The sequence below is a fragment of the Chrysoperla carnea genome, chromosome 5, assembly GCF_905475395.1.
Source record: "Chrysoperla carnea chromosome 5, inChrCarn1.1, whole genome shotgun sequence".
Taxonomy (NCBI): Eukaryota; Metazoa; Arthropoda; class Insecta; order Neuroptera; family Chrysopidae; genus Chrysoperla; species Chrysoperla carnea.
This window is the reverse complement of record NC_058341.1, coordinates 45,518,553-45,590,641: the sequence shown is the minus strand read 5'-3', so window position 1 is coordinate 45,590,641 and position 72,089 is coordinate 45,518,553. Positions and strand designations below refer to the sequence as shown.

The window sequence follows — 72,089 nt, the reverse complement described above, 5'->3', positions numbered from 1 at the left end:
GCTGTGATTCATACACATTCCAAAACTGCTGTTATGGCTACGTTATTATTCCCTGGAAAAGAGTTTAAGTGCACTCACTTGGAAATGATTAAGGTATTGTTCTCTGAAGATTTTAACTTGTTTGTCGAAAAAGTGCCGCGAATGGGTCTTTGTCCTAAAATTGTTTTATTGTTTCAAAGGACGTTCGTTATCAAAAAAAACATCGTGTGAAATCAATTTTTGGATAACATCAATAACTACGAAATCCTCTCTGCGTCACAAAATCTACACTAGTTGATTATTCATTTTTATTAATTCATTAATTCGAAAATGATTGTTTTTAAACAAATTAGCCTGAAGCAAATAAAATCCTTTCTATGTTTAATTATTTGTGCTGGTGTTTCCCAGCCTAATAGAAAACCAGGGCCTTATTTCAATAATATTCCTTTTGATACTTTTTTGGCAAAAATTAATTTGGCAAACCTTTTTATTATAACAAAAAGTAATTTTAAAACTTGATTTATTTTATAAACTGAAATTATTTCTTTTTTTAATAACATTGAATTTATTCATAGGGAATCAAAAACCAAAAATTAAAAAGAAATTATAATTATGATGAAGAGTTAGTGGTACCAATTATCGAAAATACTCCTTTTGAAGCTGATTTAACTGAAAGATTAGCTCAAACAATTCAAGAATATCCCGAAACATGTGCAGTTCTTGTCCGAAGGCATGGAATATACGTTTGGGGTGATACTTGGCAGCAAGCTAAAACAATGTAAGTGTATAAAACTATTCATTATATTATTATGTTAAATTATTTTTAAATTATAGGCATTTATATATTTTTATTGATTTTTTTGTAGGACTGAATGCTATGATTATTTATTTGATATAGTAGTACAAATGAAACTTCATGGGATCGATCCTTCGCTAACACCTGACAAGTACGAGCTTAAATATCAAAAAGAACATGAAAAGTAATTTTTTATTATTCTTATAAATGATTATATAACTTCTGTGCCATTTATATTTAAAAAAAAATAAAATACAATATACTCATTTCAAAGCTGAGTTTGATTGAAATTACGGAAAATTTCATTGATGATAATATATTTGCAGACTCAAATTTTGAAGTCTGAATTTTCAGTCAATATTTGTCTTTTTCTTTGTAGAGATTGAGGTAGGGTTAAAGATTGCGACTGGTAACAAATTAACCATCGCTGTCTGTCTTGTACTCTAGTAGAAGAATACTACTAATACATAGTAGATATTGTTCAGTCAATTTATATAATAATTGCTATATTCTTGGCTTTCTCAAATTGATTTGATACTACATTTCTTGTTGGTTGATTATTGATGGTTGATTATCGGAGGGTCGTTGTCAGTGTTGCTATCCAAAAATCTGTCTAGGTGGTAGATATGATTTAAAAAGTTGGTAGTTTTCAACAAATCTCGCTTAAAAGTTGGTAGATCTAATTTTTTTATTTCTGTGCAATCCTTCGTGGTGCCCTTTTATCGATATTGGTCGTCCTGTACCAAAACTAGATCTTTCACCTAATATTTTGATTAAACAATTTAGAATTGTTCTTCGATATGTGTTTAGTTAATGAAAGAGCAATAAAAACGTTGATAAAAAACAAAGAAAAATGATTTTATGAGGCACACTTATAAGCATTTTCACGAAATTTTATTAAAATTTTCAATTTTTATATACCTAATAAGTTGGTAAATTTTCCTTGCGAGGTAGTAGATTTGGAAAAGATACTCAAAGTTGGCAACAATGGTCGTTGTGAAAAAAGGTACACAGTGACATCTATTAATGTATCAAAAAGATAATAGACTTTTTCATTTCAATTACGATTCTTTTTTGTTTCGGATAGACAGTAATAAGTTAGACAAAGGTACAAGATCTTTGTTATTCATTTTATTACATTAATTGTTTAACCAATTTTAACTAACTGTCCGAAACAAAAGGTAATCACTTTTTAAAATGAAAAATCCAAGATCTGTTCCAAAATACAAATAAGCCTGCTACCCAACACGGTTTCATCTTCGTCATTTTTTCTGACAGAAGAGCGGTTTTTTATCTATGGTATTATGTGTGAGACGAGGACAATGGACGACAGACAAAAATAAACATACTCGATGTTGTAGAAACTATCAGGGTTGCCAGATGGGGCGATTTATCGCGAATTGGGCGATTTTTTTCATGGATATGTTCCTTTTTTTGAGTTTGGGCGACAAGTCGCAAATTAGGCGCTTTTCATTCCTCAGGTGAAACCTAAAAAAATGTATTTAATACATAAAAATTCTGCATGAAAATGTGCTGTACTCTGTATTTTTTAGTGTGAAAAGTAAAAAATTTCACTTATTTAAATAAAGATATATATCAAATTCATATTCTTGAGTTTTCCATTGACTCTGAAATTATTATATTATAAAAGAGTATACAAAAATTTATTTTAGTTCTTCTCAACGTTTTTATTTAGAAAAAATCAATTTCTTTTGCGACTTTTGCGAATATTTTGCGACTTTCGATCACAGATGGGGCGACTTGAATGAAAACTTTCTGGCAACCCTGGAAACTATTTTACTCAGTCTATACTTTGTTAAGTATATAATAGTCTATGCTTCTTATACTTTGGTTACATTATTACATCTATACCGAATAATAAATGTCAAATAAAAAAAAACTAAACATAACCAAATGTAAAATAAAAAAAAAACTTTCATTTTTGTTGTTTTCATTTGACTTAATCCCATTAAAAATTGATAAAGGATAATAATAAATCAACATTATTTTTTCCATACTTACTCAACTTTTAATTAGTTTCTACAAACATATCATAATAACTTTCGGTAAGTAATATTAGTTAATTCGTCAAATTTGATAAACATGAAAAAATCACTGATGAATTGCATAATAATAGATTGTTAAAAGCATTACCTATGAGAAAATCAATCCTATTATTGCAATCGATTTCATTGTTTTAATAGAATATTAAAAATTACCCATAAGGCCTAGAAGAAATCAGCGGAGCAAAGTACAATATTCAAAATGCCAACTCATTATGATTGGTATACAATCGTATCGTATAAAAACAAGATCTACTGGCCATGATCCCTGAATTATGATTATAGATATAATATGTATTTATGCAATACCAGAGTAAACAAATCACCTTTGTTTTTGCTAAACAAAATTTTAGGTGTTTAAATTAATATTTTAGTTCCATGAGTTGCTAATACCATCTATTTCATTAAAGTGTTTTGAACTTTTTATAAGTTTATATATATATAAAAATGTAAGGTCATTTAATTTCCATACAAAGTATTTTAAAAATAATAAATTAAGAAAATTATTCAATAGTTGGTTACTAAACAATTTAATCTTATCATGTTGGATTATTTTTTAATAATTTTTTTCATGAAAAATTGATAAAAGTTTTGTAAAAACAATAAAAAATTTGTTTATTCATTAGTGTCAATACTGCTTTGGTATCAACAACTTTCACTGATACTTTCATTTTGTACCAAAAAGATTCTACTTAAAAAATTGTATGTGTAAAAAATAAAATAAAAATTTCATTGCAAATACAAAAATTTGCTTTTTAGATGGCATCGTTAGATTTTAAAGATCGTGTAGCGGTTGTAACAGGAGCTGGTGCTGGTTTAGGAAGGTCTTATGCACTTTTATTTGCATCAAGGGGTGCCAAAGTTGTTGTTAATGACTTGGGATCAGGTCGACACGGTGAAGGACAACAATCTGCTGCTGCTGATAGTGTAGTTGCAGAAATTCGTAAAAATGGTTAGTTAAAATCAAAATTATTAGCATATTTTAGTGAAATAAAATATATGAAATATAATTGCTTTTATAGGCGGTATTGCTGTGGCAGATTACAATTCGGTTGTTGATGGTGAAAAAGTTATTAAAACAGCTCTAGATAATTTCGGACGTGTTGATATTGTAGTAAATAATGCAGGAATATTACGAGATCGCAGTTTTGCAAGAATTTCCGATCAAGATTGGGGTAAGTTATTTTTTTATGCAGTATAATGTTGTAATTATATCTTTCCTATGTAATTACAAAATTTGAAAATGAACTGTGCCTTTTGGACTCAATTGTCTGTATCATAGAAACAGAAAATATTGAAATGAAAATTTTATTACTTTTATCAATTATTATTTACTTATATTTATTTATTTATTCATGTTTTGGGGGAAGAGGGACATTTCACCACTTTTGACGAAATGAAATTCCTTTTACTAATAAAGCTTAGTACAATAATAAAACTCATTATTTAAGCGCTGAGTTCTGTAATATTTTGATCATGAGCAAATTCAAATGTTTTGAAAATGGTGCTGTTTTTTTAAAAAGTTAGGATTTTTACGTTATCTTCAATTAAAGGCTCTTTTTTAAATGTCAGCGCAATTATTTTGTATTTTTTGTCTTAAAAATCAATTGAATATCTTTGTGATTTTCTAAGACTGAATCTAATTTGTATGCTTGCTTGACTATTAAACTTTTAGCTTACAAATAATCTCTGTTCATTTCATCAAGACTTAAACCAAAATTTCTAAAATCTAAATAGCCATCGCGTTTTTAAAACAAAAGCAGGCATAAAGTAATCGAAAACAGAAATTTTAACAATATTTTTAGTTAGAAAATATTAAATAAAATCAGATTAGCAAAAAATTGGTCTACTACAACAGTGAAGACAAAAACTGTCTATTTTCTGTATTAGCTAGCTCTCTTCCATCTTTAAACATTTACGTCAGTGAACAGTGAGTGGAGACTAAATGAATTAAAAACTTGATATATACTAATTCCTGAATTAGGATTATTAATTTCTGATACTTTATTCAACCAACTTAGTTTGATTTTCAAACGTATAAAAAAAAGTAAGAATTAATTACCTATTTAATTTTTAGATCTTATCCATGCTGTACATTTAAAAGGATCTTTTAAAGTAACCCAAGCAGCGTGGCCAATATTTAGAAAACAAAATTATGGGCGTATTATAATGACTTCTTCAAATGCTGGAATTTATGGCAATTTTGGACAAGCTAATTATTCAGCTGCTAAACTTGGGTTAGTTGGATTAGCAAACACTTTAGCCATTGAAGGACAAAAATACAATATACATTGTAATGTTATTGTGCCTACAGCAGCTAGCCGCCTCACCGAAGATATTCTTCCTCCAGATCTTTTCAAAGAACTCAAACCAGAATATATTGCACCAGTTGTTGTAAGTATTTGACAATTGAAAAATCTTAGAGCGTTAAAATTTTGCCAAGCCATTGATTTTGGCATACATAAGGATGCATAGTTTATAAATATGATTATTATACGCCCATAGTTTATAAAACTGTGGGCGTATAATATTGCGGAGCATAAATATTGTGTACAAATAATGTCGACTTTGAAAATATTGATGACCAGATATTAAATTTTCAAACAAATATTCATAAAAATATGTATTAAATAAAATCTTTGAATTTCTTTTCTAAGGCTTATTTATGTCATGAATCGTGTGATGCAAATGGAGAAATTATTGAATCGGCAATTGGTTGGGTTGGAAAGTTACACTACATACGTTCTCAAGGAAAATTACTACGCACATCAAATTCTCCTACTTTTACAATTGAAGATGTACAAGCTAATTGGTCACAAGCTATGGATATGTCGAAAGCGAAACATCTTGATAATATTCAAGAGGCTACTGCTGCGTTAGTTGACAGTATAAATAATAATGGAAGCTCAGATTCTGGAGCCTCTGGAGATGATTCAAATTTATTTAAGATTGACAATAACAAATTGATTTTATATTCTCTTGCTGGTAATTATTTGTACATAACATTCACTGAAAGGCAAAGGAAATGAGACATTGAAACAATCTTGAAACTTAGAATTTTAATTTCCAAGAGATATTGAGTTTTTCTTAAGTTGGTATTACAAATGTACGTCTACTAAAATGGTACAGAAGACTTTTGGTCTAGGTGTTAGGGACTCACTTGCGGTACACCTATTTTTGTTATTATTATTACGTCTATGAATACCGATTAATGCCCTAGTCTTAGGTTACAGCAACCAAAAAGATTATATTAACGTTCATTTTTTAAGAACTGAACTTAAATCCATTTTCTTTGTTTTTCATTGAATTTTTGTTTAAATGTTTTTATTAATAAATAATGTTTATAATTTCAGTTGGAGCAACAGTCACTAAGCCAGCACATTTATCATATTTATATGAAAATCATGAAAATTTCCAACCAGCTCCTGGATTTTTCATTTTACCAGGTTTAATGACAATTATGACCAGTTCAGTTACTGCTGATGCTTTACCACATGCCGATGTAAGCCCAACGAATATATTACATGGTGAACAATATTTAGAAGTTGTAGGAAAGCTTCCTACTGAAGGACAAGTTCGTACAGAAGTGTCAGTTGCTGATGTCTTAGATAAAGGATCTGGAGCGGTTGTTATTGTTGACTGTAAGATTAAAAAAGTTATTTTGCCATAATGATAGTACCTATAATAATTCATTTCTTAATTTAGTTTCTACATATAATGGAGATGAGGTTATTGTAAAAGGTCAAATGATGGCTTTCTGTGTGGGTGCCGGTAATTTTGGAGGGCCTAGAAATTCTGCAAAAGCAATTGCACCAGTTCCGCCACCTAAACGACAACCTGATGCAGTAATTGAAGAAAAGACATCTGAAGATGCTGCAGCATTATATCGACTCTGCGGCGATTTGAATCCGTTACATATCGACTCAAATATTGCACAAATGGCTGGCTATAAAAAACCAATTTTACATGGATTATGCACTGTTGGATATTCCGTACGGCATGTTTTAGATCAGTACGCCGATAGTGATGGTTCATTATTTAAATCTTACAAGGTTTTTTGTTTTGTTTTGTTTTTTTTTTCTTCAAAAGCAATAGTAGATAATTTCTAGAATAAATTATTTTATAGTTGACATAAATTTATTCTCTTTATTAGGTAAGATTTTCGAAACCAGTCTTACCAGGGCAAACTCTTCGAACATTGATGTGGCGAGAGGGTAATCGAATTTATTTCTCCACACAAATTAAAGAAACTGGTGCTGAAGTCGTAACCGGTATGTATTTTCCGACATTTTTTTTTCTGATATTACACCTGGACCTGGTTTAATTAGACAGTTTTTCGGAACAGTTTTGTTCTGTTAGTCCCACAGAAAGTATTATTTTCATCCTGATTTTATTAATATTATGTACAAAGAGTAAAATTTATTAGTTTAAAAGCTTATGAAAAAATGGTGAGAAATTTTTTAAAACTTTGTAAAACTACAGAAATTCTATTAGGATCAATAGATAATCAGATCTTTTATTTAAATGTATTAAAGTTTTGTGCTCTCCGCCTAAAAGATACTTTATCTAACGGTTAAAATAATAACTAAAGTTAGTAGTTTTTTATCACTTTTCTGAAAGGAGGTGGTATAAGAGTAGAATAATTATCATTTGACATTAGCAACACAGCGGTTCAATACGAATGATACTTTCTTGATAAGAAGCACACTCAGAATAATATAATTTTATGTCTACAACAGATGTTTGGCAATGTTGTTATATATTTTTGCGACTGTGGCTTTTTAATTTCAGCTCTTAATTTTTCAGTCATGTCAATAACTAAATACCGGCGAAAAATGTATGTTTTATTGACTCACAATCAGTTTTTTCATTAAAATATTACAAAGATTCTAAAAATAAATTAAAGAATCAGTAACTAAGTTAGGTAATTGAAATCGAAAAAATTACCTTGAATTGCTATCGTAGTAATTAGGTCACTACTTACATCAGAGATATTATAAATATTAATTTAAAGTAATCAATTTAACTAACTAAGCTAAATAACATTTTTTGTACACGAATGTTTTTGACTTATAAACGGTTTCCTTTCATACAAATATTTTTAAAATAACTATTATAATTATTTTATTATTCAGTATATATTGATGAAATAAATTCCCGAATCAATCAGTTTATATTAAGAAATCATGTTTTAGAATTACCAAAAGTATGAAATTTGAATAAAAATTATATAACAAATTGGCATTTCGGTCATGGCATCTTTTTAAAAAAAACCATGTCGACAAAGATGATTTAAATTCTTTTTAGATACTAGTTATTTATGGTTTATTCTACATCCTTAACAAAACTTTAATGAATACAATGTGAATTTGAAGTCAATTTAAAAAATTTTTTTCTTAGGATGCGATTATTTTAAAAAAAAAGTTTTTAGTATACTTTTTAGAACAAAAATTAGATAGTTTTGAGCAAAAAAATGAAAATCAAGTTCATTCAAAAATTGATTAAGAGAAAAAAAATGAAAGTTCATTAAAAAAACGATTGATTCATGAAGAGCCGCTTAGAAACGTTAATAGAGCAATATTGATAGAAAATATTTATTTCTAATGAGTAAAATTTACAAGAATAATTTTAGCAAGATGATTTCAAATTTTTTAAATTAATTTTAATATTAAAATTATCAATATGATAAGTTTCATATTAAAATATATATTTTAAATTTTTAATATTAAAATTAATATTCAAACTTATCAATATGATAAGTTTGAAATCTACCTTATCGATATATTTTTACACAATAGATAATTTTTTATATAAATAAACCAAAAAAAGTTTATAATTATAATACAATAGAATATTTTTGTTAATAAGCTACAGAATTAAATAATTATACATTTCTAAAAAAATTTTAGAAAATTCCAAAACGTTTAGTTATTTTGAGGTTCTGATAGAAGGTAGAGTGAGTTGCAAATTTTTAAGTGAGTCCAATGTCTAATTTTTTTTTATTACAAGGCTAATATTATAAAATCAATTTTGCGATTGTCCGATTAAGAATAATTATAAAACAACGAAACATTTTATTTCTGTTTTATTTCAGGAGCGTACGTAGATTTAAAAGAAGTTAAAATGACAGCGTCAACAAAACTTGTATCTGCTCCATCATTAGAAAGTGATGCTATTTTCCAAAAAATCATTGATGGTGTTAAAGAAGATCCCGCCAAAGCTAAGTCTGTGAATGGAATATTTTTATATGAAATTACCAAAGATGGGAAAAAAGTTAAAGAATGGAGTAAGTACATTTTTTTAAGGTTATGCCTAGTATTTTTAATAAATGCGTATTCAATTTTTCGCAGTCATCTAATTTTGATAAAAGGTTGATTAAAGTTCAAAGGTATCTCATTTATTTATTTATTTTTTTATTTAGCATTGGATTTAAAGAAAGGTGAAGTTTATGAAGGACAACCCAAAGGAGGTAAAGCCGATACAACTTTAACTGTTTCCGATAGTGATATGGTTGATATTGCTTTCGGTAAATTACAAGCTCAAGCTGCATATATGCGTGGTAAATTGAAAATTAAAGGAAATATTATGCTCACACAAAAATTAGTTCCATTATTGAAATCTGGCCCTAAATTATAAAGACCATTTTTTAGTATTCTGGGCATTTATCGTTTTTCCAATTTCCAATCATTTTTAAAGGAGAAAATTTTTATTTAGATAATAGGTATACAAATTTATATCTTGTTATTTAGATTTTAAGATTTATATGTTGTTATAATGAACTGTATAGATTTACACCCGAATATAGGTGCTTGTAACTTTGTACGTACTTCTTGTATTTCTGGGCATGTATGTATCTTTTATAATTGTGGTATTTTCTAAAGAGGTTTATTAATAAATATGTTTTTAATAAAATTGTTTCAAACTGTTTTATTATTTTACTATCCCACTTCATATTGACGTCAACTAAAAATTCAAAATTAATTATCCGTATTGCTGTCCCGTAATGATTGAAATCAGACAATACAATGATGATACATAAAAGATTAAGACCGGAAATTATTATTGATGTTTTTTTTTTTGGACTTAATTACCTTATTCAATGTTTGTCTTTGGTAAATCACAAACAAAATTTTCGTAATTTTATCGAAATAATTAAGTATCCAAATATTTAACGAAACCAAACTTTTGGGATTTTATCGGTTGGTATACTTCATAATTAAAAACACATTTTAATTATTACATTTTGAAAATTTCTGTTTTCTATGTTTTTGGAAAAATACAATATTTGTACCGATGAAGATTCAAAAAACAAAATCCCAGTTCGTTTGACGGCTAGATGAGTACTTCTCGACATTCTTTCAAAATTCTGTCCAAAGTAGATCTTTATAGGTTTTCGCATAGCATTTAGGATGATAACATAGAAAGTACTCGACTAATCGCCAAATGAACCCGATTTTTGTAATTTTTGGGTCAAAGTTATTTCATGTATAATATTCAAAGGAGGTTCCTTATAAAAATTATAATCTTTTTTGGGTACTTCGACAATTAAAATAATGAATATGTTTTATTTCAAATTTTGCAACGTTTCGTTGGCCTTACGAATTACATTTAATTAAAATTTAAGAAATGAAAATAAAAATATAGAAACTTTTAAAAATTATAAAAACTGCAGGAAAACGAGGCAAATTTTTGGCCTTCTATTTCGAAAAAAACTTAAAAGATAAGGTATTTAATTATGACCCAAATGTGCCAAAAATTTGATCCATTTGATGATTGGATTCATAGTTTCTGAGATATCGTTCAAAATCCCATATAAAAAGTGATTTTTTGGATGAATTTCAGGCACTTTTTTTAAAATATTGGTCTACTTGTCAAATCAATTACGATATTCGTGATTTTCGGGTATTATCTATTTCAGAAATGGATGTTAATAACCCAAACAACATAAAATCCAGTTCATTTGACGACAAAGGAGATTAGTTCACAATAGACAGTAGAAAATATATAAAAATACAGGGTTTTATACGGAGTTTTGGGCGATATCTCAAAAAATATTCACCCAATCGTCAAGCGAAGCCGATTTTTGCACTTTTTGGGTCAAAATTACTCCACATACACAGTTTTAACAAATTCCGAAACAATAAATTTTTTCTAATTAAAAAATAGTTTTCGATAACTTAATCTTCGATATCGATGAAACTTTGTAAATGAAGTAACTTTGACCCAAAAATTACAAAAATCATGCTCATTTGGTGATTGGATGCATAGTTCCTGAGATATTGATTTCTCGGTTCGAGATTTAGTGTCAATTGCGATCAATAAAGGGCATTTTTTTAATTCCATTTGTTTATTAGTATAGGCAACTTGATGTGCATTTATTAATTCAAATAGCATATAACATATTAAGGTTCTCTAAACCTTCTAGAAATAAAACGATTGACGGAGACATTTATGATTACGTTACTAAATATAAACGGTTCTGTCAATTGAAACGATATGAAGCCACCAATTTACATTGTGTAAATGTAAATGTACCCCATATTTACATCGAAAAGTTTCGCTATATTCTAGAGACAGGCCCTGTCATTGGGATTTAATATATAAGTACTGAGTAAGTTAAAAAGAAATTACAACCAGAGAAGATAGTTCAATGGTAAATTATATAAAAAATTATGGGTTACTAAGTACAATAAGTTTTAACGCTATAAATTTTAGGATTAGGTCTAAAAATATGTCTATTGCCAAAAAAAAAAAAAAAAAAAAACATTGGAAAACAACTAAATTAGTTGCCACAATTTTAAGGAAGTAAAAATTGACAAAATTACTTACCCTTTCATCTTAAATTTTTACAAACATTCCCAGAGATTTTTCAGAACGTTTCGGTGCACAATTCCAAGGTCTTGAACAATTATTGTAAGATTGTTACAAAAGGTAGGGAAATTCATTTTCAAAATTCTATAAGCTCTTCCGCAAAAAACGATTTATTTAAGGGCGACGGTTACAATTTTTCAAATTAAAAATGAAATAATCGTTTTCACATACTCTTGAAAAGTAACTTTGTTACTGTTGATAAAATGTCATTCATACTGTCAATAAATTAAATTATTTTCGGATTCCATATTTTGGGTTAAATTGTGTGTTATTGGGGTTAAAATTATTGTAACATTGGATAAAAAAGCCTTCGGGATGGAAACTAGGACAGTGTAAGTTGAAGAAATCATTAATCAGTTTTTTAATTTTCTGTATATTAACATTATGGTTCAAATTGTTTATAAATCTACTAAGTTAGTACCAGTTGCTCATATTCAGTTTAAAATAATGTACTGTAGGCGATGTTGAACCTACTCACTCATTCACGCCTGCGTAAATGACATTTACTGAATATTTGCGCAAACGTAACATTCTCATTGCACATACGAGATCCACGACGGGATTTCAATTTCCTTGGACTTACGACGTGGAATCAATCCATAATTCTATTCCAATGCTAGAATTACCCGCCTGTCTATCTGTCTGAACCAAAATTTAAATATAAAAAATGTTGTTTATGAACATCTGCTTGAATCATTTTTTTCGTAATATGCAAAACTAGATTCCCTTTCTTTTGAAACTCCAATAAAAGGTAGGGAGTTTAAAATGTGTAGGTGTTGCTTCAAATAGTGAGTCTTTTCATTTAAATTTCGTACCGAACCTATCCAATAATACTAAGTGAGTCAAAGGGATCAATTTTATCTTGTTTAAAAACTCGTTTCACAGCATATAGATTTCAAAAAACGAAAATTTTTTTTAGGAAATAATTCTAAACGACTGCCTTTACAGGGTATTTTAACAATCAACTCAGTTTATTTCACTTGTTTATTTATATATGTGTTTGTTCTATAATCTCAATAGCACTACTAGATTTCTAATTGTTATTTTAAAACTTTAGGTCAAAGACTAAAAAACAAAATTTGCAGTGGCGTATGAAGGTAAGTTAAATATAATTTATAAGCAATGAGTACTGATTAATATGGAGCAATTATTGGTTTAGAATGTCTACTATCCAACCCTTCATAATGAGGACGAGAAACAACAGCAATATAAACATTGTACACAACATGGAGTTCATGTAAGTTTTTTAACAATTTGTTTTTAAAATTTGTTCTCTTTGCCTCGGTGTAGTTTTGTCTACTACACTAATAGTACCTCTTAAAAGTCTATCTTTTCTACTTGCAAAATAGCAGAGAATAAATATATCTTTTACTGATATAGTCTCTGCAAAATAGTATATAAACTAGTACAAAAAGAGCGTAATATTAGAGACGTAGGGGATAATTTTTGTACTTTTTTCTGTAGTTTATAAGTAGTTTACACTTAAAATTACGAATTCACTTTTTTTTTTTAAAAAGTCGAAAATTATCTAAGGATACGTACCCCCAACTCCCATACCTATAGTACAGTAAAAGATTTTACAAAAATATTCTAATAAAGAAAATTGAAAGAAACCGCTCGCATTTTGCTAAAATCTTATGGAATGAGTGTCTTAGGTGCCAAATATCATAAGTAAGTCATGAGTTATTGCCGCAAATGTTTCTGTTTGGTAATTGTTAATTAATGAAATACGTCGTATGAAGTTATATAAAACAATTTATTAAATAGGCAACTTGTATTACATATATGTTATACACAGCCCATGTACACTTTAGAAACTAACAATATTAAAAATTTAATATCTTACAATTAGCTGTTATTCAACCAAATGTTACGAAATTTGGTATCCACAAGTTTTTCAGGTCGTTGAACATAATCTCGAACAGAAAATGGAAAAAATTACATGATTGTGGTCAGAAAATAAAGATTTTCTAGCTTAAAATTTAGTCTGTTATTCAATAAATGTTTATTAAATTTATGATAAGATTTATGGCTCTTTTTAAAGGGAAAAGTTAATAAAAATACTTTGGAGAAATATTTTATTTTCTAACTAATTTATTGATATAAAAAAAATAATTTTTTTAAAAACCAGTATTGTTTTTTGTTTTTTTTTTTTTAAATTATAGCTTTCTTCACATTCATCTTCTGCTGGATTGTAAGCAGTATTCTCACAATTTCGTAATATTTGGTTGAATAACAGTTAAGATATTAAATTTTTAATATTGTTAGTTTCTAAAGTGTTTATAACATATATGTAATAAAAGTTGTGTAATAATGTGCAATAAAAGCTGTGTATAACATATGTGTAATAAAAGTTGCCTATTCATTAAATTGTTTAATTTAACTTCATACGACGCGATGTATTTCATTAATTAACAATTAGTTGTTTATTAGCAAATAGAAACATTTTTGCCACTAACTCACGCCTTACTAATGATATTTGACACATCACAAACATATTCCATGAGGTTTTAGCAAAATGCGAACGGTTTCTGTCACTTTCCTTTAGTTATAACATAAACTGTACTACTCTACTACTGCAGTGACGTCTTTTATTTGTGTGCTATTGAAGTCGCCTACTTTGTTACCTATAAACAGGTATATTTATTTATTTAGAAAAAAATTTGTACATATTATGTTAGTCCTTTTAGCAATCCTTAATTTGTTTGCAAAGGATACCATTTTTTGGGTATTTCCTAATGTTAATCTTTTTGTTCGTTTTAAATCGTGTAGCTGAATTTATATCTTGTTATCTAAATTCTAAACTTTTCTTTTCTGTATTACCTATCGTTCATAGACTTTTTTTAAGGAAATGAAGCATCAAATTGTATTAAAATTACGAGATATGTTACAATAGTACCAGTAATCTGGAATAAATAAATGTTATACAAAATAAATTTACAAAATTTTTAAACTTTTTGTTTACCGAATATAATAATGAACTTGTTAAAGTAAACATTCCAAAAATATCTATATTCATATTGTATGATATAATTTGTAATGATAATCTTTGTATCTAAAAAAGAAATCGAGTTATTTTACAATCATCAAAACCTATTAGTGCACATACGATTTCTGCTAGAAAGCTGCTGAGAACAAACTGACAACCGCCGAATAGTTTGTAGTAAAAATTTTTGGTAACTGCACTACGACTCCGAAAACTTCGGAGACTTTTCATTTGAAAAGTAATGATTGTATTTGTAGAGGAAGATATTAAAATTATTCAAGATTGACAATTTCGTAGTATTAAGTAAGGTCATTCTACCCCCAACAGTTTTCGAGCAGCTTATTATATTAAATATTTACCGCCAAGCGCGTTTCCTCTTTAAATTTATTTATTTCAATTTTGTAAATTATTCCGGTCGTTTCGTTTGCCTATAATTATATGTCCAAATGTATTATTTGGGTAAGATGAAATTCTTTCTTTCTGCGTGTTGGGAAAATTAAACGAGAAATTAAAGGAGATTTCACATATAGAGTGCCGGTCGACAAGTGACTGACGATGAGTAAAAAACACTCCAAAGAACTTATGATAGAATATGATTTTTCAATAATCTGTTTTGACATTTGACAGTTCATTGGATAGTTCCTGTAGCTTATCGCGATTTGTTGGTCGCCCGTTGCTCTTACTCTCACTTTGAATTCATTAGTATAATGATATTTTACTCTGACTTTGATAAAAGAGTTGGAATGATATGTATTCCTGCCATGTTGCCATGTTAAGAGCACAGCCCTGCTTAAAAGGAAAATCAAAGAAACATTTTGCTAAAACCTCAAGGAATGTGTTTCTTAGGTGTCAAATATTATTAGTAACGCATGAGTTAGTGGCGCAAATGTTTCTATTTGTTAATAAACAATAGATTTTTAATTCAATGAAACGATCAATGTTAAAGTTCACTTACAAAATTAGTAATTAGGCAACTTGTAAGACGTAAATATTAAGTGTTTGTTAAATAATCGAAAACTATTATACATGTATAACGTATATGTAATTCAAGTTGTCTATTAATTTTGTAAATCAACTTTAACATTAACCGTTCCATTGAATTAACAATTTACTGATTTGCGCCACTAACTTATGCGTTACTAATGATATTTGACACCTAAGAAACACATTCCATGAAGTTTTAGCAAAATTCGAGCGGTTTCTTTCATTTTCCTTTATTTGTAAGATCTTTAACTGTACTATTACTAAAACTTATCAAATATTTCACGATTGAACATATTTCATAGTATAACCAATACTATTTTCATTCTTTACACTTATTTCAGTTATTAACTTCATTCTTTATAATTATATCGTTTATTATATTAAGCTGTATTTATCTCAAATATGACCATGGGGTAGTTGATACATCCACATAACTAGTAACTGATACTTTCATATAACATTTCTGTAGCTCAATAGAGAATTATCCGAATAGAGAAAGGTTCTTGGTTCGAATCAGGATGTGAAGTTTTTCTCAGACATAATTTATTAAAATTTACCTCTGTTTGTAGTAATTCACATGAATAAACAATGATAAAAATTTTATAGGCATTCATAACAACCCAAAATAGATTATTCATGCGATCATTAAACGTTTCTTTTTTATAAATATTATATGAATAATTTGTAATATCAATTACAATTACCATTATAATACATAATAATTGAAATGAAAAAATGGACATTATACGATGCGATAACGTTACTAATTCATAATATATTTTACTTAAATATTCAATACGTTTATGTATTGTCATCCATTTAAAATCGATATTATTTGTATTTGTATCATCGATAATCGATGTAAATTGATATTGTATATACATTTTTGTATGAACTGTTTTTTGATAAATATTATTCTTTTTGATGTCAACATCATTTTTAAACTTTTGATTCGGTGGTATGTGATATACTTTACCATTTTTGTGGCCATCATCTATAAAAATCTTGAATATAATTATATTAAATCACCATTTAATCTATTTTTCGGTATAAAATTTCTATTTGATTGTTAAAATAATTATGGTCCCTAACGTTTTTCATCAAAGCTTCATTGATGACATTTTAATTTCAAAAAATTTTTTATTTTTTCGTCAAAAGTGCCGAAAATTGATGTGATGTAAACATAATTTTGTTTTTGTTTCAAATGACAGGAGTCAATTCTTTATAGGTAAAATTGTAAGACATTTATTTCTTTGTAATTTTTTGTCACAGTCAATATTCAAAATGTTATTTGCGACTGAAGTGAGTCAATCAGATGCCTTTTTATTGGTCAATTAGACGGAATTACATTTGCCTCTTTATTTCAGCGCTTGTCTTTACCTCTTGCCTGAAAAGTCAATTTGCTAGCTAACTTGTAGACTTTATCCTTTTTAACTTTATCTGAAAGTATTCTAAAAATATGTATGCCTTCTTAAAACTGCTAGAAAAGAAAAGCAGAAAAGTGAGAAGAGGAATATGGTGAAGAGCGATTCTCTTAGCTAAATTATCTTACCTAGTTACATTTCCACTAACCGACTCAAAGTAGCTCAACTCGATCTTGCTAAAGAAGTGAGAGAAAATAAGGAGGGGAGCGTGCAAGAAAATTCCATTCTTCTGTTAGACCCTGCTGCATCTAAGTTTAATAGGTAAGATTGTCTTGCTTCATAATTATTTATTTTGGAAAGACATTGCCAAGGCAGAAAAAGTAGTGGAATTGTCCACTCTGTATACTGACTTTTTTTGTACGTATCTAAAATCAAGAAACGGCCAACGGCAACCTAGCATAACTTAATTCCGAAGTATTTTTCATGACCAAAACATTTGTTTCGAAAGTTCGTCTAGCTGTTATGTATGATCATTTAAAAGACACAACTATAAAGTTAATTTATAGATGTTTTATACCCAAAAATAAATTGGCGTATCGTGGTGCCTTGCATAATTACCGAAAAAAGTTGATGTCATGGTACTTGTATAATTTTCATGTTTACCATCAATGTTTCCAATATCTTGAATTATTCGATTTAATGCATATACACATTGATATAATGAATAGATAATATAAGTAAAATGACATAAAAATGTAAAGTTAAATAAAAATGGAAAATTGAATACAGCAAATGAGGTTAAACGTGATAATACTTTACTTTTACGTATTATAATATACGAAGTTTCCTTTATTAAATAGATAATTAAAACACCGCTTAGTTGTAATATTATGTAGACTTGTTGTTTTTTGTAATTGATATGCTTATCTAAAATTATGTAAAATAAGAACAATAATTAGTTATTAATCCATCTTTAGGGAAAAGTGGATTCAGTTACATTTTCTTAGAATGTGGGAAATAGAAGTTCTTTAGTGGAACAAAAGTTACAATGGCCACAAAGCTTAAAAGTATGTAAGAGGTATTGTAGCTTTGTGGCCATTGTTTTCCAACCTAGTTTAAATTAATAAGAAATTACCCCGGAAGATAGATTCACCGTCGAGGAACTGAATAAATAATCTCGAATTTCGTTATAAACTCCTTACCATTAGGTAGCTAAATATTAGTTTCCAATTGAAAAGACATTATTGAATGGAAGACGGTTTTCGAGGACATACAGATTATATCCTTCAAAGTTACTTAGTGGTATGCGCTAATTAGTATAATTTACAAAAAATAGATTTTTCTATGCATAGGCTTTATAGGCTGTATCCTACCTACGTTGCCACCATTAGATTTTCGTTATTTATAGGAATATCGATTTGAAATTTTGCACAATCATACAAGGGAATTAGTCACATTTCTGAAGAGACATAATCTAAATTTGAACTTGAAACTCTGCCTACAACAAATTGACAAATAAGGCCGATTCCTAATATTTTCTAGTGTTAGAGATGGTTAGAGATATCGAAAAAAATTATTAGAAAAAGTTGCTTAGAATATTTTTTTATACTCATATACCGATTTTCATGACAAAATTTGTATTGTTAATTATTTCATTATTTTGGTCTTTTCTCAAAATTATTACAAGTTTATTGAAATATTAGAATCCATAACACCATTAAATGATAGTAGTGACAGTTTTTGTAAACAGGGCAAATGTAAAAACTGGACAAATTGATAATTTAAAAGTATTAAGCATTCAAATATTTCAAATAAACTTGTAATAATTTTGAGTAAAGATCAAAATAACGAAAAAATTAAAAATGTAAATTTTGTCATAAAAATCGGCATATGGATATAAAAAAGTATTATTGTAAGTAACTTTTTCTAGAAATTTTTTTTCGTTATCTCTAACCATCTCTGACGATAGGTAAAATATTAAGAATCGACCCTATTTGTCAAGTTGTAGTAAGCTAATTATAAAGTTCAGATTTCGGTTAAGTATCCTAAAAAATGTTACCTATCATCCTGTATGACTGTGCAAAATGTTCAAATCGATATTCCTACAAATAACGAAAATACGAGGGTGTCTTTATCTTACATTCGACACACTGTATATAAAACAAATTTTCTTACATGGACCCATAATTATTCACAATTAAACGTCTCACTCGTGGCTTGATTTTGACAAAAAATTCAAATGTAATAAATCTTACCAATATTATTTAAAACAACATTAATTTCTGCAATTGTATTAATAACATTAACAATTTCGCCTTGTTGCACTTGTGCCATAATTAAGCCAACAGTTACAAGAAACAAATTCGACACATATTCATAAATATCCGTAATTTTAATAAGATTAATACCAGTCGACAATGCATAACGTATTTCTTGATAACATAAATACGTTGTAGGACCAATAATAATAGTAATTTTTAATACATCCCAAAAATTCAGGCTTTTTTTACGATATTGTAACGTGGTCTGTCCATTATTATCAATGACGTTTATTTGTTTATATGGTGCTAAACCGAATAAATGTGTTACATAATATACTGGTAACAATGATTCATAGATGTTTTTTGGTTTAAATAAATATTTGGATAAATGCCAAAATTTTTTTTGTTTTATTTGCTGCATCCTTGGATGTGTGTATGTTTTTTGTTTTGTTTTTGGAATGTAAAATGGAAATTTCCGAAGAGTTTTTTTCAACTATTAACTTATGTCAATAAATTTCAACATAAATTCCTTCAAGATTTGTTAGTAAATGAATAAATTATATCGAATGAAAAATGTGTATAGTTTAGGAAATTATGGCAAAGAAATCGATTTGTACGTGTTTAGACTTTTTTGTGCAATATTAAAATTCTTTTTAAGGAGTATTTTGGTCAGCCTTGAGTACCTTTTTTCCTCCAAACGCGCTTGTTTATTAACTTCGGCAGGAATTCGTAAACTTATTATCAAGTTTATAATTTTCTAGATATTGCCATCGGGTTGAAGAATTATTATTAAAAAGTGTTTAATTGAACAATTTTTAATTGCAAAATCACTTTTGTCTTCAATGTTTTTTATTTATTTCAACCGAAATAAAAATTACTTTAAAATTTGTATCATTACACACATTAGAGGGGGTTTAGAGTCAATAAATACCGTAGAAATGATATCCAACATGATAAAACCCACAAAAGAAACGCTCGAGCGAGTTTGTGTATTTGTGTGCTTTGCCTCTGCTACGTGTGGGTCATAGCAGAGGCAAGGACTCCATAAACCAACATTTTCACGAAATTTTTGACTTCTATAAGGTGGCGTGAGTTTTATTTTCGTTAAAATGCTCTTTTTCATAAACTTTTCCCTTATATTTATAAATTATATCGAAAAAGTAACAAATGTATTTCTTCTCGTCATTTCCAGATTATTTTTACAAATATAAGAAGATTCGTACAAAATATTTCAATAAGGCTTTTCGTCCATTGTTGCAACACAACTGCAAGCGGGCTTAAAAAAAGGATCGCATAAACATTGGACCGCAGCCATTACAAAGTCGGACACATGTTATTGTAATGAGCTTCATCCACACGTGCGAATGAAATTCAACCTTGGCTAGAATAGTTATTTGGATCAAATGCTACTAATAAGTTGGGATATTGCTTTGCCATAGCATTATGAACGATATTGGTGGACGAAAGACCTAATTGTATAAGTAAAAAGCTCGATCTTGCGAAAGTTCTGGTATATCCGACTTTTTAATATTGTGTTAGTTAGGGTTGAAGGAAAAAAAAAAGTCTGCAATTTCGAAGACCTGTGCTAGATCTACAGTAACCAAAACCGAAATTTTTTAGCCCTTTTTAGATTATCTATAATATCTCTCGCAATATGCATTCCAGAAAAAAAACACTTAATTTTCTTTAATAAGATTAAAAAAACCACAACTTGTCGTCAAAACAACATTTCCTTTTATAAACAATCAGTGAAACTAGACTGTACCGCCTATATGCGAAGCTGGTTGGTCACTTGCTCTTGCACTATATATTTACATTAAATATTCTATATTGAAAATTTGATTTATTAATATGTCTTTTTGTTTGAAAATATTTTTCGTTAATTAAATATTGTAAGTTAGGATTCCCATTAATCACAGTTTTAATAACAACTGATCTTTAATCGATAATTCATTTAAGTTGTTATTGTGTTATTAACTTATGATATTTATTTTGGATATAATCACCAGAGTAGGCCTTAAAATTTATGATTAACTATATTTTTGGGTTAAACAAAACTCTGGTTGAACACAGTACAGAATATAAAAACAAAGTACTAGTCAATCCAATTGAAATTTAAAAAATTGAGCTGATTTAAATTTGAACAGTATTCGTGCAAAGATTTTTTCTCTTATGCAGGACAAGTACTCTTTTTCTGTAATGATTTATTCATTTTGCGCATGCAGAAGGTGCTAATGCTTTTTATCGCACGAAAAAAGTGTAAAAGGAGAACACCTATCCTGCATGGGAGGAAAAAAATGACTTTTACAACTTATGCAGATTGTCTATTGCATACTCGAGTAAGTACACTTTCGTATGCAATTTACAATTTACCGCACTAATTGTGTAATAAACTATTGATTTAATTTTTATAAGTACTTTTGTACGTCTGTATTTCTGGTGCGATATAATGATGTATGCTATTAGTCGCAGAAACAAAACACTAAAAACGGTCAAAGTTCGAAAAATTGGAATAGTAAGTCATATTTGAATGCGATTTTGGGCATTCGATTCGTTAGAGTCTCAGGAAATTTTGTGACCTAAATTGATTTATAAGAAATTAAAATATGCAATTTGCATAAATAATATGGGTTTTGTCGCTGAACACGAATATCGCGTCAGAATTGATCTCAGAGGTACCTGGAGGTCAGGGTATCTCGGGTACCCTGAGTATCCTTGGCACCAGGTACCTGGGGCCCGATTTGGATGCGATATTTTGATACTTGGTGTCGTTTCTTTTCAACGAACCAAATCCTCCCCCCCCCAGTAACGATTTTGGACCGATTAAGTATATAATGAATTTTCCGAAAACTAGAAAACTCGTTTACCCTGTGCACCAGGTACATCGGAGATCAAATCGAAACTGACTTACTGCTTTAACGGTATATCGCTATGGAAATATAGGGTGGTAATTAAGAAAAACTACTTTTAATCTGTATTTAAAACAAGCATTTATTTGTATACATAGTCGGCTAGAATGATTTAGACGCTTGGCATAAAACCAAGAGTCTCGGAATCTATTCCTGGTATATGTGTATTTTTTTCAAATCTTTTAAACATTTTTGACAAGTTACTTATCTTTATGGTGTACGCCCATTGTACCTATTATAAATATGAACAAAAATTGAGACATTTGGATGTTTCAATTTGTATTAAAAATAGTGACAAACAAAAAGTTAATGTAGACAAATAAAATAATAATTCGTTGAGTTGGTAAATTGCAGATTATACCTGGAGCGCATATTATATACAGTTTGTTAAGAACATGGCATGCATACTAAAGAACCGCGTTCGATTCCTGGTACATTTGTATTTTTTTTAATTTTTTTCGTTTTGTTGATAACTTATCAAAATAGCTCTTTTGTGCGAAAATTGAATGAAAATTTTTTGTTCAAACTGCATTGAATATTTGTTTTTTAAGATTGTCGTTGTATTATTAATATGAAAATTGTCATAACATTAGAAAGTATCTATAAAACAAAAAATTTTATTTTGATTTCAAGTTATTCGAAAAATATAAATTCACCACAACCTTGAGTATATGGACATAAAGGGTGGACCTTTTTAATCTATTATGGCTAGTAGTTCGTTTTGTAGTCAGCCATTGGGGGCATCATGTTTTGACATCAGGTGAGAAAAAGTTCTCCGAGTTGTTTTAATAGTCAATCTTGATTCTAAAATTGAACAGATAGAATGAAATTAGAAAGTTGATTCCCATTAAAAAAACTAACATTTTTCGAAAATCGTTAGCTTTCGGACGAAATGCGGCTTAAAATATATGTAAATTATAATATGTATTACTTGAAATCGAAAGAAAATACACTAGCTATAGAAAAAAATTTTAGACAAAAGTTACCAAGGTCAATGAAGGTTATTCGCCTGTGTTAATGACTTATTAATTCAGGTTAATTTTCAAGATCATTTGAAGATCAAGAGATCAAATGACCTAAAAGTAGAATTTCAGGTCAAATTCATGGACACAGGGCAAAGCATTTTTCTGAAGATGTGTTTTTTTATTAAATGCAATAATGACATATTTTTAAGTCGGATTTCCTCCGAAAGCTAATTTTTATGTGGGTCAACTTTCTAATTTAAAGTGTTATTCTATCTCTTTTGTTTTAGAATTTAAATTGACTTTTAAAGCAACCCGGAAAATTAGGTCCAATTTGATGTCAGAACATAATTTCCCTCACCAGACTCTGCAACTTTGAGTTAGTTATTAAAACGAGCAATTAGTTATAATATAATAAAATGGTTCACCCTATATATATACGAAGTTGCTGAGGCGTTTTTTGTCAATATTATTACTGCGTGTCTTAGCAATAAATACTTACAATTAAAATTGCCATATAATCAATAGGAAACATTTCAGCAGCCATAAATTTATTATCAAACTGAGTTGATTGTGCAAATATTAAATCTTTCTGGAAGATAAAAAAAAAGAAAATTATTTAATTTTGAATTAAATTGATGGAAAATTTTAAACTCAAAGGTGTAAATATTTCCTTATTTGCTGTTCAGTTTAGAGATAACTTTGAATTTGAGATTTATTGCCATAAGTATATTTATTACTTTGAGATAGCTATGGCCAATTGATTTCTGAAGTTATAAAAAAATTAATAAAGAAAAACATACATTTTCAAAAAGTTCTCCTTGCTCATTTTCCCCAATCGGTATGTCGGAAACAGTGGTCACAATATTGTCAATCTGTATTAATTATAAAAAAAATTAAAAGATAACATTTATTTAATAAATTAGTTAATTTAAATTAAGGCCCATTTTCACTATCGTTCATACTAGGTCTCAATTCACTTTAGTAATATAGGCTAATATTTACAAAAACCACAGACATAAAGAATAGGCTAAGCAATATCCTCAAGAAATTGCCCACTTTTGTGGCCAATACCTGTCTCTCTTTGTAGAATAGAGAACGATCAACTGGCCGCACACAAACAGGTCTCTTATAAATTTCTGCTTTTATTTACTGTACAGTTAGATAGGAACTTTCAGTCCATTCTCTATGTCTATGACAAAAACACTGTCGTTATTCATTTTCAATTAAGGTATTTCTATCGGAGTTAAAGAGAACGTGACATCTTAAAAAGCGAAAAAATATAGTTATCTAAATAGTAGTTGTATTGGGGCAGTAAAACGCTACAACGAATAATTTCATATATTGCTCATCTGTACTCACAGTATACAAACAGCACATTATCACAGCACGTAGGTAAATTTAACAACGATGTCGTTTATACAATTGACTTCTAGATTAGACTGGATATTCGTCAATAAGTAATCTTTATTTGTTTTTTCGTAAAATTAACGATCAAATATCTATCCTTTTTAGACTCAAAGCATCCCTAACTTGTTTATTTACATTTATCTAAATGATTTTTATCCTTTTAGTGTTAAATATCGATAACTTTGAAAATTTATGGCAGCTAGTAGTGACCGTCAAAGCTTCTACAATTTTTAGTACAAATTTATGACGTTGAAAACTACCTCTTTATACAATTTCGTGTAAAACTAATTTTAGTTTCATGTCTTTAAAACACCTTACAATTTAGGTAAAAACGAAGTTTTACCCAAAATGGTTTTTTCGTATCAAAATTGTTATTTCGTATAATTGTTCAACAAAAAAGTTTGCGTATTTATAAAGAACAACTTTCTAACTTAAAGTGTTCATCTAATGTTTGTCGATTATGAATCAGAATGAGGTTTAATTAAACCTGAAAACTTGCATTCGATGTCGGTATTAGATGTGTGCCTTTGAAACTAACATTTTTCGTTTGAAGCACTTTCCTCCATTAAATTTATTTATCGAGTTTCAAGCATATGCCAACTGGAAAAAGTCACCCTGTATATATTCTAAATTTAAGGTTCCAATTTTCAATGGCTTAGACTGTGAGTTGTCTGTTAGTCCGTTAGGTCATTCAATCATTCAAGAAAATTCAGGGTTGGAAAAAAAATTTTTGTTTGTGATTCTTTTAATTAATCTTTTGCAGCTTTTGACAAACTTGAGGCTGATTTTTTTTTGAATTTTTGCAAGATTCAGTTAATATAAAAGTATGAAACCCACTTCTCTAACAAACTATACAATTTTTGTGTAATTTCAGTCTAATGTATCTCAAGTAAGAGAATACATTACACTTTCTGAATTATCTAGACTTATTAAGTTGTTAAACTTGTGTTGAATATTGGATAAAACCTATGTAACAGTCTTACATTATTTTCTAGTTGAACAACGAAATAACATTGTGTTAAAAATAACATGATTGTTATGAGACTGGTTGCATAAATATTATTCGTAGTTAGAAGATATAAACCATAAATAAATTTTAATGTACGGATGGCTACGAAAATAGCATAAAATAATTGATGAATTGAAAAATAATAGTTGAGAATTGACGCTGCATATAAAATTTTATATTGTGCTTGTGTAGTTGCTTCTAATGTTTCTGATAATTCTGTTGAATCACTGAAAAAGAACAAAAAGTTTTTATACTTTACGGAAACCGCTGTTATAATCAATGAATTTATAAAAACTACAAAGCAAAAGGGAGGGATGAATAATTTGCATCAAGTTTCTATGTTTAAAAAGTTGTTAATGTAATTCAATAAATAAAGATTAACAAATAATGATGTGGGTGGCCTCTGTGATAAGGCGTATGTCAGAAAAACGGAGGTTAAACCCCATTATTATTATTATTATTATTGTTATGTTTAAAAAGTTCTAAACAAGTCAAAAATATTTTAATACGGAAACAAAAAATGTGTTAAAATTAACGGAGTTTCAATCTCGAAATTTTGAACCGGAAGAAGTTCCAAGCGGATTGATCGTTTTTTTTTCTTTTATAATGATTTAATCAGAAGTTTTCTTTACCATTTTTAATGAAAAACTAAAACTGTACTTTTAACATTGTGCAAAGTACAATTGAAAACGCGTAGATCGAACATAAATAAAAACTTGAAATTAGAAAAATTTTTGTTAATCTAATGGAAAAAATTGCATGTAACTTAGAACTAATTTAAGTTATACCCTGTATATATGTGACACATATCAAGGTATACTTAGTTTAGCTCCAAGTTTGTAATGCTTAAAAATATTGATGCTACGACCAAATTTATGTTTAGGTGTTCATATAAAATCACCTAAATAATACTTTTCCGGTTGTATGTCTGTCTATCTGTCTGTGATCACGATAGCTCAAAAACGAAAAGAGATATCAAGCTGAAATTCTTATAGTGTGCTCACGATGTAAAAAGAGAGGTTCAGTACGTAAAGGAGCCACATAGATCAATTGGGTCTTGGGTCGTAGGATCCATCTTGAAAACCGTTAGAGACAGAACAAAAGTTTAAAAGAAAAAAATATTCCTTATAAAAAGTAAACAACTTTTGTGTGAAACCTTTTTTTGTAAATATCATTGTTTTCCCGTGAAAGCACAAATTAAAGGAAAACTTTGGTGTTTATTTTCTCCAAAACTATAAAAGATAGAGGGTTGAAAATTTGTGGGTGTCTTCAACTAGTAAGTCTTGTAAAAGATTTTGGAAAACAAAAAAAAAAGTTTTTTATTAATTTTCAAAAAATGTTTGAAATTCTATAACAAATTACGTCCAAAAACCGTCTTACATGGGTCGATTTTTTAAACTTTTCTAATTTATTAAAGATAATACAAACACTGATAATCAATACTGTCTATACATGGTATTTCAAGACTTAACTCAGTCAATTGTTTATTTTCACTTGTTTTTATATATATTTTAAGTAAATATTCAGATTATAAACATATGTATTTACCTTATAAAAGTAGAAAATCTTCGACTTAATTTAAAAATATTTCCATCATTGCTTGAATCATTCATATATTTTGAAATAAAACCATTTTTATTAGAATATCGTCTTAAATTTTCATTTAAAACTTTGACACGATTATTTAATATTAAAATCATTAGGAAGTTCAATTGTAATATACAATTTTGTATAAAATTTACCGTAAAGATATATAAAATTATAAAAATATTAGAATTTCCTTTTAAGTAATCGTTTGTTACATAAATTGTGTATATTATAATTGTAATTGTGTGAATGATATTTAAATTTTTTACTTTTTGATAATCACAAGAAACTTTAAATTGTTTGAATATACCATCAATTTCTCCGATTAATTGAAAAAACTGAAAAAGAAGGAACACGGATTGTACGGACCTTTTTCGTAGAAAACTAGATGAAACTAGATATATCCATGGGGGTTCATGAGGTTTTTGTGTATGTTAACAAGTAAATTTATTGACGAAGAAACAAAGGAATAAAGTTTTAAATTGACCGTTAATATTAAATTCACAATTCGGTTCACACTTTGATTTTACGGTCGATAAACACGAATATTGTGACAGAATTACTGCTCAGGGTGCACGGTTCCTCGTCGTTTAGTGGAGTTTTCGGGATATTTGTTATATAATCGACCCAAACTCGTTATATGAGAGTTTTTAGGGTCACTGAACGCGATCGAATATCGTGACAGAATTGATTTCCGAGGTACTTGGTGTAACGGTATCCTCGTCGCATCCTGAAGTTTTCGAGAAATTTATCATATAATTAATCCAAACTCGTTTCACGGGGTATTTTGGAGTCGCTTAACACGAATATCGTGACAGAATTGGTCTCAGAGGTACCTGGTGCAACGGTATCCTCTTCGCCTCCTGGAGACTTAGATCTTTTTTTGTGATTCGTTTCTGCGTCTATTAAAAGAATTCATAAAAATGGTCTTGTGTGGCATACATTTTTTAAAAATTTTGGAGAAATGATTTTTTGAAGAAGAATAGAAAAAAAGTTACCGGGTGTTAGAACAAAAGAAAATTTTGAAAATGAAGTGTAAATCATGGAATTTGATAGAGGAATAATGAAAATCTCACGGACCGACAGAAAACAGGCTAGAGAAATAATATATAATATAATTTTTTTTTATAAAACACAAATTATTGAAAAAAAAATTAATTTTTACCATCACGGTACAAAATGTACGACGTTGACTACAATGCTGGTATGGTATAGAGATATATACTATAGTATCTATGTTGGCATAAATTATATTACAGTATTGAATAGGGCCATCCACCAGAAGTGTTATGCGATATCACCTACCAGTATATCTTGAAGCCCATACTGTATTGATTCGTCCGCCATAACTATTGCTAATGTAATATTCAAAGATCAAATCAGTCTGGCATTTACACCGATATTGACATAGTGATATCGACAACGAATTTCTTAACAGGTACATGAATATTCCCAATTGCTTCACTGAAACAAGGAATGCTGGATCTTTTAGAAAGTCTAAATTGATGATTTATTTACCTGAACCAATTTATTTGAAAAGCGTACACAATGTAAAATTATAAAACCAGTCATAACACCTGATAAATAAATATAAAATTAATAATTAAATAATTTTAATAAATAATAAAAATCCATACGAGTTAATGCTTTTGAATTTGGATATGGATTATAAGATTGATTGAAAGTAAACTCATATACTCCAAAAAATAAAATTGTAGCAATTCCAAAAACACGTACAAAAAAAGAGACCTTTGTAAAATTGATTTTCCATATTTTAAATGTTTTTATTAAACATAATTTATTATCATAAACACAGGTAAAAATATGTGCAATTATTAATAAACTACTCATTGATGAGAGTAATTGTCTTGTATATTTTAAGGATCTTTTATTTTCTAAATTGATCATTTTTATCTGATAGTTAACGCCTTTTTGACTATAATTTTTTTTCGAAATGTTATAGTAATTCATTATTCTGATTGTCACAATATATGTGATGATATATGTGTTATGTAATGCGAAAAGAAGGCATTCAACGATTAGGAATAAAGCATTAACTAACGTAAGTAGTATGGATTGCCGTAAGTAATGGTCATGTGTAAGTCCATTAACGCAATTGAAATGTTTATTGAGTAAAATTTAATTGAAATGTATATTTGTATTTCTCTAGAAACCTGGCACTGCCATCTTTCTTACGTTTTGATGCTATATATAACCCGGTCAAATTAAATAAAAAACAAGCGAAAACAAACCATTGACTGAGTTAATTGTTGAAATACCATGTATAAACTGTATTGATTACGGAATCGTTTTTTACGTCATGTAAGTAGATAGCCACACAGAACTGATATTCCCATATAATACATATTACAGTTTGCAACTGATTTGCGCCCTCAAGGGTACTTTTACTATATAATTTGCACTTGATTTGCGCCCTCAAGGGTAAACAGTGAGTTTATGAAAAAATGTTTCAAACCAAAGTTGTTTATTTTTTATAAGGAACATTTTTTATATTTAAATTTTTGTTCTGTTACGATTTTCAAATAGGTCCTACGGACCCAAGACGAAGTTGACCTAAAGTGCTCATTTACGAACATGATCTCAATTTTTACGTCCTGAACATGCTATTATGAACATCTATACCAAAATTTTGTTCGTAGCATCAATATTTTTAGGAGTTACAAACTTGGCACTAAACTTAGTATACCTTGATATATTTCATATATACATGGTATAATATGATTGAAGGTACAAAAATTCGCACCCGCCTGTAGTTTTGGTAGGATCGATTAAAACACACCATCATAAATGAAATCTTAAAAGTCCTCACCGATCCGAGATATGGAAAAAAATTTATGCGGGGTGAAATGTCACAAAAACGACTTTCGTGATTTTCAGCAAAACGAAGTTTTATCATAAAATTAGCTCAGACAAAAATTGTAGTTCTGAAAATGAATTATAAAAATGCCTGAATACTTTTTTTCCTAAGAGCCGCCGTTTCTGAGATATAGGTAATGTTTCAAAAATTAAAATTAAATCAATTAAACCACTCCTTGGCAGTCGAGTAAAAAAAGAATAATTTTTCTTATTGAAAGACCCTGTAGGTAGAAATATGTAATTTGCATTTTCTATATTGGATTGAGGCTAGGATAAACTCAAAATTATGACTAAATAAGTGGAACAAAAGTCAATTTAAAAAATAGTAGACCTTAAAAAGTAGGTACTACTTAATTTTTCCCATGTAGGTATATAAATAATAAATTATTATTGATCATAGAGTAGCTTTTGTTTATTTCAATTATATTTATTAGTCAAAATTGACCGTAACAATTACGATAGTTATAACAATTTGAAACATCTGAAAAAAATTGTAATTAATTAGTTTTTAAAAATTTTTTTATTTTAAAATTAAACTTAAATATTTTGGTACATCTGATAAATAAATAGTGGGCAATTTTTAATTCTTCAGGTTTCGCAATCTTGAAGATTTCAAGAAAATTATTAATTAGAAGAAATAAACTTACATTTATAATTAAAGTCATGTCTAATGGAACTTCATCGGCACAAACTTTTATCTTAATATGTAATCCTTGTAAACTAAATAATGTTACCTATAATAATAAAATATTTTGAATATAATTATCTTATTATTGCATTCAACATGGGGGTGTGTTAAACTTTAAAAAATTGCTAAACAATAATTACTTACAACTTTTTGCAATTCGGTTTCTCTATCAGATGTTTCCATAGAAGTAATTGTTGATATGATCTTCCTTTCCTAAAAAAGTATTTATTTTTATACCTTGAAACCAATTCAAAGCTTTTACCCTCGTGTAATAAGCAAATACTACTGCAAATTTTTAATGTGCCGGATTAAACATTTGAGGGGCTCTGGACGAATGATAGGGGCCCCTTGTAAGAATAAAAATTTCTTTAATTATTTTGACTGATTTTTACAGTAAATTTTACTTTGTATTTATTTTAAGCACCCTGAATTACCTAGTTTTTTTATTTGATTTTTGTGTTCCTCTTAACACTGCTAATACTAACTTACTTTAGAAGGATGTAAGTTGAGAACGCATTGAGAAGAAACAGTATTTTTTCTCAAGATTTGTCGAGGTACTGAGGACCGATGCTCAATTATAAGTACTTTCTTTTTACTTTGTAGGCCTAAAATCAAGCAATTTTTACCATATATTCAGCATATAATGCCGGCACCACATAATAAAAAGTTTCAGCAATAAATGTTGGCATCCACACAAGTTGGTAATATTTCTGTTCATGTAACACATAGAGCCCCATATAAACGTATTCCAGATGTTGAAGAAATATTATGTTTAATAGGTAAAAACGAAATTGAAAATTTTGTAATTCCACGCAACGATGTAACTTATGATGAATACTTAAACATAATCTTAATTTTTCTGCAATAAGCCTGTATAAAAATGGAAAATTTTTAAATTATCATACTAAAACTACTTAGTTTTTAGATCAACTTGATAACTATAACAAAACAATTAATCATAATTTTTAATTTCTCGCTAGTGACTAACTTGTTCACAATATACTTACCCGAAAACCAAGTGAAATATTTTACTTGATACCAGAGTGGCATTTATATAGTTCAAAGTAATTGGGAATATCGATGGTTTGTTTTTTGCTTTAATAAAAGCTCTTTCGTGTAAAAACAAGCTGAGAAAAAATATTTTTCGTATAACTATAAAAACAACATTAAAGATTTGTTTGTATCCCTTTCGAGCAAAACAGAATTTAGCTTGAAGTTCTTATGGGAAACACAGTGTATGACATCAAATACTATGTCCGATCTCTCTGTCTTATATCTGTCTAATTAGTAGTTTAACATATTTATATAATCCGTATTTTTTGACCGACTTTAATTTTAATTTCAGTTCTTTTCAACTCCTTTACGATATAGTAATTTTGTTCGGTGTAGGAAAAAAAGAAAATTATAAAAACTTACTTTTCATTTGTAAAGTACGCTTTATATTTATCCTTTTCCTGATTTAAAGGCCTATTATTTGCAATACAATCAACACAATAATACAATTTATTCAGAAAGACACATAACATTATAGTTTGATTTAAATACAATAAAACAATTGCACAACGGATCATAAACACCAAACATGTTGCAATAATTGTTATCATTGGTAAAGGATTTAAAAAATAACCAACATAAAACAATATAAACACATAAAACCACCCACAAACATTCGCAAATTTTAGAAAATATGTCATAAAATTTAATGTGATTTTAATATTTAACTTCTCTTCAAATATTTCACGCATTTCTGTTAGCAATTCATAAAACTTTAATTCATGGTTCTGATTCTTTTGATATGTTTGTGTTATACCAATCAAAACTGTTGAATTTCGCATTAATTTCAGTAAAAGTCGTATGGTGTTACATAAATGTGATTTATTTGGTGATGGCGTGTATAATTCTAAATGAAAATCACAAAATATAATGAATAATGTGAACCAAAATTGTAGAATATGTCGTATAAAAACTGGTTGAATTTTTAATGTGATGTCGCCATTACTATTAGTATTTAATTTAAATGGCTTGTATAACACAATAGCATTTTGATAGGCAAAATTTAGAGAAAATTTTTGTTCTTTATATAAACGAATTTTGGACATTTTTTCCTCAGTCATTTTAGGCTTTGTGATAAGTTAGTTGTGGTGATAATATTTGATAACAAGTTTGTAATCATTAACTGGCATACCTTTTTTAATACCTTTAAGTATTGATTGAAGGATGAGATTGAAAACAAAATTGATAAAAAAATATACATTGTGTTCTCTTAAAAGCTTTGAAGGTACGTACCTGCTGATGGGTTCTTATACCTGAGACGCTCAAGAATGCAAAACTTTATGTTGCTACATTGAAAATGGCTGTGTTTACCCCAAAATTTCAAAATTGAGTGGTTATTATAATAAATATTGCCATACTCGTTACTATAAAGAAGCTTTGATTATTTTGTTAAGATGCTTTGAATTTATGTTTTTCATTAAGAACACGTAAACATACATAATGAAACAGAGAAGTATGCGATTTCAAAAACGCTCTAGAAGGATAGACCATTTTTCCAAATTATCTCTTTACTACCCTGAACTACACTACTAATAGCATATCCTCAAAAGAAAAATTTAATTGAAATATATGTTTGAATTTCTCTAGAAACCTGAAGCTTCCATCTTTCTGGTATATGTATTTAGGTACTAGACTGTCAAGAAGTGATTATGTTTTTTCGCGTACCTTTTAGGTATGTATTTATGTATGTATATTTGTTCGTAAATTTCTTTATTACCTCGTATCTTCCAATCGGTTGGATGGATATCTACAGTTAAGGTATTGTTATATTCGTCTTAAAAGCCCATATGTCCTATGTAGATGTTTGAAATAAAAGGCGGATTTTTGTACGTTAATAAAAGAATTAACTATATACCTATCGAGTGGGGTTCAAAATCAAGGAAATTAAAAGGGGATTACTATAATATGGAAGATTTGAGCCGATCTAGATTTTAATGGATCTACGACTGTTAAAGTCGCTATGAAAACTACTGGACTTGATTTTTTCATTTCAGTTTCCATTTAACGAAGTCGGGTTTTCTTATTTTTTAAATTTATTATTTTATTATACATTATAATTGTTTGTTTATAAGTACTATAGGGTCCCTAAATAGGAATAATAGTTTTTAAAGCTTGAATAATCAATCCAACTCAACGTAAAAAAGTAAATTGTGGTTATTTTTAACCGACTGATGTAAAAATATCAACTTTTTCTGAAAAAAAAAATTGGGTTAATTTGGTTATTTTTTTGAATTTATTACTAGATACTTTGAATTTATCAGAAAAGTGAGAATAATTAATTTATAAACAATTCAAGACCTATACATTTACGTGTAACTCAAGTCATAGAATTGGTATTAAAAAAACCCAACAAATTCAGGCTATTGCACATAACATAACTTCAATGTCTAAGCTCCAAAATAAAGCATAATTTACTTTCAGAAGTTTGAATTGTTTTCTTTTATTCGAATTTTAAAAAGTACCACTTTTATTGAAAGACATTATTGAAAAATATAAATGTCTGTTTCAATTCTGAATTGAGGCTAAGACAAATTCAAAATTTTTACTAAGAGGATCTTTATTGAATTTTAAAAATAGTAAAACTTAAAAATAGTTAAACTTTATTTTTCCAATATATATATATATATTATTTTGTAAGAGAATGTACATAAATTATAATTATTGATCATAACTTACCTTTTTTTTAGTTAAAATTGACTGTAACAATTAGGATAGATATAACAATTTGAAACATCTGAAAAAAATTGTCATTAATTAGTTAAAAAAATATTCGAAAATTAAATTTAAATATTTTGGTACATCTTATCAATAAACAGTGGACAGGCTCTTAATAGTCAAACATCGCTATCTTGGAGATTTCAAGAAAATTATTATTTACAAGAAATAAACTTACATTTATAAGTAAAGTCATATCTAATGGAATTTCACCGGCACAAACTTTTATCTTAATATGTAATCCTTGTAAACTGAATAATGTTACCTATAATAATAAAACCCTTTGAATATAATTATCTTATTATTGCATTAAACGTGAGGGGAATATAATTATCTTATTATTGCATTAAACGTGAGGGTGTGTTAAGAGTTTAAAAATTTGCTAAACAATAATTACTTACAACTTTTTGCAATTCGGTTTCTCTATCAGATGTTTCCATAGAAGTAATTGTTGATATGACCTTCCTTTCCTAAAAAAGTACCTATTTTTATATTTTACATCCAATTCCATGCCTTTATACTCGGGAACCCAAGAGAGAATTTGTGTAGTAACTCGAGCGTGTCAAATTAAGATATGAGGGGTTTCTAGGACCCTCTGCAGTACCTTCACCAAGTATTATCACAAAAATGTGGGACGCACGTAGGGCAGACGATTAGATAGATGAATTAACTCGAGCAAATCCCCCTATATTTACAGCTAATATTTGGTTGAGGTACTAAGGAAAGTCTAAGGATTAAGATATGGGGGCATCTTAATCTGACGCGCTCGAGTTACAACACAAATCCCCTCTTGGGCTCCTCTATTATAAGATCTCGTATACGAAGCAAATACTTGAAGGTATTTTACGAAAATGGAGGGGAAATATTTGACAGAGAGAAGGACGAATCGAAGTAAATAATCACGAATTTTTTTATGTTATCATTTTAAAATAAGTACAACAAATCCTCAATAATATAAATTTTCAAATTAATTTTTTTGTAAATAGAAGTCGTTAATGACCTCGTCGTTAAAAAGCGACTTTAAATAAATTAATTAAATAAAAAAAAATTTTTTTGAAGAAATCTTCATTTAAAAAATATCGATGTTAAGCATGCATTGGGAAGAAATGGTCTTTTTAATCAAGATCTGTTGGGGTTACTAAGAACTGATGTTTAATTATAAGTGTTAATTCCTTCATTGGTGCTTTGCAACCTTTAAACCAAACAAACTTTACCATATATTCAGCGTATAATGCCGGAACCACATAATATAAAGTTTCAGTAATTAATGGTGGTAGCCATACAGATTGATAATATTTGTGTTCATGAAACATATAAAGACCCATATAAACGTATTCAATATGTTGAAGAAATATTATATTTAACAGGTGAAATTGAAATTGAAAATTTTGTAATTCCACGCAACGATGTAACTTATGATGAATGTTTAAACATAATCGTAATTTTTCTGCAATAACCCTGTAAAAAATGCTACTTATATTTTTAATTTTGTATAAAATAAAAGTAAATAGTGTCGTTAGACAAATTTCATAATTATAAACTTAAAATTTTGAATATAAAGTGATAATATTTATATAGATCAAGTAATTTAAAACAATATACCAAGAAAGTTATTTTAAATAATAAAATTTTCTTGATTTTTTCCTTTTAAAAGAAAAAAATACTTAAATGGTTAAAACTTACTTTTCATTTGTAAAGTACGCTTTATACTGATCCTTTTCTTGATTGAAAGGCCTATTATTTACAATGCAATCAACACAAAAATGCAATTTATTCAGAAAGACACATAACATTATAGTTTGATTTAAATACAATAAAACAATTGCACTCCGCATATAAAATGCTAAAAACATTGCAAAAATTGTAATCGTTGGTAAAGGATCCAAAAAATAACTAAAATAAAACAATATAAACATATAAATGCCTCCGCAAACATTGGCAAATATAATAAAATTTGTCATAAAATTTAATGTGATTTTAATATTTAACTTCTCTTCAAATATTTCACGCATTTCTGTTAGCAATTCGTAAAACTTTAATTCATGATTCTGATTCTTTTGATATGTTTGTGTTATACCAATCAAAACGTATAAATTTCGCATTAATTTCATTAAAAGTCGTATGGTATTACATAAATGTGATTTATTTGGTGATGGAGTGTATAATTCTAAGTGAAAATCACAAAATATAATGAATAATGTAAACCAAAATTGTAGAATGTGTCGTATAAAAACTGGTTGAATTTTTAATGTGATGTCACCATTACTATTAGTATTTAATTTAAATGGCTTGTATAATACAATAGCGTTTTGATATGCAAAATTTAGAGAAAAATTTTGTTCTTTATATAAACGAATTTTGGGCATTTTTCCCTCTGTCATTTTATGCTTTGTGGTAAGTTACTTGTGGTGATAATATTTGATAGTAATTTTGCAATCATTAACTGATTACCTTTTTTTCAATATATATTGCACTGATTGAAAAAAGAGATTGGCAACAAAATTGATAAAAAAATATACATTGTGTTCTCTTAAAAGCTTTAAGGGCAGGTTCCGGAGAAAGTAGTGTATGCAAAATACAAGGTACGAAACCTGATGATGGATTCTTTTACTTGAGATGCTCAAAAATGCAAAAACCCATGCTGCAATATGGGAAATAGCTGTGTTATCCGTAAAAGTTACAAATAGGTTGATTACAAGTGGCCACGGGCACGGTAGTATAAAAAAATTTTCCAATCTGGTAATGATTTCAAAGAAGCTATCCTAAAAGTATTTAAGAAAATTTGGTGCTTAAAAAATTATGTTTTTAAGCAAATTCAGTTAATTTAGTGTATTTCCTGATTTAAATCCACTTATCGGATACGCTTTTTCATTAGGTATTCTAGATTCGCTTTTTCAGTTGGTATTCTATATTATTTTGATAAAACGTTTTCGTAAGCACTATGCAGGGATATTCATTCTTCTATTCTATTCTAGTTCTATTATTACTGGATGAATGAAAAGAAAAACATGATCGACGAAAAACATGAACTGATTTGTTACAAAATGTACTTAGTTAACTTCAATAACCATAAAACACAATACAATTTACATTAAAACCTATACATTTTTTTTTTCAGTACAGATAAAATTTATGAAATTAATTTTTACAGCTTTTTCAAAGCCGATCTTTTCTCTGCCTCACATTGCACGTTGAAATAACTATTACCCATAGATATAATATGTCTATGCTATGACTACCTCTTCTGCCACACTTCTTATTAAAAAAGTGCTTCTAAGTTACCAAGTAACTCGCAAAAACAGACATTGTCTTTACAATTTTCGAGGTTGTTAGTGAAAACGTATAAAAATAAGCAAGTTACACTCACATAAAACTCATTGTATACAATGAAATGGACTTTTTAAATTATTGACCTAGATATAATCAACAGCAGATTGGTCAAAATACATTGTTTTTGATTATGTAAATAATACAAAAAATTACTTTGATTCCAACCGGCACCCATTTAGATGGTTGATATGTATTGATATGATATCAGCATTCATTTTCTAACATACAATGGGAAAATAGCGCAGCAGTTCAATTTTTTGAAGAGCTGAAGGAAATTAAGGTGTTTGTCTCCATACAATATTGTAAAAATATTGTGTACTATATCAACAGCAGTAGTATTTATGGATACACATGCTTAGTGTACATACATAGTCAAATAAAGTATTCTTTTTAACTCTTATGTACAAACGCGAAGCATTCTCGTAGTTAAACTACTGTATTATCGTAATAAAGTCTATGTGATAATAGATATCTCTCCTCAACCACTTATACTCTACATATAATTGTTTCGGTTCTACATTAAATTTAAATAACTTTGAGTAATTATATCTCAATAATGAAATGGTCAATAATTTTGTTTTTAAACTGTCTCAAGTCTTTTGAACTTTTTACAGTAACAACGGTAGTAATTTTATTGATAAAGTTCCTAATTTCTTAATGATTGGATGATCATATGTTTTCCTATCTTTAATTTAAATATAGTTTAGTAAAAAATATAACCGTTTTACAAACATTTCAATCTTTTCTTGTTTATTCATAAGTGTATTTCACTTGGTTGCATGAAACAATGCAGCTATGATATACTGCAGTATTGCGAACCTTGTTTTAGGTAAATAATAATTAAAAAAAATTAAAAAAACACGCTCTTGTAAATAGCTGAACTGGGAAGTAGAAAATAAATTTTATAAGTTAAAAAAACACTAGTGTGAATAAGAAAAAATCATTTTATCGTAAAAAAGCATTGGGTGCTAGATTTCAATTATTGTAAATTTTCTTAAAAAGCATCCCACGTTTTTTTACAATAAAATGTTCTTAATCACTCTATTTTTTTTTTTGAACTTATGGAAATTATTTTCTACTTTTTAGTTCAGCTAGTTACAAAAGCGGATTTTTTAGTTTTTTAAACTATTATTTATTAATATTATGGAATGTTATCTGCGCTTCCACCAGAATTATACGAATTATTTATATTATAAAATCGTTAATCCTGATAATCCTGATTAAGATAACCGGACAAAATTTTTAAATTGTCATTGGTTCTTGATAATGTATGCGAAGTTTCAATTCAATCGGACGTTTTAAAGTGGGTGGAAATCACGTTCAAAGATTTCGTTACATAGATACATACATACATACATAGATACATACTAAGCTAATAAAAGTGTGTTAAAAAAGGCACAATCGGTTCAAAATCAATAGTTCATAATCCTTGAAGAGGAAATTCTAAATACTCAATTAACTGAGCTGTTATATTTTTCATTATTGAATTTTTTGATTCTAGGAATCAAAACGTTTTCAAAAACCTTCGATGCGAGAAATCAAACAAGCACAAAAATTTAATGTAATGAATCAAGAAACGTTTAAATCGTACTTAAAAAATTTCTATACCTCAAATCAAATGTTATTTAAACAAAATACGAAATCAAATCATGAACAGCAAGTTGATGAACAAGAACATACAAATTCACTGGACAGCATTGATAAAAAAAAAGATGATCAACCATATTTAAATCTTGGTGAATTTATACGTCAAAAAGTTAAAGGAATAATTGAAAATTACCAAAAGTTACAGCGATTTTCTCCTCAAACACGACGTCAAACTATAAGCGATAACAACGAAACAGAATACGAATCGGATACATATAAAAATAAAATACGTTTTCATCTACAAAATCAAGAAGAAATGCCATCATCTGATTCAACATTATTTCATGGGCATGATGTATCAATGGTTACCCTTGTTAGTAGGTCAGTAAAACATAGGATAGGAGTCATTTTATGAAAAGGAAAAAGTTACATCACTCTTACAATCAAAGCAGTCTTAGTTGATGGTTCCTTTTTATTTGTAAAAATAGCGATTGAAAATTCTATGGAAATTGTAATTTAAGGGAAAAGGAAAAGAACCCATCCAACCTAACATAAATTATTGCAAGATAAGTAAACCATCCATTACTGAAATTTTTGCCGTTAAAAATGGTATTTGACCAATCGGGAGCTTTAACTGAGGCAAATATATCATAACCTCGAGCCAGTTCGGAGTTATAAAATAGTAGTCGTGTTTTTCATTGTTACAGGAAGTAGTTCTGTTCTTGAAAGTATAGTATAAATAAAATATTTCCAAACACTATGTTTTAAAACTTAATGAAATCAATTGAAATTAACAAAATTTAAAAACCCCTGATAAATTTTTCGGTAAATCAATCTTAAACTTGCACTTTAAACATATCTAAGAATCCTCTCTATTAAATTATATTTTCCTTATAGCCATCTCCAAAAATGAACCGATTATTAAGATCATCGCCTCTTTTTTAGTTGTTTTGGATATGAAACTCTAAGCTTGCATTTGAAACATAGCTGAAAACATTCCCAATTCAATTACCCTTCAAAAAGAAAAAAAAAAGAAGAAAATAATCAATTAGTAATTAATTTCTTAAGAATGAACGAAAGTTCGAAAATTTTCAGATAATATAATAAAACTTGTAATCATATACAAATAATTAAACTATTATTATTATTATTATTATTATTTAATTATTATTTATTGTATTATAGTATGTACTACTAAAATCCAAATATAAATTTAATTAAAAACAAAAAAATCAAAATCGGTTCATCTGTTTAGAAGCTACGATGTCATAGGCAGATAGACTGACAGACCGACAGTAACACCGCTCTTTTTGGTTGGAGGACTAAACAAAATTACGGCTAACTTAGTTTAAGACATAGATAGAGATAAAATTAGTTGTTGAAAACTATAAGCCGCCTGATAATTCGACACTCTAAGCCCCTTATTTATAATTTTTAATAGCAATATAAGGTTTAATCGTTACAAATAAATTGTTTACGATTTACCGTAAATTTTTAAATTTTTTATAAATAATTACTTTTAGTTTATCGAAAAAAAACCATATTCTTAAGTTTTCCCAACCAGTTTTGTTTCACTGTCTGGTTTGGGTTTTGACTAGTACTTGGCACATTTGGAAATGGCCTAGCTTAATTTATTTACTTTCTGTTAATAGTGAATTAGATGTGAACGTCAAAAAACCTGCATCACTTCACGAAGTTACACCAAAATACGAAAAACAAAGAATCGGTTTTACAACATCTCATGAAAGTAGTAGCTCAACAACAACCAAAGTAACTCCTGTAAGGATACTAAATAAGGATAATAATTATAACATAAGTAACAGAAATAAAAATATGAAACGTAAAAAAAGTAAACGTAGTATTGTCAAGAATAGGGATATAAAGAAGATTGCGAAAAATAGAAAACGTGGCGGCGGGGGTGGACGTGGGGATGATACAGGCCCTGTAACAAATATTTATGTAAATAAAAAATATTCCTCTGGTAAGTTCAAACTTTTGAGAGTAATTCAGGAGCTGGATGCAATAAGGGCATAAGTACTCGAAGTGTGTCTTGAGAAAAAGACTAATAAATATAAAAAAGATATTTTGAATCAACTTAGGTTTTCCATGGAACTATTCTTAAAATTTCTTATAATATAAGGCTTACATTTGACCTCAAAAAAATTTTATTCAAATTCCTATAATTAAACTTTTCTAAGACTACTCTTTGTTATAAAAATATTATTCTCCAATCTTTATATCGTGCATCTTTAGCTATTTAATAATTTATGGGAATATAAGAACACAAACCACCCTTATATTGTAAATTTTTTCTGTGTAAGTTGATGAAGTCATTATTTGTAAGTTGATGAATATCAATTGTTGACAATAAAAATCCTGGTTCACGTACACTATTTTTGCTGACCACATAAAGTGCTCATACAGAAAGAAAATTCATGGAAGAATTTCTTATAGTCTTATTGATATGAAATTTTTATGGTAGATAGGCAAATAACATTACAAGAATATAAAACAAGTAAAAACAAACAATTGACTGACTTAATTGTTGCATTACCATGTATAGACAGTGTTGATTACACTGTCACATAATACATACATAACTAATATTCCCATATAATACATACTATACAATTTGCGCTTTCACGGGTAAATAGTGATGTTTACGAAAAAATGTTTCAAACAAAAGTTGTTAATTTTTTTATAAGGCACATTTTTTATATTTAAACTTTTGTTATATCTCTAATGTTTCTCATTTACGAACTCGACTTAACTTTTTACGTCATGAGACCGCTGTAAAAATTTCAGCTTGATAACTCTTTTCTTTTTTGAGTTATCGTGTTGTCAGACGGACAGACGGACAGACAGACAGGCACACAAGCGAAAATCGACTAATTAGGTGATTTTATGAACACGTACACCAAAATTGTTTTCGTAGCATCAATATTTTTAAGCGTTACCATACTTGGGACTAAGCTTAGTATACCTTGATTTATATTACATATATACATGGTATAAAAATGTACAAGAGCAAAAAAGGCATAAGGCCACTTACACTCTTATTCTACCGAGCTTGTCAATTTTGTCGCAAATGCTTGGTTTTGATTTTATTACAAAATTTAAGTTTCGTACATCAATTGTTGGTATATATTTCTACGAAATCTTATCATATTAAATACTAAGTTTTACATATTTTAGACACGAGTAAGAAAAGCCCATTGATGGAAACTCAATCAAGGTGTGGAAGAAGACTACTTGATATCGATCGAAAACAATCTGTTGAAGATCGAAGATTGCAGAGTGGATTAGATCAAAGTAGCTTACATCAAGGTATTTTTTTTAAACTGACTTTAGCTACTGCTAAACAGCCATTTACAATGATACAGAGGTACTGTTTTAAATTTCTGTAAAGCAATGGACGTATTCGATTTTTAGATTTTAACGAAAATATCTATTCCATTCAATATTTCCCCTTCTTTCTAGACTGCAATTTACTGGACCTAAAGTGTACTAGTTATTAAAATAATTTTTTCTTTTCAGGCACAAAGGAATCACTGATTCAAAAGCCAAAAGAACAATTTTCAACAGTTGTTTTAAATAAAAAACAAGCTCTAAACGACATCACACTTTCTGAATCATCTTTAAAGAAATGTACTCGCAGAAAAAAAATAAAATTTTCTGAAACAAAACGAAAAGCACAACCAAGTGAGTCTCTCAACGTTCCGTAATAATAAGCAAATTTGGTAGAGGACAATTCACGGCTAAACGAAATTTTTTAATTTGACAATTCTAAGAATAAAATAATCGATTTTAAAATCTATGGAAATTTTACAGAACATTATGGTACGATAACACCGGATACGATTTGGACTGGGAGTAAAAAACTAAGAGGTTGTGTTGTGTTAGAGGATGAAATTAGTTGCAGCGGTTTTTTGCTATTAGATTCAAAAGAAAAGAAAAGATTGGCTAGACCTTTAGAATTTAATATAGTAAGCTTTTTTTTTTTTAAATATTATTATTGAAAATATGCCAAAATTATTATTGGAGGCAAGAGCGCTCTAATAATTGTGTCGCAAACACTGTAAAATAAACAAGACCAAAGCTACGATAGTAATTTTAAATTCATAATAGAAGGGGTTATTTTTTTAAAAAGAAAAACCAATTCTAAACGAACTTTTATTTATAAATGGATTAACTAAAAAAAACAAAAATTGTTTTTTTTTCTGCAAATTTATAGGTTTACTCTAGGCTAAAAAGACGGGTGCAAGTTTCTGTGTATTTGTGTATTGTGGTTCTGTATGCGGCATCGTAGCACTTAAACGGATGAACCGGTTTTAATTTTATTTTTGTTGTTAGGTCTATTAATGATCAATTTCAGTACACACAAAATCGAACAGTGTATATTAAATTCGAGCACATTTAGCCTTAGCGCTAATTTAGTATTTAAAAAAAACTTTTATTGCTTTCATTTTCTTTGAGCCATGAGTATGTGGCATAAAAATTGCAGCACACAAAAAATTGAAAAGTTTATTAAAATCAAGCAGATTTAGTGCTAATTTAGCACAAAAATATTAATAACTCTAATGGTTTTAAAATTACGAGTATGTGTGCTAGCTAACACTTAGTATTAAGCTAACACACACACATTACACAAATTCACAATTCTAAAAGTGTTATTATTAAAATCTAGCATACTTAGTGCTACTTTAGTCCACCAAAAAGAAATTTATATCTCTAATGGTTTTAAAATAACGAGTAAGTGTGCTAGCTTAATATTAAGCTGTCACATACATTACACAAATTCGCAAATGTAAAAGTGTATTAAAATCAAATATAATTAATGCTAATAGGGAATATTCATGTATTTTTTTATATATTTAATTCATTGTTTACACCGTTATAACATAGTAAAAAATATAAATACTGTTTACAAATGCTGCAATTAAGTGTAAAAAAATATTTAAAATAGAGAATAAATTTGAGATGTTTAAACGCAGTCCTTTTGATGTATTAATATGTGACCAGTCAGTTGGAGACACTTCAATGTAGATATCATTTACTACAGGTGTAATACCCATGTATGTAGTAATTGTAGTATATATCCATGGTAATATCATACAAAATATAAGTAATTAATATCATACAGTATGTCAACAAGTCTGACAAGCCTGACTGAATTTGTACTTTTATGAATTAATTTTAAGTAATTAAAAAGATATTAATTACTAAAATAATGGTTTAGTTCAAATGTCCATCCAATAAAGTTACGGGAAAAAAATATTTGAACCAAATTTAAATTTCATGAATATTCCCTATCGAGTACATAAATTTTTTTTTAAATATAAATAATAAATTTACTCATGAGATTTCCATAAAAAACTTTTTTTTTTAAATAATATAATTAATTAAAATAAAAACTGTTTTCAGTATTTTATGCTTCACCGTGGCCAAACAGCAGTTACAATTAATGGCATCAATTATTTACCAAAGATATTGGATCATTTTTTTGTACCTATTGGTAAGTTAGAAAGAACCCATAAAAACTCTCCACTCGTTCTAAATATTCCCGTTTTTGTAAATTTAATAAATTTCTTAGTGAAGAGATTATTACTAATTATTAATGAGTTCTTTTCAATATTTGTAGAACACATTTATAAAAATTCGAATAAAATCGAAGACGAAAAGGTTTTAAATATATTCACCCAATTGTTAAATTATTATCATTTAATATTTATACAGTCAAAATTCGTTCTAACGATATGGAATGGATCAACAAATTTAACCGTTATTTAGTCAAACTAATTCCAATGACGATTGGTCATTATAACGGCTATATGAGTTAATAAGGTCAAAAATAAAGCTAATAAAACTCAGAAGAAAGTTTATAGGCTTCAAAATACTATTACGACGATGTTTTGTTTTACTCAAAAAGTATGTACCTACCTAAACACACTTTTTTTACATATGTTGGTCGTCATAATCAATTTTGACTATATTTCGGACTCTAATTAATATTTAAAGAAACTATTTTCATCTATACTACTAAAAAATGAACTAAATTGGAGAAAAATTAAAAATTAATCTAGAATTTTGGGTTTGTTGCCTTATATAGAAAGAGGTAATAGTTTGATAGGATTCGATAAAATTTGATATATTCTCACAATATCAATGACAAAAATTATCTATTGGATTTCTGATATCAATAAAGGAAGTTAATAGAAATGCTTGTCGAAAAACCTAATAATTAAATAAGCAATTGGGAAATGAAAATAGTTATATTCCTTCGATGATATTAGTGTAGCCATCTGTTATGAATTATTCAAAGGAATCTATTTTCTAACGAAAACTAAACAGGTTTTTTAAATGAATTAAAATTTTTCAGGTGCAAAATATGCAATCAAGAATCTATCACATGAGCAAGCTTTGTTTTCATTTGTGAAAATAAAACCACCTGTGAATTCTGCCTATGTCCATTAAAGTATTTTAAAAAGCGATACCATTAAAAATTTAGAAGAAAAACAAATTTCAATTTTCGTTTGCACAGGCAGAGTCATCTTTTGCCTGCATTGTCCAATTTCATACATAATTATTTTTATGTGCATTGTTGGAAATTCTTATCTGTTACAAATTTTTATAGAAGATTTTTTTTCTCGGTTCTTTTTACAACAACAGTATGACTTTCTTTCCTGGTGGTTTATGTTAAAAAATGATAAGTTCTTAAATATGCAGACACATTTAAAATATTATTAAAAAATGTATTATGTAAACATAATTTCATCTTTAGTTAGTATCTAGAAATATAGAATTTTTCTCTTGCAAAATGAAGGTTGGTTACATGGTAAAAACGATCACAGTCCGGTAATGTAATTTCCATAGACGTATTGTGAGTCATAACTTTTATTTCTAATTGTTAACCTTTCAAATTCTAAAGCTGGTTTATTCTTTCTATTTTTTTTCTTGTTTTTTTAATTATTTTCTATAATGCATATTTCTAATTATTTTATCAAAGAAATAAATGGGGATAAGAAGTTTTCGAAAATGAACTCTGATCGTTTTTCTCATGTACCTAGCTCTAAAATATTTTTTGAATTATTTTTAATTTTCAGTGCTTTGCGTTGATTTTTAGGTACGTATTTATTCCTCTTTATAACAATTTTTTTTATTTGTTTAAACTACGTTTTTAAAAGCTGAGATGTATTTTAATAGTTCAAATTTGTAGACATTTTGTGTCAGATTAGAAAAATACAAAACTGAACTTCTTATTAACTTTTTTATTTATTGACAGAAACTTCCTATGTCAAACCTAAAATAGATTAGCTGCTGATATAGTTTCAAGTGTGAGTTTAGCTTTCTCGTCCTTTAAAACTTGAAAAGTTATAATGATCTTCAACTGACTGAGCACATTTTCTTGAAATATAGCTAAGAACAGTCTCGATGAAATTACATTTCAAACTAAAAAAAAATAAAAATCGGTTAATCGGTTTAGTAGTTGCGATTCCGCAAATGAATCGATCAGACCACATTTTGTGTCGGGGGTTTCTTAAAAAATTTAACTTTTGAATTATCTTATTAACTAAGTTTTTTTTTTTAGATTAACTTATGGTGTTAAAGTAGGTCAGAACGTGGTAGATATATTATAAACAATGTTTAATTTATTGTAATTCAAGTTATTTCAAAACATGAAATATCCTATAAATATTTCAGTTCGAATCATTCAGATATCTTCAAAAATTTTCTCGAAAAGTAAAAACTAAACAGATAATATTATACCAAGAGCCAGGCCTATTTCCTTTGGTCATTCGATGGACTTCATACTTTATGTATGTAGTGCCATCAGCATCAATTGATCATTGCCATTTTGACCATATATTATCAAACCTGCAACGTTGGAGCACCTAAAAGCTAACATCTGCCCAAAAAGCCCCCCGAAACTTACGAAAAGTTATAGACAATTATCTCGAACCAATAAACTGCTGCAGAAGGTGCAAAGACAGTTTTTTGGCTGACATCATTTTTCATTTTATATGGAGAATACTTAATATTCATTTTATAAGTTTTTTTAAAGTTGGGAAACTCAAATAAATTTAGATTTTTGCCCCAATTTCCTAGATCAGTTTTTTGTATTTTATAAATATGTATTTCGACTACCAAGTAGTCATCATCAGTAAGAATTAGCTAGTCGTGATTACTCTTATTATGAATGAACTCTTATTAGAGTTCTCATTTATTATCTTCGATTATATTTATATTAGGGAACTCAGTTTGGATCACTCTTTATTTTCACGAAGCTGCATATTGCGATGATAATTTTATGTATTTTTTTACATTTTAAACCAAATCAATGGCCCAATATTCTAAGGCCATTGGGCATTGGCCAATTGGTCAAATACTCTTAAGACAAAATGATAGACAAATGCGTATAGAAATAGTATATAACAAACTTAGGTAGCAAAAGTAAAGACTGTCTCAGATCTCATGTTCATTTTCGCCCGAGGCGAAGCCGAGTGTGACAAACGTGGCATCTGAGATATTCTTTACTTGGTCCCGTGGTATGTATACCATTTTTCTCCCCGACAGAGGCGGATAGCGGCAACTTCGTTTTTCACGGTGTGTAGATTGTTGACACCTTCTTTACACAGTTTTTGTTGGTATTTTGACTTTTCACCTTCGCAATGCTTCCTTTTTTAACATAGTAAGCATTAAAAAAGCGATAAAATGCAGTAAGTGTAGTTTACATGGGAAATACGTCATTTTTGAAATTAGAAACGTTGAAATACTTGTTTATATAACTGAAGAACCTCGAAAGTAAGAACCTAATACAGAAATCTGACTTGACTGAGTTGATCAGTCGACCCTAGTGGATCAGTTGGTTAGACGTATTCCATGCGTGGCATGCCTAGGGTAGCGGGTTAGATTCCCGCTATCACATGAAAATATTAATTAAATTAATAGTTCTAATGGGCTGGTGTAGTGCATGGTATACACATGAACTAAGTGAACTTAGCCCCTCTAAATAATTGAGAAGATGAACTTATCAGCGAAAAAAGTGGTAAAGGCATATATGGTATCATAATTAACCCTCTGGCCTAGTTGTATCCCTCGTGGATAGTAAGTCTATTGCACAGCAAAACTTTGACAGAACTGGCTCTTGATTGTTCGTTTTAAGAGGAATACCTACGTAAGTAAATAGTTATGTTGTTGAAGGAAATTAAATTTATATACCAGAAATCTATTTATAAAGAAAGTACTTGAGAATCAAATTTACAAATAATCAATAAAAAAAGTATACACACTAAAACTGTTTTTTATTTTTAAAATTTATAAATAATCATATTCTGTTTAACAAGCAACATTCAAGTACCACCACCTACTCAGCGTCTTTTCTTTCGATCAATTTTACGATTTGTGTTCTATCATCAATAAATAATGTTTTATTATTATGAATATGTAGATTTTCTAGTAAAATCTGCTTTTATATTTAACTTGTTCAGAAGTTTTTTTATTGCTTACAAACAATAATAAGCTGCATATTTTTGACAAGTAAATAATGAAAACAATATGGCGACATTTGTATAATACTATCGTATAGTGTATACACTACGGTACAAAAAAATTTTTAATTTAGGAGAAACATCTCTCATGTTTCAATAGTGTAGTAGTTTTCTATTTCCAGTGACTGTAGTCACTTATACTTGTATGTATTCACTAACAGTGACTGTTATCAGACTTACAGTTTCACCTTCTCATAGAAAGATTAGAAAGGCAACGTATATATGTTAAAGTAAATGGCGTGTAAAAATATTTTGGAATAATTAATGACATATCATGTTATACCCAAGAATTTCGTTTACGTTAGTTGTTAAATTGAAAGAATTCGAACCTGCAGGGTCATGCTTACTTTCCTATATTTACAGTAATAATATTCTTCAAATATGTATGACTCGGGAACTTGGTTAAACTATAGGGTGCGATTTTCTATGGCGATGGATGTAAACTAAAGGTTAAAGTAGGTTGCGGCTTTTACTCTCCAAGTCCAGAGGTTTGCTATTGTAAGGCTGTTGCAGTGTATACCAAGCAGAAACGATGAACCTTAACGAAGTATACAAATCGATCAGACTAACACACATCGGTATTATCTTGTTCAACAGTCAAGTGGCGAGTGGTCTTCCGTACATCAAATGTAGTACAGCACTATTGGCCTCATATAAATGAGTTGTTTTGCCATGAGGAAATTTTAGGGAATTCTAAATAACCATGCCAGAAATGGGATGAACCGGTTTGATAGAAGCATTTCGAAGTGCACGGAAAGATCTTACAAGGCTGACACTACATGGAGGCTAGAACGTACTTCTGACTTCTTGTAGTCTTTCTCACGGAAGTATACTTCTATTTAACACAACTTGCAGAATTACAATGGGGAGGAAGATGAAAAAATGATTCTGGTTATCTGCCATTACCCAACTCTTGCCTATGGGAAGATTGAATTTTTCGGCTCGATTAAGATTCTTGACTATTGTGTGTAGTGGCTGTGTGTAGCGGCTTGACCAGTCTCTTTCTAATAACAAAAACAAATTGTTTGATATTATATTCTATGACAGCCACTAAAACTTGGCCTAGATTATATCTAATCCAATAACCTAACTTAGCCTAACCTGCATGATTGATTGATATGTAACAATAAGATAAATATTAACTACCATTAAAAACTGCCTAAACTATTTAGAATTATAAGAATTTCATTTTAGATATCGCGCGCTATAGCTATCGTTATAAACGCATGCGCTAATCATGTGTCATATGAAGAACAACTGTTGTTATTACAAAAAGGTTTGAACAACAGCACATTTAGGTTATATATTTTTTACACTAATTATACTGGATGAGGCTTTCAAAAACAGAGGTAACGCGCATGAAAACAGATTTTCATGATCAGATATCACACTCTCACAAACATATCCACGTTTATATAGGTATACGTATATACTTATATTATATTGTGCATGCACAAGCTCTATTGAATGAAAATGATTCACGGACTTCTATATCCAAACTGTAATGTTGTATGAATTAGTTTATGTTACACCAACAGCCAAGTCTGCTGCTGTCAGTTCGTTTAAAATATATATTCAAATAAATATACTAAAAAATAACATTAAAAAAATATAAACACTATTTTAAAATATAAAACAAAAAAAAATTTTGAAATTTTTTTATGTTTTGGTTATGTTGTCCCTAAAAACAAATGATTGTGCTCTTATTAACTGTCATTAGAAAATAAAAGTGAGGTTATAAGTATGATTATTGAAAAATTAGTCACAATGTTTTTCATAGTAAGTAGTACTATAATAATTCTTTTTACCTAATCACAATTTTGAACTATTTATGTATTGCATGACAATTATTTTGTTATTCTTTGTTTAACATTGTAATTTTTTATTTTAATATTTATAAATAAAATGCTTATTTTATTATTACTTTTGTCTTTTTTTTTTCTTTTTGTAGATTTATTTATTTTGTTTTGTTTTGTTATTCTTGTGAGCAGTTCGCGCGTTGGATTTGGTCCAATTTTTGTGTAATATATTTTAAAGTAAAAAGATTTATTTTATATTATGAAATAATTTAATGTATCTTGTATAAAATTATTTATTGGTTTTATATACAGTTATTATTATTATTATTATTTATTGTAGTATTTGAGTTTACAATTTGAAAAAGTTTATCGTTTTTTATTAAAATAAATATCTAGATTGACTTTTTATTAAAAATTATCGAAGAATTTAAATGAATAAAAAAGATAAATAAATACTTTATGCGATCTTGGGTACACTTTTTAAAAAAAAATAGATTAGCTATTAGACTGAGAAACCCCGTCAGCACATGCTGTAAATATTAAAAAAACTATTATATATTTTTTCCGTGACTTAATAACCCAAAGGGAACGTTCTCTTTCAAATCCATCGAAAAGTTTTCAATTAAAAAGCAAGTAAAAATTTTTTTAATTTATGTTTTTTATTTAGTCTTATTAGGAGACAGTTAAATAATAAACGTTCAAATTATGTTGTACGGCAAAAATTATGAGAAACGAAGCGCGTTGGACTTCTCGTTATTAATTTTAGCCTGCCATTAAATGAAAACATTTTCGAGCTGCTTTAGAAGAGCAAGGGGCATGTACAAAGATTGGAATTATTTAGGTCTACAAGGTTAAGGGTAAACTTAAATAATTATAAAAACTTTCATTTAATGAATAGTTTTAGATCATTTTATGAATGGTTGATGCTCCTTGGGAGACACCAATTCAAATGTGCGATAATTTAATAAAAAATTTGACACATTTGAACGATATTATTTCTCTACTTAATTTTAATTAGGACAAATATTTGTTTTGTTTTAAACTATCCTAGAAAACTGTGAAAAATAAAACATATTTCATACCTTACACTGTATTCCACTTTAAATTCTTATCACTAATTGGATCTCTCTTTGCTAAAAGAATGTTTTCTTTCGATTGAAAAGACAACACAAATGAACTAAAATATTTGGTTTCTTGTTTATACTTATATTGCTATAAAATTTTTTGTCAAACTCTAGTTTTTAACAAACGGAAGAAGCAAATAAAAATGAAGAAATATATTATCTAAAAAAGGTATTATTTAGAGTTTTTTTTTTTTTAAATATATTTTCTCAGCTTTTGAATGAAAGTACCTGATACAGACTATAATAAAATTGTACTAAAAGTACTACATTTTTAAGTGCTACTAAATTTTCGGCAAGAAAAAAACTTTATTGGAATGAAATAAGATGTTTAGAATATAAAATAAGTGCCTTTTTAGAATCCTACTTAGTTCCCATACCTTTTTTTTTTCATCAAAGTGTTGTTGTAAAATGTATTCTTTTTTATTAACAAATTTTTTCATACATTTTTACTTCCATTCAAGAGCTTTCAAGATATAGGGACAGTAGAGGCATCCAGTGGGCCTATCCAGTAATTTTCACTATCTCTGTGTGTCAGGGTACGATCGTTTTAATGTCTAGTTGACTAAAGGTCAACTCAAACAGGTGAAGTGGAGTAGTACGTGAAGTACTGACAGTCAGTATTAGGCTAATCTGAAAAGATATTGGCTGGCAATTAAGTGAAAGTATTCTGCCAGAAACCGAGCACTGACGCTATTTTGCAGTAAAAAATTGCTTTAATCTAAACACTATTTTTGCTGTAGAAATTTGTAGAGTATAAACAATTAACAGCCCCCAACATTCTAAATATAGACAGTGGCAGCATATTAATTTTTAGCAAAATCAAGTAATCTATTTTATATTTATTTAAAAAAAAAAAATCGATGTCAAAATTAAAATTTTATGTATTTAAGTGCTGAAAAAATAAACAGGAACTTTTTCTTGGAATATTTTTGCAAACTTCGCCTCTATTCGCACCGTGCATGAGTTTTATCGGAGGCGTTTCCATGGTAACGATACACTACTTTAATTATAGAATTGTATGGATGCATATATAATTGTATGGATTGTATTTATGACTTTGAAAATTTAATATTATTGTCTCACAATTTTAAATAAATAATTATAATAATTTACATTTGAAAAATAATATTTGGGCAATTTGATTTCTTATTTTCACAATTTTTAATGCGTTAAGTTTAATTAATTAGTGTTTTTCAATAATTTTAATTTGACATTTGCTTTAACATTAACATGTAAAGAATTGCAAATTACTCATAACCGCGTCCTTTATCACCAAAATTTTTCACTGGAAGCGCTGGCATCGATTTTATTGTCCCTACCATGACTACGCACACAACGAATATGTATAATACACTAAGGAATTAATGTAATTGTTTATTTATGTAAGGTATTTTAAAAATATACAAAATAATTGCGATGTTTGTATAACAACGTAACAAGTTTCTCTTTTATGTAAATTATAAATTACGTTTTCAAATTGTTTGTAATCATAGGAAAAGAGCAAGAAGGTGGTATAGTGTTTATTGTATATCAGGCTACCTTTGTCATTTCTAGTAATTATGTAAAGAAGAAAGTATACTTTTTTCATAAATATTATTTCACTATTTTATAAGAATAATTTGATATTCATTATGAAAATTGTTCGGATCAAAGAAAATTATAAGGATACTTTTCTTTACTATTATTTCTATTTTTAATAACTGCAAAATGCATATAGTCTGTCTCAAAAGTTCTTATATGAGGGTATCATTTTTTTAATTTTCCCTAGGTCGGTCGATTAAAAGACGTTCTTGTCAAGGTCGTGTCTCTAAATTTTGATATTTCAGGAGGCTCAGAAAATCAATAATTATCCTAAAAGCTTACAATTGATGAATATCCTTTGAGAATAGAATTCAAATATTGAGCTTTGAAATATTGATGATACGACCAGAATTTTGGTATAGGTTATAAGTCCATTTTCCACGGTCCCATCCGTCTATCTGTCAGCACAATAACTCAAACAGCACGAAAACTGTTTTTCGTAAACACCATTGTTTTCCCGTGAGGGTGCAAATTGGGGTATAACTTTAGTATCCATTTTTTCCAAAACTACAAAAGAGAAGAAAGTTAAAAACTTTTAGGTAGCTCCAACTAGTGAGCTTTAAGAAAGAAATTTCTAGAAAATAATTTCGAAAACAACGACATTCAACACTGTCTGTATTGGGTATTTCAACAATGAACTTAGTCAGTTGTTTATTTTTACTTCTTAGTCAATTGCTTATTTTTACTTCTTTTACTGATATTAAATTCAAGGTAGTGCTATCGGTAATAGAATTTGCATACACAATTTAATGAAACTTGGCATACTTGTCCATTATTATATCATCATTAACCAGTTAAATTTTTAGGGGCCTTCAGAGAACTGAAAAAAATATTTTTTAACATTGATCCTAATAGGAAATCACAGATTTTATTTTATTTCACAAAACTGGACGTTCAGATTTTCAGTTCTCTGAAGGCCCCTAAAAATTTAACTGATTAATTATGATATAATGATGGACAACTATGTCAAGTTTCATTAAATTCTGAATGCAAAGTCTATTACCGATAGCACTACCTTAAATTTAATATCAGCCTCAACGTGTAATAAAAAAGTGGCGAGTCAGATTCTAAAATTTACCCTGACTTGAGGAAGGAAGAAAAACTATTTTTTATGGGTTAATTTCTTAGAAAGGTTAATAAAGGAAGTGCATCATATTTTCCTCAATAGTTTTCAGTTGTTTTGGACTAGTCAGATGGTCGTCAAAAGTTGGAGAGCTAACTAAAAGCCAATTATTTTTTATGCGTTTGAAGGAAAATTCACATCGTAGAATTTTAAGTACAATAAGAATGAGAAATTACTTTGCTATAAGAATTTAAAGTTAGTATTTTATACACAAAAAGGGAAATTGCAATAATATAGATGGATTGATACTTCCTTCAATGAGTGTATTAATTGCAGACAGTTAAGCTCGTTAAAAATATCTATAGGTAAGATGAATGAAGACAAGAGGAGAGGATTATTGTTAGAGACTAAAATTTTTGTGCATATTTATAGAACCTGTGTTATAACAATTCTCAATGCAAATGTATGAACTAAAGAAATAATATGTATAATACACCTCCTAACTAGGAATGTCAATTTCTATAGAGCTCTTCTTCCTACATATTATACTCTTCTAGATTTAAGATCTTAGGAACTAGGTATAGCAACTGTATATGTTGGTGACAAAGATTAATCTTACATCTAAGAAATTATACCATATATACTGCGTGTCTTAAAATTTATTGCCCATAGTTAAACTTTCAATTTTATGTGATTGTGAGGAGGAGAAAGTAGTCTTAAAAATATTAAATGACAAGTTTTAAACTACAATAATTTTCGTTTAACGTATTTTGTATCACTTACTAACCTGATCAGCTAAAGAAGGGAAGAACACAATTTGTGTCAAATTTTGGATATTATATCTTGTGCATTACGAGGAAAGACAATCTGTTATTCATTTAAAAAGAAAAAATTTATCTACCGCCCATGATGGAGTGCGTTAATTTATTAAAAAAAGGAATATTAAATAATTCACCCCTTCATATATTCACGAGAAAGTCTTTTTTCACTCCAATTGGATATAAAATTTAGTTGCTGTACGATTTTTCGTTCTTAAGATATCAGTAGCTTTGTAAGTATTAAACAATTTCTGTTTACACAGATGTATGTTTTAAGAAACATAAACAAATATATATCGTGATTGATTACATCCCTGTAATTAGAATAGTACGAGAGCTGGCAACAAGTGCGATAAATTTATTTTTGTATTGACTTGTTACCAATGTTAACTAATCCGCGCTGGTAAATGAACCAAATTTGTTTGTCTGGCAAATTGCAAATTAAAATTCTTTTAATTATATATAAAACTAAATTATATTAATTTAAACATCAAGTGAAAACAAACAATTGACTGAGTTAATTGTTGAAATACCGTGTATAGATAGTTACTGTTGATTATGAAATCGTTTGTTTTTTTATGTCATGTAAGTATAGAAAGATAGTCACTCTTGGATAGCCACAATCGTGTTTATATAACCAGTGTGGTCGAACACACATATAACCAGTGTAATCCAACACACAACTGATATTCCCAAATAATACAAACTGTATAATTATCTAAACTAACTTGCGCCCTCGCGGGTAAACAGTTCTATTTACGAAAAAATGTTTCAAGCAAAAGCTAATTTTTTATAAGGAATAGTTTTTATACTTCAACTTGTGTTCTATCTCTAACGGTATACAAGATAGGTCCTACAGACCCAAGACTCAATTTACCTATGTTGTTCATTTATGATTTATGATTGATATCTCTTTTTATTTTTGAGTTATCGTGCTTACAGACAGAAAGACTGTCTGACGCACAAACTAACAACCGGAAGTGGATTAATTAGGAGATTTTATGAGCACCCATACCAAAATTTTGTTCGTAGTATCAATATTTTTAAGCGTTACAAACTAGAGACTATATTTAGTATACCTTCATATATATATTACGTACGTATATATACAGTTTATAATAACAGGCTCACTATAATTATTTGCAACATTATACAAAAGAGCATTTAAAATGATTTTAAAAATGTCTCGAAATGATTTTAAAACCAGAAATTCTTAGATTTTTTCGGGAAAGCGCACCAATAAACGCAGTCAATGCAACTGCTGCCAGGTGTAAGACGTATTTCATTCTTGTCTAGTAATACAAGAAAGTTTTAGTAGAACTGTTTCTTTGAATTTCTTTACCTTTGGTGTAGAATATACTTTGACTGATTTAATTGAATAGTAAAAAAAGTAAGCAAAACAATTTTGTTAGCAGAAAAAAAAAATGGAGTACTTCAACCACGGATTGGTGGACACAGTATACAATATTTCTCATTTATATAAAGTAAATATGATATCTAACTGTTATATGGTTCAAGTAGAATCGTAGTTAGAAACATGGATGTTGTACATTGTCGTGAATGAATGCTTTTGTATAAATTAACACATTGCGAATAATGTACAAAGAGAGTTTAATGTACCATTCCTCTGTTTTAATTTAGGGTACAGAGAGAATTATAATTGTTAGCAATTCTGTACTCTTTTATATTCCTAATTAATATTATCGTTGTTTTAAGTGCAAATAATAATTAGAGAAATATTAATTCCTTGAATATTATTCATCCGTAATGAGACTTAGAGACTTATAATAATTTCAAATTAATGTTTGAAAATATTGATGATAATATAATAGTAATTCCAGGACTCAATTTAATTATTTCATCCAAAATACTTCATGAAACGAAAAGTGACAATTATGTAAAGCTTCATGAGTAATTTCTTGAAATCTACGAAAGAATAAATGATTTCAATTTGGATATATGTGGAAATAGTGTTTTTGGGTATGGTTAGGTTTTAATGGCTGTCCACGAAGGACACACTTAGGCTATAGAGCCCATGGTGATACCATATGTGTTTTACTACCTTTCCGCTGATAATTTCATTTATCAGCTCCTCAATTTCAGAGGCTGAGTGCACCTCTTTCATGCATATACCATGCACTACACCAGCCCATCACAACTATTAATTAAATTATTTTTGTTGCGACGGCGGGAATCGAACACGCTACCCAAAGCATACTGCGGACGGAATTGGTTACGCCTTAACCAACTGAGCTAATAGGGCGTCGTTTTTGGGTATACAAAATAAATTCGATTGAGTAACACTTCCCATGCCCTCTTTGTTGAGGTCTTGAAAGAATGTTTCTTCATTTTTTTCCATTTATTCGAAATCTATACGTTGTCGCAAAACAGGCAGTTTTGCAGAGTATATATATGTAACAAAGATTTTTTACTGTTACACAATGGCTTGAAGCCCTGTAAAACACAAAAAAAAGATATTAAAATGATTTATTTTGAACATTTGGAACCGCATTTTGTTATAAAAATTTTAAATGTTGTTTCTTCCTAAAACTAATCCTTAAACAACTTTTAACAGTATTAAAAACTTTTTGCAATGAAGTTAATATTAAAATACTCAACTGTATTGGAAACATTTATATTTTAAACGGTTACAGAGCTCACCAATATTTTCTCTAATACCAATAAAACCTAGGATTAGACAACTATAATATTTGGTTCTACGAAAATGAAAATACTACTTTAATTTTATAAAGCTTCAATTATATTTATGTAATGTCTTTATCTAAAATGTATTATAACTGACTTTAAAAAACTAGGATCTAAAGTTTAAGTTTTTAACGTATTAGCCAAATCATTGAACGACATCGCTTGCAGATAAAATGCCAGAAATTTTATTTTTGACTATCTCTAGAATTATCAGTTATCTTCCAATCTGAGCACAGTTTCCTTGCACATAAATTGCAAAATTAAGAAAATTTTTAAATTTTATATAATCATAAAAAAATGAAAAAACCAAAAAAATTATTTTTAATAAATTAGAAAAGTTAAAAAAACTAATACAATTAAAGCGGTCATCATTTTTTTTGTTTTCGAATACTTCGAAAACCAAAAACTATTTTTTAGAATTTTGTTTTTGTTTTTAGAGAATCTTTCACAAGTCCCCTAGTTGCTCCAATATTAACTCCAATTTTTCATCTGCTTATCTTTTTTGTTTTGGAGAAAATAGACACCAATGTTTTATCATATTTTGCTCCCTCACGGGAAAACAATGGGATATAAATTTTGCAAACAAATTTTTAAGCGTTACAGGATATAAAAATATTCACTCTTCAAAGTCGTAAATGAACTGTCCATAGGAAAATCTGAGCTATTCCTGAAATTTTTTTGTATAAATTATCAATTACCATGCTAAAAGTATTTATAATTTATTTTGGAGTAGGAGCATTTGATGAATACTCTATTCTTAACAGAAAAAAACTTATATATATATATTTTGTCCCTTAAAAAGTACTTTTTAAAGGACAAACTTCACTCATACTTGACTAAAACTTGAGGCACTCCAAATCATTCTTGAAATTTTAATTGAGCGCCTCCACATTTTATAAATAGTTAAGTATACGTGACTCATAGGATACATTATTTTGTACTTTTTTTAAATCTTTTATTTCAAACTAAAGAACTTCGATAAGAACGAATGTATACCAAATATGGTGGATGCGATGGAAAAATCAATTTACGCATGTCCCACAAATATGTGTTCTCATCGAATTTATATATGCATGCAGAATTTCAGTTCAATCGGAAACCGGGAAGTGAGTCACATTTTGATTGCAAAATTCCATGAAATACATAAGTGAAGTTAGATAAAAGCTTTTCAAAAAATTTTAAGAATTAATAAAATGTTAAGAAATAATTGTTAAATTAAAAATAAGATAAATTTTTTTTTGAGTCGGTTCTTTAAAAAAAACATGTCACTACCCAGTGTAATAGTAGTATCAACTTTAAAGTACTGTATATAGATAGTACTGAAAAAGTACTACAATTGATATTAATATGTACAAGTCAAATACTAAGTAGGTATATAAGTAGTATTATTTCCATACACCGAGATGAGAACAAATTAAAGTTATTTAAACAATGCTCGAAAAATTGTACTTATGATTTATTTTACTTGAATTTGTAAGATATTGTAAGGATTTTCATGAAAATAAGTTATTCCTGATAGAACCATTTATGTAATTCAAGATATAAGAAGCCAAAACTGAAAAAAAGTAATGCTGAATATAGAATCTCGAATGAATAAATCCGAAAACTTTGAGATATATCTCTTGCACATTGTTAAAGCGAATTTTTCTCTTACATTTTTATCCAAAGCTCGATTGTTCAAGAACTGAGCAGTTTTAAATTTAGCAGTAAATCGATCTAGCAGGCAGTGACATAGAAATACGACTCATGTTCGTGCTCTCAAATTTCAAAATCGATTTAACTACATCTATAGTAATTTGACACTTTGGTTATGAGATGTGTGCAATTTTGTATGTTTATTTAAAACATGCTTGTTTAAAAAAATGGTAGACGTAGCTAAACAAACTACTTTGGAAACTACAACATATATGTTTCCTGTAACTAGTTGCAAGGCAGTTTTAACTGGTTTCCAAGAATGTCCAGGTGAATAGCAACATAAATTTCAATCTAGCTTTATCTAAATTTCGATGTTATTAAAGGGCCCGATTTTCGGCCCTCATATACTGTAACGTTCAAGGGTATTGACTCTGTGTGTAGTCGTGGTATCGAGAAACAGATCGATGCCAGCACTCGCATTGGACAATTTCGGAGCTAGGTGGTGATAACACAAGGAAGGTGTTATGACTAATTTTCAAATGTTTACATGTATCATTAGAAATAGCTAAAATAAGAAACGGAAGTGCATTAATAAAATTTTTTAAATATAAATTAATATAATAACTTTCAAATAAATTTAAATTTTTGAATGTAAACTGTATATACCTATAATCCATAGACGTATATGTTCATCCATACAATTATATTAATAATATTTCGTTACTATGGAAATAAAACTCATGCACGGAGCGAGTAAGTATTGAGTAAATTCCTAGCTTTTTATATAATCATTACATTTTATCCAATCTAGATTGTAATACAAAGTGTTTCAAAAGTCTGCCAACCATTTTAAAATGGGATAAATTTCCAATATGATTTAATTTATATATTTTGACTTCAGATTTTTAAAATGTAGCTTGGAAAATGGATTTGAGCCTATATTAGTTTAAATCTGCTTTTATCTGACCGACAATGAAAAATTGTGCTTTACTAGTATTGTGCATGTGAAATTATTCATTGTTACGTTGCATCAAAACAGCGGAATGGATTTCATTTATTAAGTAGTCGATCGATTTGTCTTGCCACGATAAGCGTCCTAGGAAATGTAACGTTCAAACATTTAACATCGTATCTGATCTCTAGGACACTCTGTTACTACAAATTTCACGATATCTCGATAAACAAAATAAATTAACTCGTTTTTATATGCTACGCGGTAATGAAGTATACTTTCTTCATGCGTACCAGAAACAATCAATCCTTCCTTTGCCGTAAGAGAAAAACAAATTTTAACAACTAATTTAGTGCCAAGAATAGTTCTCAGGCTTACACTTTAACAATCTGAAGTAGAAAGTATATTATAGCTCACTATGAAAATTTATTCTATTTTGAAATACTCTGTATAAACTAGGTAGGTACTTGTTTGGTGTTGTAAAAGAGCTTTAAACATGTAGATATGAAAATGGTGACAGTTAAAAAGAATGAACGGATATGTCAAAATAATGGCATCATGATCCTCGCTTTATACCACCGCTTGTTCATGTTCTCCTTTAGTTGGTATTTTAATTCTATTAACAGTATGTGTACTAAGTTCCTATAAATGAAGACCTAATTTGAAAACCAGTTGAAATCGAAAATTTTGAGAATTAAGGTGACTGTTTCCCTATAGTATTGTAAAAAAGTTTTGGTTTATTGCACGCTACATACATATAAACCAAATAAATGCTTTGAATTCAAATATTCGATGAAATCTCGACTAAATGAAATGAAATCTCGATTAAATCTTCGATGAACACATAACTAAATTTCAATTTTGTTCTTATATTCATTTAAGTCCACTTTCTATTTCATATTTAAAAAAAAAAGTTATATTAAAAAATCAATTTTCTAATACAAACTTTGATTTTTAGACATATTTCTTTCACAACGGTTTCGCCATAATTCAATGATATATGCCGAGTTGATTGTTTTTGGAAATATATGTTTCTAGTGACACTTTACTCAAAAAATTTTTGTGGTAATGGTAGCTTTAACGGGACTTATGAAACACACTGTACGCAAGAAGATGTAGGTTCATTCTTAGAGAATAGTCTTTCAAAGTCATGATATTGCAATACTTTAATTGAATTTTAATAATATATCTAGGATAGAAAATAACAAAGATTGTTTTAACTTAAAGCTTTAAATGGCAATGACTTATCAAGATTAGAAATCAATACAATGTAGGTATTTTTGAACTAAAGCGGTATTTCTACTCAATAATATTTCTTTACCATAAAACTAAGAATGGAAAATAAAAGAAAGAAAAACTTCATTACTATTATTATCTCGATCGAATGATTTTGGTCGAATTTTGAAAGAACAGTTTTCTAAAATTATAGCCACATTCGGCAATAGTGCACTGTTTGTTTTAAATTATGTGACAATCATTAGTTTTCATAATGCAAAATAATTATGCTGATATTGCGTTCCCGCCTTCGGTCCATTTTGGTCTCATGTTTTGCGCGCTATCTGGGAGGGTGCCTGAAGTTTAATTAAAATACTTTACTGATTCTGGTTGCTATAAAATTGATTATCTATTTATCGAAACTCTTGTTTTTGAATAAAATACTGAGTGAAGTATAAATATGAATTGTTTATCGCAGTTATCCTCCTAATTTTCGTATCCGGTAAGATTTGATACTCGATGCTAATTTGATAGGTAGGTAACGTGAATGTATCAGCAAATTAGAGAAGTATAAAAATTATGATAATAGTAGGATAAATTGGTTTAAATGATGACTACTACACTGTGGTCGAAATACGTATTTATACAATAATTGATATATGGATTGAAGCTGAATCTGAAATTTTATTGGCTAGTATACTGGCTACTAGGTTGCAATTAGTCTTGCTATAAAATTCATGTCATATCTTGAGCTTAAGAGATCTAACATGTTGTTTAAAAATTTTATTGAAAATGTGATGGTATGATATTTAAAGCATAGGAAGCTAGGTGAAACGTTGGTATATCGTTGTTAGAAGATTATATCTGACATGTACTCACTACAGCGCGACAATGAAACGTATTATATACCTTGGCATATTCTTGAGACATACTTGTATTTACGTCATAGACGGCAAACTACATTGGAATAATATAATAACATGACTTCGAATTAACGAACATTTGTATAAGTATGCTTACAGTGGCGTAGACATTAAAGGTGCACATGGAACTGTCGTCAGTTTCTATGCATATTTCTATCTATTCTGCAGTTTCCAATGAAGTTTTTTGAGGTATCCCCTGTCCTTTAATAGAGTAGCACAGACTAAGGAATCGTCTTCAAATTATCCAGACAACTTTTGGGTTACTTCACTTTCTCAAACATATCAGCTGTGTGCTAAGGAATCGAAAAGGTGAGGGGAGGTCAAGCTCCATGAAAATCTGAGCTTTTTTTCAATATTTACAATTTGCGAGCTGCAATTTAATAAAATATTAAAAATTAAACACAATTATTTTACTTCTCTTGATAATTATTTAAAATTTGCTGAATAATTGGTGACAGCACTTCTTAGTAATTCTTTCAGATGCTGATTTGTTAATATTGATCGGAGTTTGGATTTCACGATTTTAAAGTGGAATGAAATTATTCACATAAGTACGGTGTTCCGAATATTAAAATAATTCGACAAACAGCCTTTTTTAATTCAGGATATTTCGATTCCCGATTACAAATTATATCTGTAAAAAGAGTGGTAGTTTCCTCCAGAGCACAATGTCAACTGCCTGTTGCAATGAAAGTTTACTAATTCAAAATCTTGTATTTTGAAATTATGTTCGTTCGAGCAGTTTTCGATGAATCATATCATTCATTGCTTGGACGAAAATGAAATTTGATTCATATTTGTTGTCAGTAATTAAAAACACATTTCGAAACACATACGGAACGATAGTAATTTTTTTAAATATAATAACGCAAAAATGGAAAGGAGACTTACATTTATCGAGAGCCACAAATAATACTTCAAAGAGCCGCATTTGGCTCACGAGCAGAAGGTTGGCTTCTCCTGGGATATGTGCCTACTCCCCAGGTAGAAACTATTTCTTCGTAACTGATTGTATACATATTTAATGTTATTATATAAAAATTCAAATTTAATGTCGGAAATAAATAAGATTGCTATCATAAAAATATGACTGATCGCTTTAAAAAAATCCTTTGTTAAATTAACAAAGGTATTGTATATTTGATGTTATAAGCATTGAAAAAGCAACGTTCTCAACGTAGGTAATAACCATTTTCATATTCGCCATTCTGGTGCTTTGGGTTTAATATTTTTATTTCGGTTATAATAAGTTACCATAAACATTACTTAAAATAGAAATAATTTGAGTAGTTTGTCAACATGTATGTGGCTAAAAAGAGCCAATGTTCTGAAACTTATTTCTGTACTTTCATGCTTCATAACAGTTATTTTAATTAATCTAATTATAACAAGCTTTAATAATATTGTTAACAAGTGAAAACAACCAATTGATAGAGTTAATTGTTGAAATACCATGTATAGACAGTGTTGATTACTCTGTCACATTACACATACATACATGTCACACATATATAACTGATATTCCCATATAATACATACTATAAAATTTGCTCATAATTTGCGCTCTCACGGGTAAACAGTGATGTTTACGAAAAAATATTTCAAACAAAAGTTGTTTATTTTTTTATAAGAAACATTTTTTTCATTTAAACTTTTGTTCTATCTCTAACGTTTTACAAGATGGGTGATTGGGACCCAAGACCCAATTGACCTATGCTGCTCATTTACGAACTCGACTTCACTTTTAACGTCCTAAGCACATAAAAATTTCAGCTTGATATCTCTTTTCGTTTTTAGTAATCGTGATGACAGACGTACAGACGGACAGACGGCAGACGGACAGTCGGACAACCGAAAATGGACTAATTCGGTGATTTTATGAACACCTATACCAAAATTTTGTTCTCAGTATCAATATTTTTAAGTGTTACAAACTTAAGACTAAACTTCGTATACCTTGGTATATTTCATATACATGGTATAAAAAGATTTTTTCATAGGTTTTGAATTAAAACATAATTACGACCAAAATAAATTTAATTTACGTTGTCTATTTTGCTTGAAAATGTATTTTTAAGGCCAATTTTGTATTTGGGAAAAAATATTTTCCTTTGAAATCAAATGTATAAATTCATAAAAAGATAAAATTGAATAAAATAGTGAATTTATTACCCAAAACTTTTATTGTTAAATTTATTGTTATTCATAATTTTTTTTAATAATTTCATGAATGATAAATGTTTTAGTTTTTACGAATCTAAAATAATGGTGTTTTTATGAGAAAGAGTTAAATTATTATTATTTTTATTAAAATGTTTTTTTGTTTGTGAGTGTAACACATAAATCGTTTAGGGTTATAGGCGTATTTGTTGGTAAACACCCAAACAATAGACAAATAGCGTGGAAAATTCGCTTTATGTGTATTTTATTCAAATCCAGCTTTAATAAAATTTTCTGATAAAAGAAAGTGGTTGAAAATAAAAGTGGTTGTAAAAAAAATCTAGCATTCCAACACCTTTATCTGTACACATATCTGTTCTGAATGACTGATAGATCAACACAAGGCCTAAACCGCTTTTAGTAAAGACCTTAAACTTGGAGAGTGTGTTCTTGATTGATTCTTTGGTCCAATCTACTTCAAATTTTGCATAAGCATTCTTTAACAGAATTGATTGAAGTATTTGTTTTAAAATTCAAGTTACCCAGCGAAGCGGTTGGATAAGAAATAATTTTAATTGTATAAAAAATAATTTTGTTAAAATTGCAGGTTTGATAATGAGAACCTAAACATTTTTGTAAGGTAGTTGATGGAGAAATTTATATTATTTATAATGTCTTATCAAGTTTGGTTCAATTTTTTATTTTAAAAACTGAAATAATATAAAAATGGCAACGAATGCTGAAAAAGCACTTGCAGACTTTTTAAAATTCTTTAGAAATAAATTTTATATATCACAATTAAGTTGGCGGTTTTTCAGAATTCTTTGTTATTTCACCAGTGTTTTCAAATTTTCATTTTTTTTCCGGGACGTATGAAACATACTGTACGCAAGAAGATGTAGGTTCATTCTTAGAGAATAGTCTTTCAAAGTCATGATATTGCAATACTTTAATTGAATTTTCGAAATAACATAACTAGGATAGAAAATAACAAAATAGTTTTAACTTAAATCTTTAAATGGCAATGACTTATCAAGATTAGAAATCAATACAATGTAGGTATTTTTGAACTAAAGCGGTATTTCTACTCAATAATTTTTCTTTATTATAAAATCAAGGATGGAAAATAAAAGAAAGAAAAACTTCGTTACCATTATCTCGCTCAGAACGAACGAATTCGAATGATTTTGGCCGTACTTTGAAAGAACAGTTTTCTAATATTCTAGCCATATCTGAAAAAAATAACATTAACGTTAATATAAATAAAAATTCCGATAGCTGATCTTCACTCTAATTGAAAAATTGTCTGCACTGTGTTAAATATTGTTTCAAATTAGAGCGTTTTGATTGGTACACTCGGTAATATGTATACAAAACTGATACCAAATCGATTTTCATTTGATTATAACAATAATTGTATTCTAAGATACAAACAACAATAATATGTTTTTGTAAACAAATAAAACTTTATAAACACATACACACAGGATGAACCTTTTGTTTTCCATCGAACGAATGTCAAGATAATGAAATGTAAAATAAATAAGTAAAAAAAAGTAAATAAGTAAAATAAATAAGTATAAATAAGGTAAAAGTAAATTATTACAAATCTTGTATTATTGGTAATCTATAATGGTATTATTATTAAAAATAAAAATTTTAAATTAGACACAAAAAATATTAATTTATAATACAATTCTATACATTGGCATATCAATTTATAATATAAGAAATTGGCTGTTCGATTTTCTGTAAATTCCACATCGATTTTTTCCTGATAACTTTTGAACTGCTTATGCCACAGAAACGCCACCACAGAGATTGCTTTGATCTTAATTCATGTTTCTTGGAGAAGGATCGTTTTATTCGACAATCAACTATATGCACATCTCAGTTTCGCCGAGGTTCAAAATAGTTTTTATTACTAATATTACTGATAACTTATAATTAAAAACATTTTTATTAGGCTGCAATGACTATCTATAGGAGACATATTTAGGCACTAACGTCCATTGTGATATTCAAGGGAGTATTTATACAAAAAGTCACTGTTGGTTGAACCATTTAGTTTTGTTAAAGAATAGCAAATTGGACGTTAGCTGATTTTAACTTTTAATATAACCGCATATTAAAATTTAACAAGCCGTCGGTACAGTTTGGTGCGACCCTTGAGGTCGATACCTTGAAGTTTGTTCGAGCGATATCGATCCCGCCTTGATCTAATATTATGAAATTCTTTTCGGAGAATATTTTTGCCGTTAATACGCTTTTGATTGGCATCTCAACGAAGTCGATATCATTTTTTGATCACGCGATGTCGATTAAAGATGAAAATGATAGTGGTTTGGCTGGATACCGGATATTAAGCCAGATACGAGTACCGGAAATTCGGCCCGGTAGTTTCCCTTTTTTCTCTTGTCATCGTGGTTTTATGTTTGATTGATTAACAGTAAATGTCATCAGAAAACCGATCGCCAATTTGGCAATATTTTGATTTAACCAAAGAACAAGGGACTCGTATGATAGCTTCTTTGAAAGCTGAATTGGAAAGTCGTTTTAAATCCTTAGGAGAGAATCCAAATTACCTAATTGCTACTTTTTTAGACCCAAGGTTCAAGTCATACTATTTAGGAGTTTTTGAAACTGAACTAGAATGATAGAGTATATAAAAATGTCTTGCGACGAATCTTTTTCTGATCGTCGTCTTCATCACTTGCTAAGCGAATGGAAAGAAACTGGGTACAACTTCACACTTGAAGCTCATGACACTTTGGAACTGTTTCAATGAAGTGACAAAGGATAATAGTAGTGATTGTCACGATCGACAAAAACTAAATCCAATTGCTAACGAGATTTACTTTTTCTTAATGACATCCAGAATCGATCGCAATCACGTCCCATACATTTGATAGTCAGCTAATTTGAATCAGTATCGGCAGTTGTCAAGATTTGCCACTTGTTAATTTTGAGTACTAAAATAATTAATATACAAACATTTTTGACGTGCGATTATTAAAATAAACTTGTGCAAAATAACGAGAATTTTTAGAATTTTACTATCCAGAATTCGGCCGGATATTAGATTACTATTCGGTATCCGACCGGATAGTGAAAACAGGCCGAAGACCGTATAGTTACCGGATATCCGTTTCATCTCTAATATCGATGACGAAAAAAATTACCACGAACGTACACACACACACACACAAATAAATCTTCTCCAAATTGATGTTAATTTGTCTTGGCCGTAAAACCTAAAAATATGTTGAAATTTCGACCCATTACGATAACTTCCTATATTGGGAAGGTAAAAATTTATTTTGCGAAGAAGCTTATTAATACATGTCCACATTATATATACAGAATATGTATAGTAATATAATTTAGTTTAATAACTTTGGTTTTATTATCTTTACGATAATCATAATCAGTCGGATTAAAAATCCCTTATAAACTTATAATAACATACATGTTTATGTATGTCCTTAAGAAGATTATACACACATTTATATCTTTGCATTATAATTGTATATGAATTAAAACATTCATTTAAAATACCTAATAAAATTTAATATAAATGTTTTATAATATTAAATGTTCTGACACAATTGGAATAAATTAATTATAGAAACAAATAAGTATTATATTAATTTTATGTTTTAAAATTTAATTGTAAAATATAATTACATTTATTTTATTCTAGTTACTTACATTCTGTGTAAATTGTAGGGTACTAGAAATGAGTATTGGAGACAGAATTAAAACTTTCGCGATTGATTGCGATTACTTTAATTAAAGTCGCAGAAACGAAGCACGAAAGTTTGAAAATATGAAAAAGACGGATAAGCAAATTTGAGTAAGACGAAGAGAGATTTGAGTAAGACAAGAGCGTTAGGAATTCGTCATTTATAAGAATTTAAAATTAACCATAATTATACTAATTTTAAATTGACCATAATTACACTAAATTCACAATTCTGTTAATAGTGATGAAAGTGATTCAAACTTGTTACTTAGAAGTTTTTGGGGTCGTTGAACACGAGTATCGTGACAAAGTTGATCCCCGAGGTACCTGGATGAACGGTATCTTCGTCGTCTCTTGTAGTTTTCGGAAAATTCGTTACATTATCAGTCCAAAATCGTTACTCGAGGATTTTTGGGGTCGTTTTACAGGATGCCTGAAATACTCTAGGCACCAAGTACCTCGGAGTCCAAATCTGAACGATTCTGCCGGAGTCCAATATCCCGGGTAACAAGTTTGGAATAATTTTCATCACTATTAGCCGATTTGTGATTTTGAATATTTACGGTTAATTTAAAATGCAATTATAAAATGCATATTATATATGAAAATTGCATATTTTTAATTTCTTACAAATCAATTTAGGTCCCATTTCCTGACGCACTAACAAATCGGAATTAGAAAACTGAATTAAAGTCTGTATAACTGTCCAATTTTTTCGAACTTTGACTGTTGTCAGTCAAACCACGAAAGTTTTCTATTTTCTCCAGTACATTCTGACTGAAATAGAGACAAATAGCTACTTAAATGCGAATTATTTATATAAATATGATTATTAATTATTTGTTAAATTTTGGTTCAAAATCAAAAAAGGGTTAGGGGAGTGTAGCGTCGTAGAAGATACGGTCGATCTTCACCCTTCATTCTAAAAGAAGATGACACAAAAATTTATTTAAAATTACATCGAAAAACGAACGAATACAAATTTTGATTAGTTTTTTTATTATTGTTGACACTCCATGGTGGTTTAACAACCTTTTTAATTGCACCAAAAATTGCTTAGTGGATATAAGCAAAGCCTCTTCTAAGCATTTTCCACAGAAAACATAGACTTTTAAATAGAAAAGTTTATATTTTACATACAACTTTTCTGTAACAGTCATTGCCTATGTTATTTAATTTAGAAACTATCTACTATAGTGACATCCATTGTTTGGAGTGCCAATTTTTTGGAGCTCAAACAGCTCATATGATAAAAACTGTTGGAGTTGTGCATCTATATTATAATTACCTGTCTATATTGTTAACTATGTTAGCTTATTGCTAAATATTTTATTAATTGCTAACAGTTTTCATGTAATTCATTGAAAATTGGAATTTTAACTTTAATGTAAATTAAAAATAAAAAACTTTTAATTTTATAAATTAAATCCCGTGCATTACATTAAAATTAACAAAACATAGTCTGGTGAAGAGTTTTGTAAATATCTTAATTAAAAAAATTAAAATTGTACGAAATTTTTCGTCTAAACTCAATCTAAATTTAAATAAATAATTTACATACTGAGATTTTTAATTTCTGATTAAAATATTTAGAGTGTACTTAAAAATTGCAGTACTTATACTGTCCGATCAACCTTAATACCATACACTTGACTCGAAACCATACACGAGCTTTTAGAAATGAACTCATCTGTATAAAATGATGTGTTAGATACAACAAGCCGATTTATTCAAAGAAATATTTATTTATCTGTAGGTATGTGATAGATGGATAAATAAAAAATGATTTTAATGTAAACCTCAAATGCTCTTTAAAATAAGTGAAGCAACATTTTCTTTTGATAGAAATAGTGTTTGTAGAAAGTCCACTTCATACCAATATTTTTCTGCATAAATATACTTCAGAACACTTGAAAATAAACTTAAAAAATATTTATTCAGCTAATAAAATTGTTTCTCTGTTAAATCGAAATATCGTTTATAAAGTGCATCCTGATAGTACAAGCAAAAGAGAAAATTATTAACTCTGATTTCATAAATTTTAGAAACTCCCTATAAAAATTGAGTGGTTGAAAAAAAATTTATAACAAAACTGTTTTAACCGTGTTTCGAAATAACCGTTGTGGCGTACCTAATAATTTTTATTCTGTATGTATATTTTTATACATAGACTGTATTTTAACATAACAACTTAGCACACTATGCCTAAATAACGTTTGTAATCTGTGAATTCTTTTTAAAATTTTATTCTTAAATTATACATAACTTTCAAATATATTCTTGGCAAAGTTCAAGAGTATTTATGATAAAATTGAAGTAAAATAAAAAAAATTTATAAATAGTTTAACTGGAAAAACAAAATAAAAAAAAAGTTTTTCTCCAAAAACAAAGATATTAAAAGAAACAAAAATGAATGTAACAGTTGTATGTGATGTCATTCTGCATATTTTCATTATTTATTCAACTTGCTTGCATCAAAATTAGTTGTGATATTTTGAGATATTACATTTTTCCAAAAGATAGCAGCCTTTTCTCATGTTATTATACTGTTACATATTAGGTGATACGTGGAAAACTTCAGTTTTTTACAAGAATAATTCAAAAACAGTGCATTTACAGAGATTTAATTTCTTTAATTAATGTAAAAATACTGGTCTCCAAGATATGACTCATTAATTAAGGTTGCATTTTACTCATCGATAATTGAATTCAAATCATTCAATGTTTAATAATGGAAAAATGGAAAATTATTGGCCGAAAATTCATAGGACCTATTTAAAGTTTGTAAACAGATCTATAAAATGAGATGCAGTACGCAAGATTATTATAAGACTTAGACCGCTAGAGCCTAAATGGCCGAGCGGTCTAAGGCGTTAGTCTTTGAACGTTAGACTATTTAGAATAAAGTTGGGGGTACGAATACAGGCAGTGGCAGTGTGAACAATTTATATTTAATGAGAGGGCAGAATTGATCCCATTGTCGTCGCTTGGATAAGAACGAAGTAACCGATTCCACCCACATCATAAATGTATTTGAAAAAATGAATGTAATTTAAAAAATAAAGATTAACAAACAACGATGTGGGTGGCCTCTGTGATAAAGCGTATGTCATAAAAACGGAGGTTAACCCCCATTATTATTATATGTATTATAAAGCTTGGAAAGTATTATATTTATCGGAACGAAAAACAAAGTTATCGCATGTTATTTCATGAGCTTTATTGTAACATCACATTTTATTCCAATGAAGGTATGGTTTTCGAGTCATTCACGCAAAATTGTAAAAAATTTAAGCTTTTACGCAAATCAGATTATATAATAACATAATTACATGTTTTTAAAATTTTAATTTTCCATTTCTCAATTACCTACACTTCACTTGATAGAA

General features: G+C 28.5%; 3 protein-coding genes across 7 annotated transcripts in view; all 3 read left to right on the top strand.

The window, feature by feature from the left end:
* Nucleotides 1–1,012, top strand: part of LOC123300262 (probable methylthioribulose-1-phosphate dehydratase) — a 3,056-nt gene extending 2,044 nt beyond the window's left edge. For both annotated transcript variants that reach the window (XM_044882805.1, XM_044882804.1), the window contains 3 exons: nt 1–93; nt 555–757; nt 846–1,012. The exon at nt 1–93 is cut by the window's left edge and continues 175 nt beyond it. In XM_044882805.1, coding sequence (XP_044738740.1) covers nt 1–93; nt 555–757; nt 846–963 — 414 coding nt within the window. In that variant the 3' untranslated portion in view covers nt 964–1,012. The remainder of the gene's footprint in view (nt 94–554; nt 758–845) is intronic.
* A 1,731-nt stretch (nt 1,013–2,743) lies between these two features.
* Nucleotides 2,744–9,750, top strand: LOC123300189 (peroxisomal multifunctional enzyme type 2). 4 transcript variants are annotated; one of them, XM_044882707.1, is made up of 10 exons: nt 2,744–2,841; nt 3,598–3,790; nt 3,861–4,013; nt 4,916–5,232; nt 5,496–5,823; nt 6,192–6,479; nt 6,544–6,890; nt 6,992–7,109; nt 8,933–9,124; nt 9,260–9,750. In XM_044882707.1, the coding sequence occupies exons 2-10, from the start codon at nt 3,598–3,600 to the stop codon at nt 9,472–9,474; spliced, it is 2,151 nt and encodes a 716-aa protein (XP_044738642.1). In that variant the 5' UTR covers nt 2,744–2,841; the 3' UTR covers nt 9,475–9,750. The 4 variants fall into 4 exon arrangements, with proteins under 4 accessions (XP_044738642.1, XP_044738641.1, XP_044738640.1 ...); XM_044882706.1 differs by lacking the exon at nt 2,744–2,841 and adding an exon at nt 3,150–3,287; XM_044882705.1 differs by lacking the exon at nt 2,744–2,841 and adding an exon at nt 3,443–3,540.
* A 3,037-nt stretch (nt 9,751–12,787) lies between these two features.
* Nucleotides 12,788–45,905, top strand: LOC123301200. The gene is made up of 9 exons (XM_044883936.1): nt 12,788–12,806; nt 12,869–12,946; nt 39,346–39,812; nt 41,084–41,412; nt 42,627–42,758; nt 42,969–43,133; nt 43,263–43,417; nt 44,856–44,946; nt 45,811–45,905. Exons 1-9 carry the CDS (start codon nt 12,801–12,803, stop codon nt 45,903–45,905), a joined length of 1,518 nt encoding a protein of 505 aa, XP_044739871.1. The 5' UTR covers nt 12,788–12,800.
* Nucleotides 45,906–72,089: the final 26,184 nt, after the last annotated feature.

Excerpts from the sequence above, each read along its gene's own strand:
- LOC123300189 (XM_044882707.1), top strand. The coding sequence starts at position 3,598 with ATGGCATCGTTAGATTTTAAAGATCGTGTAGCGGTTGTAACAGGAGCT. Across the intron at positions 5,233-5,495 it reads AATATATTGCACCAGTTGTT|GCTTATTTATGTCATGAATC; the intron begins GTAAGTATTTGA and ends TTCTTTTCTAAG. Across the intron at positions 9,125-9,259 it reads GAAAAAAGTTAAAGAATGGA|CATTGGATTTAAAGAAAGGT; the intron begins GTAAGTACATTT and ends TTTTTTATTTAG.
- LOC123301200 (XM_044883936.1), top strand. Across the intron at positions 42,759-42,968 it reads TCAAAGTAGCTTACATCAAG|GCACAAAGGAATCACTGATT; the intron begins GTATTTTTTTTA and ends TTTTCTTTTCAG. Across the intron at positions 43,134-43,262 it reads AAAACGAAAAGCACAACCAA|AACATTATGGTACGATAACA; the intron begins GTGAGTCTCTCA and ends GAAATTTTACAG.